Here is a 65,442-nt window from a genome sequence, read left to right on the forward strand (position 1 = left end):
CATTATAAAACATACAGTAACCACTTTAGCTCTATTTTATACCTAGGCTATTTGAAAATAGCCGATCTACAAGCTCACAACGCGTCGCGAAGCGACGCGTTGTGAGCTTGTAGATCTGCTATTTTCAAACATTTGAGTACTTTTACTTTTGGTACTTTAAGTACATTTTGATACCAATACTTTTGTACTTTCACTCAAGTACATTTTTAATTCGGGACTTTTACTTGTAACGGAGTACTTCTACATTGCAGTATTGATACTTTTACTTAAGTAAAACATTTGAGTACTTTTTCCACCACTGCGCTCCACACAGCAGCAGCAGGTGAAAGCAATTCACTTAAACGAGGGTTGTGTTGCGCACCAAAACTGCGCAAAACTAGGTCAAATCAATCAATCTCTCTCTCTCTCTCTGGGAGCAACAACGAGAAACAGTGAATGTAGGTTTTCATACCGCGGTGAAGTTGGTTTCAGGTTGGATATTCACCCAGTTGGATATTCGAAAATCTTAGGGACCGTCAATAAATTACAGATTGCAATTTAAAAAAATGCTATATCTCCTAGACAAAACCACCTGGACACACCAAAACACATCACAATGTTCATTGACCATGCATACACTATGCACACCCTTTATTTTGAAAAATGTCCTAAAAATGTATTTTTTATGATTTTCCGAAATCTAAGAAATTTAATAACTTTTTGGTCGCATGACCTTTTCAACAAAATCATTGTTCAAATTATTTGTCAGTAATTCCTACATCATGCACACCCTTTATTTTGAAAGTTTTCCTCAAAATGTATTTTTTATGAATTTCTGAAATCTAAGAAATTGAATAACTTTTTGGTCACATGACCTTTTCAATAAAATCATTGTTCATATTGTCTGTCAGTCATGCCTACATGATGCAAACCCTTTATTTTGACATTTTACCTAAAAAAATATTTTTTATGATTTTCTGAAATCTAAGAAATTGAATAACTGTTTGGTCGCATTACCTTTTCAACAAAACCATTGTTCAAATTATTTGTCAGTAATTCCTACATCATGCACACCCTTTATTTAGAAAAGTTTCCTCAAAATGTATTTTTTATTAATTTCTGAAATCTAAGAAATTGAATAACTTTTGGTCGCTTGACCTTTTCAACAAAATCATTGTTCATAAGGGCTGGGTTTCCCAAACGCATATGGTGTAAGACTTGTAGTGCTGCACATGCTCAGATGCTCCTCTAGGCCGCACACAGAAGCCTGTGAACATAGACATTTCATACATAGATGTGCCACGCACAAATTTAATTTAATAATATTTGGACTGCTGGACAGCTGACAGTAGGCTCTCGTTACTCTTAAAATTTATATATGTGTGTGTATATATATATATATATATATATATATATATATATATATATATATATATATACATACACCTCTACCCTAATGGACAGGGGGTACACACTACACTACACTACAGTAGAGAAGAGAGCAGAACAGAGGAGTACAGCACAGTACAGTACAGTACAGCAGTACAGTACAGTACAGCAGTACAGTACAGTACAGTACAGTACAGAAGAGAAGAGAGCAGAACAGAGGAGTACAGTACAGTACAGTACAGTACAGTACAGTACAGTACAGTACAGTACAGTACAGTACAGTATAGTACAGTGGAGTACAGTACAGTACAGTACAGAAGAGAAGAGAGCAGAACAGAGGAGTACAGTACAGTGCAGTACAGTGGAGTACAGTACAGTGGAGTACAGCACAGTACAGTACAGTGGAGTACAGCACAGTACAGTGGAGCACAGTACAGTAAAGTACACTACAGTACAGTACAGAGGAGTACAGTGTACTATTCCCGCTAGGTTGCCACATTTACGACATTCAAGCAACTTGGTATATATTGCCACTTGCCATGCTTGCTTTTAGACGGAAATAAAAACAAGCAAAACAAACAATAGGGCCACTCAGCCAGGTTGCCAAGTTTGCACTTTCCAAGCAACTGGATATATGAAAAACATGGGTTGCCATGTTTGCTTTTCCAAGTAAATCGAGTATCGCCTTCCCGCTATTGCCTTCTTCCCATTTACGACGCGTGACGCTAGGATGAGCGGGCCGAAGGCCCGCGAAATTCTAGTATATATATATATATATATATATATATATATATATATATATATATATATATATATTTATATATATGTGTGTGTGTGTGTGTGTGTGTGTGTTTATATATATATACATAAATATATTTCTTTTTAAGAGTAAAGAGAGCCTACTGTCGGTCCAAATATTATTAAATAAAATTTCAGAATGGTAGACCTGAGGCCTGAGGCCTACCATTGCGTGGCACATCTATGCACGGAATGTCTATGTTCACAGGCTTCTGTGTGAGGCCTAGAGGAGCATCTGAGCATGTGCAGCACTACAAGTCTTACACCATATGCGTTTGGGAAACCCAGCCATTGTCTGTCAGTCATGCCTACATGATGCACACCCTTTATTTTGAAAAGTTTCCTCAAAATGTATTTTTTATGAATTTCTGAAATCTAAGAAATTGAATAACTTTTGGGTCACATGACCTTTTCAACAAAATCATTGTTCATAGTGTCTGTCAGTCATGCCTACATGATGCACACCCTTTATTTTGACATTTTTCCTCAAAATGTATTTTTTATTAATTTCTGAAATCTAAGAAATTGAATAACTTTTTGGTCACATGACCTTTTCAACACAATCATTGTTCATAGTGTCTGTCAGTCATGCCTACATGATGCACACCCTTTATTTTGACATTTTTCCTCAAAATGTATTTTTTATGAATTTCTGAAATCTAAGAAATTGAATAACTTTTGGGTCACATGACCTTTTCAACAAAATCATTGTTCATAGTGTCTGTCAGTCATGCCTACATGATGCACACCCTTTATTTTGACATTTTTCCTCAAAATGTATTTTTTATTAATTTCTGAAATCTAAGAAATTGAATAACTTTTTGGTCACATGACCTTTTCAACAAAATCATTGTTCATAGTCTCTGTCAGTCATGCCTACATGATGCACACCCTTTATTTTGTCATTTTCCCTCAAAATGTATTTTTTATGAATTTCTGAAATCTAAGAAATTGAATAACTTTTGGGTCACATGACCTTTTCAACAAAATCATTGTTCATAGTGTCTGTCAGTCATGCCTACATGATGCACACCCTTTATTTTGACATTTTTCCTCAAAATGTATTTTTTATTAATTTCTGAAATCTAAGAAATTGAATAACTTTTTGGTCACATGACCTTTTCAACACAATCATTGTTCATAGTGTCTGTCAGTCATGCCTACATGATGCACACCCTTTATTTTGACATTTTTCCTCAAAATGTATTTTTTATTAATTTCTGAAATCTAAGAAATTGAATAACTTTTGGGTCACATGACCTTTTCAACAAAATCATTGTTCATAGTGTCTTTCAGTCATGCCTACATGATGCACACCCTTTATTTTGAAAAGTTTCCTCAAAATGTATTTTTTATTAATTTCTGAAATCTAAGAAATTGAATAACTTTTGGGTCACATGACCTTTTCAACAAAATCATTGTTCATAGTGTCTGTCAGTCATGCCTACATGATGCACACCCTTTATTTTGAAAAGTTTCCTCAAAATGTATTTTTTATGAATTTCTGAAATCTAAGAAATTGAATAACTTTTGGGTCACATGACCTTTTCAACAAAATCATTGTTCATAGTGTCTGTCAGTCATGCCTACATGATGCACACCCTTTATTTTGAAAAGTTTCCTCAAAATGTATTTTTTATTAATTTCTGAAATCTAAGAAATTGAATAACTTTTGGGTCACATGACCTTTTCAACAAAATCATTGTTCATAGTGTCTGTCAGTCATGCCTACATGATGCACACCCTTTATTTTGAAAAGTTTCCTCAAAATGTATTTTTTATTAATTTCTGAAATCTAAGAAATTGATTAACTTTTGGGTCACATGACCTTTTCAACAAAATCATTGTTCATAGTGTCTGTCAGTCATGCCTACATGATGCACACCCTTTATTTTTGACATTTCTCCTCAAAATGTATTTTTTATTAATTTCTGAAATCTAAGAAATTGAATAACTTTTGGGTCACATGACCTTTTCAACAAAATCATTGTTCATAGTGTCTGTCAGTCATGCCTACATGATGCACACCCTTTATTTTGACATTTTTCCTCAAAATGTATTTTTTATTAATTTCTGAAATCTAAGAAATTGAATAACTTTTTGGTCACATGACCTTTTCAACAAAATCATTGTTCATAGTCTCTGTCAGTCATGCCTACATGATGCACACCCTTTATTTTGTCATTTTCCCTCAAAATGTATTTTTTATTAATTTCTGAAATCTAAGAAATTGAATAACTTTTGGGTCACATGACCTTTTCAACAAAATCATTGTTCATAGTGTCTGTCAGTCATGCCTACATGATGCACACCCTTTATTTTGACATTTTTCCTCAAAATGTATTTTTTATGAATTTCTGAAATCTAAGAAATTGAATAACTTTTGGGTCACATGACCTTTTCAACAAAATCATTGTTCATAGTGTCTGTCAGTCATGCCTACATGATGCACACCCTTTATTTTGACATTTTTCCTCAAAATGTATTTTTTATTAATTTCTGAAATCTAAGAAATTGAATAACTTTTTGGTCACATGACCTTTTCAACAAAATCATTGTTCATAGTCTCTGTCAGTCATGCCTACATGATGCACACCCTTTATTTTGTCATTTTCCCTCAAAATGTATTTTTTATTAATTTCTGAAATCTAAGAAATTGAATAACTTTTGGGTCACATGACCTTTTCAACAAAATCATTGTTCATAGTGTCTGTCAGTCATGCCTACATGATGCACACCCTTTATTTTGACATTTTTCCTCAAAATGTATTTTTTATGAATTTCTGAAATCTAAGAAATTGAATAACTTTTGGGTCACATGACCTTTTCAACAAAATCATTGTTCATAGTGTCTGTCAGTCATGCCTACATGATGCACACCCTTTATTTTGACATTTTTCCTCAAAATGTATTTTTTATTAATTTCTGAAATCTAAGAAATTGAATAACTTTTTGGTCACATGACCTTTTCAACACAATCATTGTTCATAGTGTCTGTCAGTCATGCCTACATGATGCACACCCTTTATTTTGACATTTTTCCTCAAAATGTATTTTTTATTAATTTCTGAAATCTAAGAAATTGAATAACTTTTGGGTCACATGACCTTTTCAACAAAATCATTGTTCATAGTGTCTTTCAGTCATGCCTACATGATGCACACCCTTTATTTTGAAAAGTTTCCTCAAAATGTATTTTTTATTAATTTCTGAAATCTAAGAAATTGAATAACTTTTGGGTCACATGACCTTTTCAACAAAATCATTGTTCATAGTGTCTGTCAGTCATGCCTACATGATGCACACCCTTTATTTTGAAAAGTTTCCTCAAAATGTATTTTTTATGAATTTCTGAAATCTAAGAAATTGAATAACTTTTGGGTCACATGACCTTTTCAACAAAATCATTGTTCATAGTGTCTGTCAGTCATGCCTACATGATGCACACCCTTTATTTTGAAAAGTTTCCTCAAAATGTATTTTTTATTAATTTCTGAAATCTAAGAAATTGAATAACTTTTGGGTCACATGACCTTTTCAACAAAATCATTGTTCATAGTGTCTGTCAGTCATGCCTACATGATGCACACCCTTTATTTTGAAAAGTTTCCTCAAAATGTATTTTTTATTAATTTCTGAAATCTAAGAAATTGATTAACTTTTGGGTCACATGACCTTTTCAACAAAATCATTGTTCATAGTGTCTGTCAGTCATGCCTACATGATGCACACCCTTTATTTTTGACATTTCTCCTCAAAATGTATTTTTTATTAATTTCTGAAATCTAAGAAATTGAATAACTTTTGGGTCACATGACCTTTTCAACAAAATCATTGTTCATAGTGTCTGTCAGTCATGCCTACATGATGCACACCCTTTATTTTGACATTTTTCCTCAAAATGTATTTTTTATTAATTTCTGAAATCTAAGAAATTGAATAACTTTTTGGTCACATGACCTTTTCAACAAAATCATTGTTCATAGTCTCTGTCAGTCATGCCTACATGATGCACACCCTTTATTTTGTCATTTTCCCTCAAAATGTATTTTTTATTAATTTCTGAAATCTAAGAAATTGAATAACTTTTGGGTCACATGACCTTTTCAACAAAATCATTGTTCATAGTGTCTGTCAGTCATGCCTACATGATGCACACCCTTTATTTTGACATTTTTCCTCAAAATGTATTTTTTATGAATTTCTGAAATCTAAGAAATTGAATAACTTTTGGGTCACATGACCTTTTCAACAAAATCATTGTTCATAGTGTCTGTCAGTCATGCCTACATGATGCACACCCTTTATTTTGACATTTTTCCTCAAAATGTATTTTTTATTAATTTCTGAAATCTAAGAAATTGAATAACTTTTTGGTCACATGACCTTTTCAACAAAATCATTGTTCATAGTCTCTGTCAGTCATGCTTACATGATGCACACCCTTTATTTTGTCATTTTCCCTCAAAATGTATTTTTTATTAATTTCTGAAATCTAAGAAATTGAATAACTTTTGGGTCACATGACCTTTTCAACAAAATCATTGTTCATAGTGTCTGTCAGTCATGCCTACATGATGCACACCCTTTATTTTGACATTTTTCCTCAAAATGTATTTTTTATGAATTTCTGAAATCTAAGAAATTGAATAACTTTTGGGTCACATGACCTTTTCAACAAAATCATTGTTCATAGTGTCTGTCAGTCATGCCTACATGATGCACACCCTTTATTTTGACATTTTTCCTCAAAATGTATTTTTTATTAATTTCTGAAATCTAAGAAATTGAATAACTTTTTGGTCACATGACCTTTTCAACACAATCATTGTTCATAGTGTCTGTCAGTCATGCCTACATGATGCACACCCTTTATTTTGACATTTTTCCTCAAAATGTATTTTTTATTAATTTCTGAAATCTAAGAAATTGAATAACTTTTGGGTCACATGACCTTTTCAACAAAATCATTGTTCATAGTGTCTTTCAGTCATGCCTACATGATGCACACCCTTTATTTTGAAAAGTTTCCTCAAAATGTATTTTTTATTAATTTCTGAAATCTAAGAAATTGAATAACTTTTGGGTCACATGACCTTTTCAACAAAATCATTGTTCATAGTGTCTGTCAGTCATGCCTACATGATGCACACCCTTTATTTTGAAAAGTTTCCTCAAAATGTATTTTTTATGAATTTCTGAAATCTAAGAAATTGAATAACTTTTGGGTCACATGACCTTTTCAACAAAATCATTGTTCATAGTGTCTGTCAGTCATGCCTACATGATGCACACCCTTTATTTTGAAAAGTTTCCTCAAAATGTATTTTTTATTAATTTCTGAAATCTAAGAAATTGAATAACTTTTGGGTCACATGACCTTTTCAACAAAATCATTGTTCATAGTGTCTGTCAGTCATGCCTACATGATGCACACCCTTTATTTTGAAAAGTTTCCTCAAAATGTATTTTTTATTAATTTCTGAAATCTAAGAAATTGATTAACTTTTGGGTCACATGACCTTTTCAACAAAATCATTGTTCATAGTGTCTGTCAGTCATGCCTACATGATGCACACCCTTTATTTTTGACATTTCTCCTCAAAATGTATTTTTTATTAATTTCTGAAATCTAAGAAATTGAATAACTTTTGGGTCACATGACCTTTTCAACAAAATCATTGTTCATAGTGTCTGTCAGTCATGCCTACATGATGCACACCCTTTATTTTGACATTTTTCCTCAAAATGTATTTTTTATTAATTTCTGAAATCTAAGAAATTGAATAACTTTTTGGTCACATGACCTTTTCAACAAAATCATTGTTCATAGTCTCTGTCAGTCATGCCTACATGATGCACACCCTTTATTTTGTCATTTTCCCTCAAAATGTATTTTTTATTAATTTCTGAAATCTAAGAAATTGAATAACTTTTGGGTCACATGACCTTTTCAACAAAATCATTGTTCATAGTGTCTGTCAGTCATGCCTACATGATGCACACCCTTTATTTTGACATTTTTCCTCAAAATGTATTTTTTATGAATTTCTGAAATCTAAGAAATTGAATAACTTTTGGGTCACATGACCTTTTCAACAAAATCATTGTTCATAGTGTCTGTCAGTCATGCCTACATGATGCACACCCTTTATTTTGACATTTTTCCTCAAAATGTATTTTTTATTAATTTCTGAAATCTAAGAAATTGAATAACTTTTTGGTCACATGACCTTTTCAACAAAATCATTGTTCATAGTCTCTGTCAGTCATGCCTACATGATGCACACCCTTTATTTTGTCATTTTCCCTCAAAATGTATTTTTTATTAATTTCTGAAATCTAAGAAATTGAATAACTTTTGGGTCACATGACCTTTTCAACAAAATCATTGTTCATAGTGTCTGTCAGTCATGCCTACATGATGCACACCCTTTATTTTGACATTTTTCCTCAAAATGTATTTTTTATGAATTTCTGAAATCTAAGAAATTGAATAACTTTTGGGTCACATGACCTTTTCAACAAAATCATTGTTCATAGTGTCTGTCAGTCATGCCTACATGATGCACACCCTTTATTTTGACATTTTTCCTCAAAATGTATTTTTTATTAATTTCTGAAATCTAAGAAATTGAATAACTTTTTGGTCACATGACCTTTTCAACACAATCATTGTTCATAGTGTCTGTCAGTCATGCCTACATGATGCACACCCTTTATTTTGACATTTTTCCTCAAAATGTATTTTTTATTAATTTCTGAAATCTAAGAAATTGAATAACTTTTGGGTCACATGACCTTTTCAACAAAATCATTGTTCATAGTGTCTTTCAGTCATGCCTACATGATGCACACCCTTTATTTTGAAAAGTTTCCTCAAAATGTATTTTTTATTAATTTCTGAAATCTAAGAAATTGAATAACTTTTGGGTCACATGACCTTTTCAACAAAATCATTGTTCATAGTGTCTGTCAGTCATGCCTACATGATGCACACCCTTTATTTTGAAAAGTTTCCTCAAAATGTATTTTTTATGAATTTCTGAAATCTAAGAAATTGAATAACTTTTGGGTCACATGACCTTTTCAACAAAATCATTGTTCATAGTGTCTGTCAGTCATGCCTACATGATGCACACCCTTTATTTTGAAAAGTTTCCTCAAAATGTATTTTTTATTAATTTCTGAAATCTAAGAAATTGAATAACTTTTGGGTCACATGACCTTTTCAACAAAATCATTGTTCATAGTGTCTGTCAGTCATGCCTACATGATGCACACCCTTTATTTTGAAAAGTTTCCTCAAAATGTATTTTTTATTAATTTCTGAAATCTAAGAAATTGATTAACTTTTGGGTCACATGACCTTTTCAACAAAATCATTGTTCATAGTGTCTGTCAGTCATGCCTACATGATGCACACCCTTTATTTTTGACATTTCTCCTCAAAATGTATTTTTTATTAATTTCTGAAATCTAAGAAATTGAATAACTTTTGGGTCACATGACCTTTTCAACAAAATCATTGTTCATAGTGTCTGTCAGTCATGCCTACATGATGCACACCCTTTATTTTGACATTTTTCCTCAAAATGTATTTTTTATTAATTTCTGAAATCTAAGAAATTGAATAACTTTTTGGTCACATGACCTTTTCAACAAAATCATTGTTCATAGTCTCTGTCAGTCATGCCTACATGATGCACACCCTTTATTTTGTCATTTTCCCTCAAAATGTATTTTTTATTAATTTCTGAAATCTAAGAAATTGAATAACTTTTGGGTCACATGACCTTTTCAACAAAATCATTGTTCATAGTGTCTGTCAGTCATGCCTACATGATGCACACCCTTTATTTTGACATTTTTCCTCAAAATGTATTTTTTATGAATTTCTGAAATCTAAGAAATTGAATAACTTTTGGGTCACATGACCTTTTCAACAAAATCATTGTTCATAGTGTCTGTCAGTCATGCCTACATGATGCACACCCTTTATTTTGACATTTTTCCTCAAAATGTATTTTTTATTAATTTCTGAAATCTAAGAAATTGAATAACTTTTTGGTCACATGACCTTTTCAACACAATCATTGTTCATAGTGTCTGTCAGTCATGCCTACATGATGCACACCCTTTATTTTGACATTTTTCCTCAAAATGTATTTTTTATTAATTTCTGAAATCTAAGAAATTGAATAACTTTTGGGTCACATGACCTTTTCAACAAAATCATTGTTCATAGTGTCTGTCAGTCATGCCTACATGATGCACACCCTTTATTTTGAAAAGTTTCCTCAAAATGTATTTTTTATGAATTTCTGAAATCTAAGAAATTGAATAACTTTTGGGTCACATGACCTTTTCAACAAAATCATTGTTAATAGTGTCTGTCAGTCATGCCTACATGATGCACACCCTTTATTTTGAAAAGTTTCCTCAAAATGTATTTTTTATGAATTTCTGAAATCTAAGAAATTGAATAACTTTTTGGTCACATGACCTTTTCAACACAATCATTGTTCATAGTGTCTTTCAGTCATGCCTACATGATGCACACCCTTTATTTTGAAAAGTTTCCTCAAAATGTATTTTTTATTAATTTCTGAAATCTAAGAAATTGAATAACTTTTGGGTCACATGACCTTTTCAACAAAATCATTGTTCATAGTGTCTGTCAGTCATGCCTACATGATGCACACCCTTTATTTTGACATTTTTCCTCAAAATGTATTTTTTATTAATTTCTGAAATCTAAGAAATTGAATAACTTTTTGGTCACATGACCTTTTCAACAAAATCATTGTTCATAGTCTCTGTCAGTCATGCCTACATGATGCACACCCTTTATTTTGTCATTTTCCCTCAAAATGTATTTTTTATTAATTTCTGAAATCTAAGAAATTGAATAACTTTTGGGTCACATGACCTTTTCAACAAAATCATTGTTCATAGTGTCTGTCAGTCATGCCTACATGATGCACACCCTTTATTTTGACATTTTTCCTCAAAATGTATTTTTTATTAATTTCTGAAAAATGACCTTTTCAACAAAATCATTTTTGAGGAAAAATGTCAAAATAAAGGGTGTGCATCATGTAGGCATGACTGACAGACACTATGAACAATGATTTTGTTGAAAAGGTCATGTGACCCAAAAGTTATTCAATTTCTTAGATTTCAGAAATTCATAAAAAATACATTTTGAGGAAACTTTTCAAAATAAAGGGTGTGCATCATGTAGGCATGACTGACAGACACTATGAACAATGATTTTGTTGAAAAGGTCATGTGACCCAAAAGTTATTCAATTTTTTAGATTTCAGAAATTCATAAAAAATACATTTTGAGGAAACTTTTCAAAATAAAGGGTGTGCATCATGTAGGCATGACTGACAGAGACTATGAACAATGATTTTGTTGAAAAGGTCATGTGACCCAAAAGTTATTCAATTTCTTAGATTTCAGAAATTAATAAAAAATACATTTTGAGGAAAAATGTCAAAATAAAGGGTGTGCATCATGTAGGCATGACTGACAGAGACTATGAACAATGATTTTGTTGAAAAGGTCATGTGACCCAAAAGTTATTCAATTTCTTAGATTTCAGAAATTAATAAAAAATACATTTTGAGGAAAAATGTCAAAATAAAGGGTGTGCATCATGTAGGCATGACTGACAGACACTATGAACAATGATTTTGTTGAAAAGGTCATGTGACCCAAAAGTTATTCAATTTCTTAGATTTCAGAAATTAATAAAAAATACATTTTGAGGAAAAATGTCAAAATAAAGGGTGTGCATCATGTAGGCATGACTGACAGACACTATGAACAATGATTTTGTTGAAAAGGTCATGTGACCCAAAAGTTATTCAATTTCTTAGATTTCAGAAATTAATAAAAAATACATTTTGAGGAGAAATGTCAAAAATAAAGGGTGTGCATCATGTAGGCATGACTGACAGACACTATGAACAATGATTTTGTTGAAAAGGTCATGTGACCTGAATGTTATTTTATTACTTTGATGTAATACATTCATGAAAAAAAGAACTTGAGTATTTTTATTTTCAAAATAAAGGGTGTGCATCATGTAGGCATGACTGACGGACACTATGAACAATGATTTTGTTGAAAAGGTCATGTGACCCAAAAGTTATTCAATTTCTTATATTTCAGAAATTCATAAAAAATACATTTTGAGGAAACTTTTCAAAATAAAGGGTGTGCATCATGTAGGCATGACTGACAGACACTATGAACAATGATTTTGTTGAAAAGGTCATGTGACCCAAAAGTTATTCAATTTCTTAGATTTCAGAAATTCATAAAAAATACATTTTGAGGAAAAATTTCAAAATAAAGGGTGTGCATCATGTAGGCATGACTGACAGACACTATGAACAATGATTTTGTTGAAAAGGTCATGTGACCCAAAAGTTATTCAATTTCTTAGATTTCAGAAATTCATAAAAAATACATTTTGAGGAAACTTTTCAAAATAAAGGGTGTGCATCATGTAGGCATGACTGAAAGACACTATGAACAATGATTTTGTTGAAAAGGTCATGTGACCCAAAAGTTATTCAATTTCTTAGATTTCAGAAATTAATAAAAAATACATTTTGAGGAAAAATGTCAAAATAAAGGGTGTGCATCATGTAGGCATGACTGACAGAGACTATGAACAATGATTTTGTTGAAAAGGTCATGTGACCCAAAAGTTATTCAATTTCTTAGATTTCAGAAATTAATAAAAAATACATTTTGAGGAAAAATGTCAAAATAAAGGGTGTGCATCATGTAGGCATGACTGACAGACACTATGAACAATGATTTTGTTGAAAAGGTCATGTGACCCAAAAGTTATTCAATTTCTTAGATTTCAGAAATTAATAAAAAATACATTTTGAGGAAAAATGTCAAAATAAAGGGTGTGCATCATGTAGGCATGACTGACAGACACTATGAACAATGATTTTGTTGAAAAGGTCATGTGACCCAAAAGTTATTCAATTTCTTAGATTTCAAAAATTAATAAAAAATACATTTTGAGGAGAAATGTCAAAAATAAAGGGTGTGCATCATGTAGGCATGACTGACAGACACTATGAACAATGATTTTGTTGAAAAGGTCATGTGACCAAAAAGTTATTAAATTTCTTAGATTTCAGAAATTAATAAAAAATACATTTTGAGGAAAATTGTCAGAATAAAGGGTGTGCATCATGTAGGCATGACTGACAGACACTATGAACAATGATTTTGTTGAAAAGGTCATGTGACCCAAAAGTTATTCAATGTCTTAGATTTCAGAAATTCATAAAAAATACATTTTGAGGAAACTTTTCAAAATAAAGGGTGTGCATCATGTAGGCATGACTGACAGACAATGGCTGGGTTTCCCAAACGCATATGGTGTAAGACTTGTAGTGCTGCACATGCTCAGATGCTCCTCTAGGCCGCACACAGAAGCCTGTGAACATAGACATTCCGTGCATAGATGTGCCACGCAATGGTAGGCCTCAGGCCTCAGGTCTACCATTCTGAAATTTAATTTAATAATATTTGGACCGACAGTAGGCTCTCTTTACTCTTAAAAAGAAATATATTTATGTATATATATACACACACACACAACACACACACACACACACACACACACACACACACACACACACACACACACACACACACACACACACATAAATATATGTATATATATATATATATATATATATATATATATATATATATATATATATATATATACTAGAATTTCGCGGGCCTTCTGCCCGCTCATCCTAGCGTCACGCGTCGTAAATGGGAAGAAGGCAATAGCGGGAAGGCGATACTCGATTTACTTGGAAAAGCAAACATGGCAACCCATATTTTTCATATATCCAGTTGCTTGGAAAGTGCAAACTTGGCAACCTGGCTGAGTGGCCCTATTGTTTGTTTTGCTTGTTTTTATTTCCGTCTAAAAGCAAGCATGGCAAGTGGCAATATATACCAAGTTGCTTGAATGTCGTAAATGTGGCAACCTAGCGGGAATAGTATACTGTACTCCTCTGTACTGTACTGTAGTCCTCTGCACTGTGCTGTACTGTACTTTACTGTACTGTGCTCCACTGTACTGTGCTGTACTCCACTGTACTGTGCTGTACTCCACTGTACTGTACTCCACTGTACTGCACTCCACTGTACTGCACTGTACTGTACTCCTCTGTTCTGTTCTGCTCTCTTCTCTTCTGTACTGTACTGTACTGTACTGTACTGTACTGTACTGTACTGTACTGTACTGTACTCCTCTGTTCTGCTCTCTTCTCTTCTGTACTGTACTGTACTGTACTGTACTGCTGTACTGTACTGCTGTACTGCACTCCTCTGTTCTGCTCTCTTCTCTACTGTAGTGTAGTGTAGTGTGTACCCCCTGTCCATTAGGGTAGAGGTGTATACATATATATATATATATATATATATATATATATATATATATATATATATATATATACATACACATATATATACATTTTAAGAGTAACGAGAGCCTACTGTCAGCTGTCCAGCAGTCCAAATATTATTAAATTAAATTTGTGCGTGGCACATCTATGTACGAAATGTCTATGTTCACAGGCTTCTGTGTGCGGCCTAGAGGAGCATCTGAGCATGTGCAGCACTACAAGTCTTACACCATATGCGTTTGGGAAACCCAGCCCTTATGAACAATGATTTTGTTGAAAAGGTCATGCGACCGAAAAGTTATTCAATTTCTTAGATTTCAGAAATTAATAAAAAAATACATTTTGAGGAAACTTTTCAAAATAAAGGGTGTGCATCATGTAGGCATGACTGACAGACAATATGAACAATGATTTTGTTGAAAAGGTCATGTGACCAAAAAGTTATTCAATTTCATAGATTTCAGAAATTCATAAAATATATTTTTTTAGGGAAATTTTCTAAATAAAGGGTGTGCATGATGTAGGGATTACTGACAAATAATTTGAACAATGGTTTTGTTGAAAAGGTAATGCGACCAAACAGTTATTCAATTTCTTAGATTTCAGAAAATCATAAAAAATATTTTTTTAGGAAACATGTTAAAATAAAGGGTGTGCATCATGTAGGCATGACTGACAAACAATATGAACAATGATTTTATTGAAAAGGTCATGTGACCAAAAAGTTATTCAATTTCTTAGATTTCAGAAATTAATAAAAAATACATTTTGAGGACAACTTTCAAAATAAAGTGTGTGCATGATGTGGGAATTACTGACAAATAATTTGAACAATGATTTTGTTGAAAAGGTCATGCGACCAAAAAGTTATTACATTTCTTAGATTTCGGAAAATCATAAAAAATATATTTTTAGGAATCTTTTCAAAATAAAGGGTGTGCATAGTGTATGCATGGTCAATGAACATTGTGATGTGTTTTGGTGTGTCCAGGTGGTTTTGTCTAGGAGATATAGCATTTTTTTTAAATTGCAATCTGTAATTTATTGACGGTCCCTAAGATTTTCGAATATCCAACTGGGTGAATATCCAACCTAAAACCAACTTCACCGCGGTGGTTTTCATAGACATGGTCGCTTGTTTCTCTCACATAATCTGGCAACACCGACAGCCCTTTGTTGTCACTGCCACTGCTCTGCCAGTCGGCTAAAAAGCTGAACATGTTCGGTCGGCTCTGGGTCGGCCGAAAAGGTCCCGACGGACCCCTAACCGACTGGCCGACGGACCCCTAACCGACTGGCCGACGCTTCCCGAAGCCAAATCGGCCCAAAGTCGGGCCGATTTGGATTGGTCTGGAGCCAGCTTAAAAGACCATTACTCCTTCATTATTTGCCCTAAACAAGCAATTATGGTGCCTAACCCCATGTTTTGGTGATCTAGGAATCCAATTAGCATATATACATTATAGTCAAGTGATTATAAGTACAATTAAATATTGAAGCAATTGGTTATAAGCATATTTAACAATGTAATTGGACATTTCTCCCTTTTCTACACGCCATAATGCCCAGGATTGGTGAATTCATCACCTATACATGTAATTCACATTCTGTTGAAGCTTTCACAATTTCTTTGGATAGCAATAAGGAATAAATTCATTATTACTGGGTGGTACTGTGACATTTGTAAAAACATGCCTGCCAAGTGATAGACTGGGAATATTACACAAATCTTGGAAGAAATTCCTTACAGAGAAATTTCTTCACCAATTTGTTTGTAAAGGTGTCTAGTTCCCAAACTGGGGGTCCCCCAAATGATTTTGGGGGGTCTCCAGATGGTTAGCTTAATGTGCAACATTGTTTTCTCACTCAACAGTAAACAAACCAACATACAGTATAAGTGTATACAGGGTATCTGCACATTTCTAAAGTTACAATTTAATTACTCTTATAAGACTATATTATCTATATATATATATTATCTCAAATATTAGGTAAGAAAGAGGCAAACATTGTGAAAATAGCCGATGTACAAGCTCACAACGCTACACTTATTAGGAAAAAATGGCCACTTGTGGGCCTAGAGAGGGTGTGCAAGTCAGTACAGAGCTATCACAACATGTGTCTAGTGTCTTCTACTGGGTGTCTAGGCAGGGGTGGTGGAGGAGTGTGGCGTGGATAAGGTTCAGATTTGCTTGTCACAGACATCTCCTTATTCCTGTGAGTAGCTGTGTGGGGTTTTAGTGCAAAATTAATTTCACATGTCTTTGTTTTGTGATTGGTACTGCTGGCAATAAGCTTGAACCTTGATCTTTTTTTCTGGATAATTGTAAGAGCAAGAAGGTACGTATAGGGGACGTATATGATAGCCCATAACGCCCTGGGCTCCAGTCTCCCCATAGAATCCCAATCTAACCGACCTCCACGCCCATAAGGGGCTGTGTCCCTGCTGCTATCCAACAAACAAGCATTGCTTTTGGCATACACCAATCTTGGTTTATGCCGCTCTGAGCCATAATGATAAGTCACTGGGGGCCCCCGGGAATATTAATGGTCAGCCACCACCAACTCTCCTGTGAGCCAGTCCGACATAGACACCCATGTCTGCCTGACACACAGTCATGCACCACCACGTAGAGGTCTTACAACCACCACTATGGGGGGGGGGGTCCATTTGGGACCAGCATACATAGGGACACGACTGTCTGCCTGACACAGTCTTGCAACATGTGGAGGTCTTACAACCACCACCACTGGCTACCTATGCTAACTCAAGAGTGCCTATCTTGGGAGTGCCTATCTCGGGAGCCAGTGTGGAGGTCCACTTGGGACCAGTGGGACTATCCAGTGAGCCAGGTGACATAGGGACACTCCTCTCAGCCTCACGCATTAGCTAAATAAATTCCAATACCTTAATTTCTGCCTCCTCCTCACTCCGTCCTCCAGCGTGCCGTGGCTTAGAAATCGTTTGCATCCCAAATGCTAATTTACTTTTGGAGGAGCTGAGAACGAGGAGAGTGCAGGCTCCCTAAGCCAATTGGAGTGAGATCTGGCAAAGAAGTTTATCTTTCATGTATCGTTTGCAGAACTGTCTTCGTTGAAATGGTGTATCATTTCTGTTGGAGGTTTTGCACATCGGACATGGGGGAGATCAGAAGCTCAGGGTCTCCTTGGCTCCTAACTTTGCTCTTCTGTGCTCCAAGTGCCCAGGGAGCAATCCAGTAACCCCCATACTCCCCTCTACCCACCTGAGGGGGAATCCTAGGCCCACTAAACTCTAGACCAGACCCACCCCGCATACTCCCCTCTGTCTAGGCACCCAGTTCTGACAGCTCTACACTAACCTCCATAACCACCCCATCCCTCTTTGCACATCCACACTGATTGCCTTCCTAATGTGTTAAAAAGTTCTATAAACATCTATTAAATGTTTTTCAAAATCGTGTCTACATGATGACACTGCGCTTGTCCACGAGAAAAATAAATATTCTCGTGTATGTAGGGGAGGAGTTATGAAGTTCCTGTGGGGTGGGTAAGGGGAGGGGTGCAGAGAGATTGGTTCAAAATGCAAGAAATAGTTTTTGGGTGGGGTGTATAGTCAAAGATGAATTTAGTTTGGGCAATATTGAAAACAATACTATATATCAACTGACAATATTCTCTGCCACCACCTTCTGCAAATTGTGACTATTAGTTGTGTTATGTTTTGAGGATATCTTAAAGCCTTGTTCCAGTAAAAAATAAATATAAGTTGTTGGACATTTATTATATAATTAGTTAAGTTAACTTGAAACGGGTGACCATTTCAGAGGGTGTTAATAGAGTCTCAAACAAAATATAGGATTTCACAATTATCTAATTGTATCTCTGCAATTTGGAAAAGTCCAATGGATTCCCAGGCCCCCAAAACATGGGGTTAGACACAAAAAGTACTTGTCTAGGATAAATAATGAAGGAATTAAGCTGTTTTAACGTTTTTTTGGCCATCTTGGACGCCATCTTGAAAATAACACCTTAAAAGTGGTCAAACTTTGGTAGACTTTTAGTATGTTATTCAGGACACCACATACTACAAAAAACAGTTGAGAAACCTTTTGTTCCAATTTTTTTGGGGTAAGGTGCTTTTTTTTCATATATGCACCCGCCTACACTCAGTCTCTCATGGTTTGTCTCTTGTCTCTTAGTAGCCTACTGTTGTTGAAGCGTTCTTTTGTATGTTCCTTCAGTTAGTAAATTTAATTGAAATAAACAAACTTCAAAAGTACTAAGTCATTGACTGAGTAATGGTGTAGTAATACTCAGTCTTTCAGTAGAGAGTTTCCATTGTCAAGTCTCAGGTCAGAGTGAAAAAGTTCCAAAAGATACACACACATACACATATATATATTTATATATAATATATATTTTTTACCCCTATGCCACCTGGCCGCTCAGGCACCAACAACCCATCAGCATAAACCTGCAGAAGTCTCACAGCTTATTGCATGCTTAGTAAGGTCACTGCAGTTTTGACTGCAGGGCAGGCTCTACTACAGGAACTGTTTGGAGGAAACAAATACGAGGAATGGTCTTGGTATCTAGTTGGTATATGACACCCTAACTTAACACTGTGATTTCGGAGATAGCAGATAGTCATGAAATACATCATGACTGCACCAGTTCAAAGAGACCAGACTCACATGCTGTGTTTAAACACTTATGTCTGTATTCACAACATTTACAGTACATGGAATCGTGTCCTTCAAATGCCACTCCACAGCAAACACTATGTTGCTGTGTATGTACAGGAATATATCTCCACAGAGGGTTCTGTGTGTACGTTTAAACTATACAGTTCTTTTGTTAAAATCTTTTACAAAACACAGGCACATACTGTAGCAGCCGTTTAAAAACACCCTGAACCAAAGGAAAGACAAGTAATCAAAGTGATCAGCCGTCACCATGCACTGTTGTTCAGAGCAGATCAAAACCCATTCCATTCTGAAAGGTTAAACGCGTCAAACACTCAGGTTCATTTACCAACTTGACATCCCTTTACAAAAAGTGTTTTAATACAGATAAGCACGAAGACAATTTTCCTTCATCTTCTGTACCAAGAGTTATTTATTCAAAGTACCGCTCCATTACCGTTGCTAAATAACCCATGTACATAAATATCATAGATACCGACAGTCATAGCTCATGTTTATTAGAATCTGGACCAGGGTTGTTTACTCTTAAGCCCTGGTACACAGGGACCACTGGTACTGCTGGTATTCTGTACCAGGTGTTTACATTAACAACTAGTGCTTGGTTAGTCTTAGAAACCAGCAGTACCAGGTGTCATGAAGGCACATAAACAAACTATTTTACACACCACTCGGGTTCTGAGTAAGGGATTCCAGCAGAAAAAATACTTGAATTAAACATTCTAGTAGTTCATGGTGAATCTACAGTACAAGTGTTAGGTTCCATTAATTAAAGAACTGGACTTCAGAGTTTGGCCTTGGTCGTGAAGAAGCTCATGATAGCTTGCATGCACTCGTCCGACAACCACCTCTCCACCAGACGCTCCACCTCTGCATCGTTCACAGCATGGAGACGCTCCTTCTCCACCCCACGAATCAACTGCTTAGACAGAGCCAGAGACTGATGGACACATGATAGGGAGAAGGGGGGGGGGGTGTAGAGAGAAAAGATAGAGCGATAGAGGAAGAGAGGGGTAGAGTAAGACAGAAAGATACATTTTCAGCTGCACATCAACATACTACAGAAGAGTTTTGAGTGCAGTTCTTCCATCTCGTGACATCTCCATCCATTTGTAGCCATTTCTGAGTTTAGAGTGGATTTTCTCCATCGATCCATATAAAGAATTCGTCGTTAGCTTTTACACAGCCGTATGTTTCATTCGCTCACTCATTAGCTTTCCGGTCCATTTGTAGCCGTTTGAGTTTTAAGTGGACTTTTTGTCCATCATAACAAAGAAAGAATTCTCCATTTTCATCCACTTGCTAGCTTCGGATGAAAGCTTTTAGAAAGTCAAATGTTTTCGTTTTTAGACTGGATTTTGTCCGTCACTCCATCCATTAGTCGTTTGTGTCATTCAATCACTCAATATCATCCCAGGCTGAATGATGCTCTAACTCAACTAATGGTTCATGAAACCCATCATACTGTAAGTGCTTGTGCCATTGTCAGAGAGGTGCTCAAAAATAACAAAATCCTTTCATTTATATTAACGTGGAAACAGTTTCACCATGTCAGCCTCAGCCTGGCTACACTGCACTTCTCACAAAAACTCTGCCCTGCCAGGGAACTGTGCACAGAACACACTGGTATACCCAAGTCCTTTTTTTCTCAAATTCAAAATCATAAAATGTACATTGTTGTGTCCTCCTACTGCAGGCAACTTCTCGCCAGTTCTCGTGTGAAGTCTGGATAATTCAATAAAATACTGAGCGACTTAATATTCAGATGGTTTTTGAATAACGAGAAGTCCAATGTTAATGTAGTGGAGTAAAAGTAGAATTTTCTTATCTTAAACGTATTGAAGAATCATGATGAATATACAACTATAAAAAACAAAATCTGTTAGTATTCTAACAAAGTACTTGTGCTTCGGTACTTTTAAACCACTGGAAATAAAGTACCCTGTGCATTCAGGCAGTTGACAAGCTGAGATGGCTCCGACGGCCATGGAACGGTCATTTCAAAACATTCTGTTGTCGCAGAATAACGGTTATTCTGCAAAATGCTTCATAGCATAATATGAATTCATATTATAATACAATGTATGTAGAGTTATAATGCACTATGATCTTTGGCAAAAGAAAAGGTTTGCGAGTGTACCGTAATTATGAAATATTAAATTGACTTTTAAGTAATGCTTTATAAGAGTATTGGTATGAAGCATTACGAGTACTTATAACTGTAATTGTGTTATAAGGCTAAGCAAATTATAATGCATTATAAGTATGTTACAAAATGTGCTTCATATCAGATGAGTTATCAGATTAATACAAAGTATACTTAGTATGTGCGTGTGCGTGTGCGTGTGTGTGTGTGTGTGTGTGTGTACATATACATACATTGGGTGGTAGTTTGGCGTAGGCCTTCAGTCTGGTCCACACTTCCGTTTGGAAGGAACTCTCTGGAAACACCTCGGTAACCAAACCTTGTTCACAGGCCTGCACTGCTGTTAACTTCTTATTAAACAATAACATCTCACTGGCCTAGAGAGAGAGAGAGAGAGAAACAGAAAATCTGATGAAAATCCTGCATCACTGCACAGAGCAGTAAATGTTTTGCTATAAACCCTTTGGTTTGCATGGAGACTCTGTTTAAACAGATTTTTTCCAACTCCTTGCACTGTCAGACACACTGGGTGATGTCTTAATAAATGGGTCATCATATTGTAAGCATTGCTGCTACCATAATCAAGCAGTTCTCAACCTGTGGGTCTGGAGCCCCAGGGGGGTCCCCAGATGACAATAAAGTGACAATTTAAGGACTTTTAATAGCCTACCTAATACCTAGAAAGATAAGAAATGAAAAAAGACCATTAATGCATCAAAAGTAATCAACAAACTATACTACAAAAACTGGTCAAACAATATAAGAAAGAGGCAAATGTAATGCCTACAGCCCCAGTTCAAATATGATTATTTTGGGGGGGGGGGTTGGAAGCAAATGACACATCTGAAAACCTCATTAATATAACATTGAAGTTGTAACTTGTTTTAGTTGACAAAGTGGTGAAAGTCAACAATGTCACATTCACGCTGGCTTCAGTGTGAGATATATATGTCACAGGGAGATCGAAGAACCAGGGAGATTGAAGACAGAGCGCTCGTTTTTAGGCACGGGGCTTCGGGCGAGGTGGGGCTTTGATGCGACGCGGACCTGTCTTTTGTTGTTCCCCCCCACGTAGCAACCAGGAATCTACGCTAGGGGAACGCTGAACACGCGTTCACACGCACGTGATAATAGTTATTGTCCATGACGGAGGCACGCCGACTCAGCAGAGCTTGAGGCCGAGGAGGCGCGCCCTCATGCTTTCAATAAACCAAATTGAAGAAAAAATCCTGGCTTGTGTGTGTGTGTGTGCACTTTAGTTGGGACGCCTGGCTCGTGGCTCCCTCTAGTGTTGTTTCTCGCGCGCGTGTGTGTGTGCACTTTAGTTGGGACGCCTGGCTCGTGGCTCCCTCTAGTGTTGCGCGCGCGAGAGTGTGTGTGTGTGTGTGGTTGCGACCATATATGTGTGTGCATTTTAGTTGGAAAGCCTGGCTCGTGGCTCCCTCTAGTGCTTTTTCTACAGAATTGCTGGTTGGGTGGTAAAAACGAGTGAGCTTTCTTCAATCTCCCTGGTTCTTCAATCTCCCTGTAACATATATATGTGTGTGTGGATACCTTAGCGACGCCCATCATCTTAGGGAAGGTGTAGGAAGAACAACCTTCAGGACTCTGACCCAACTGACTGAACGGAGTATGAAATGTAGCCTAGAGAGAGAGAAAGAGAGAGAGAGACAGAAAGAGAGAGAGAGATAAACAGATGTTACAACAGTAAGGAGTTAGTAAGGAGTTATTAGAGGCAAAGTGTTTCTGTTTCTGTCCCTGATTATAATTTATTTTGATTTGTTTTCAATATTGGGAGTGCCACGTATTGTACACTATGGTACAAATGTCAGTAGTGCGACCAGGCACATCTAATCTGCACTGAGCTACACGTCAGCATTTTAGGAGAGCGCCTTGTTTTTTCAGCTGAAAAAAACAAAACAAAAAACAAAAGAAGAAACTCAAGTCACAAAAACACATGGCCTAACTCATGATACAAAAGACTAAACTGTATGAACTTTTATCTTTGTGTTTTGTCTTGGCTGGTGTGGAATGCATGGTGTTTGTGTAATTATTATCCAAGTGTATGTATGTATGTATGTATGTTATGTTTTCTCATTGTTTTACTGCTGCAAAAAGCTTTACTTTATCCTCTCAGTGTGTGTGTGTGTGTGTGTGTGTGTGTGTGTGTGTGTGTGTGTGTGCACACGCGTGTGCGTACCCTCTCAGTAGCGTAGACGATGTCAAACAGACCCAGTACAGTGACAGACACTCCTACAGCAGGTCCATTCACCACAGCTATCAATGGCTTAGGAAAGTCTATGTAGGCCTTCACATACCCCCTAGACACAGACACACACACACACACACACACACACACACAGTGTCAAATCTAACTGCCACGGGCTGTTTAAGACCCATAAAATATCAATTTCTTGGGTCATCAACAGAAATTTGTATTTACTTAAGTTAATCAATCAACCAAAGCTACAGTGCAATCCATAACTTTTTTAGAGACCAAAGCATTATTTTGATCAATCTGTATGGTAGCAGTATATAACTATATAATAATATAACTAACACAACTGCACTCGTCAACTGAGACATTTTAACTTCCTGTGGTCAGGCAGGACACCTACTGGTTGACACGAGGTATTGCATTGATGCAACTCAAATGGAAACGATCAAACGGATCAACCTCACCTGAGCAGCTCTCCTCCGTCTTTAGCCATCTGTTCCATTCCTCCTTCGGGGATCTTGGTGAAGTTGGTCAAGTCATTTCCACTGCAGTAGAAGTCTCCGACACCTACAGTGTGTGTGTGTGTGTGTGTGTGTGTGTGTGTGTGTGTGTGTGTGTGTGTGTGTGTGTGTGTGTGTGTGTGTGTGTGTGTAGGAGACAAACGCTCATTATGAGTTGGAAGGTTCATTGGTGTTATTGCTGTCCGTTTGAAATAGTCTACACCAGTGTTTCCCAAACAATGGGTCACAGACCCATTTTATGGGTAATGAGTACATTTCCTACAATTCTTTTTAGTTTTTATTATTTAAAATTATTTTCAAGTCAAACATTTTTCAAAAGACCCACCCACTCTTTACTCTTTACACCTATGATCATGTAATAATGAAACAACACATTTTATTCTGATTCTGATATGTTTAGCAAGAATTCCTCTGTCATGGTCATTCTAACACAGGCGTTCAGATAGAGGGGAATTCAAATCACTCCGGATGAGTATGTGTCATGTAAGAGAGAGAGAGTGTGTGTGTGTGTGTGTGTGTGTGTGTGTGTGTGTGTGTGTGTGTGTGTGTGTGTGTGTGTGTGTGTGTGTGTGTGTGTGTGTGTGTGTGTGTGTGTGTGTGTGTGTGTGTGTGTGTGTGTGTGTGTCTGTCTGTCTGTGTACTGTACCAGTGAAGACTGTGATAACAGACTCATCTTTCGCTGCCTGCTCCAGAGCTCTGATGATCTCATGGTACATCTGGGGATGAGGAGAGCAACATGAGTTTGATTTGATTTAATTGCAAGCAACCGTCATATATTATCTACGATAAAAAAAACACAATCTGAGACATTGTGGACCTCATACACAAAAACATAGACATATGTAAATAATAAAGAGAATATGAAGAAGAACATATTTACAGTTAATACAAGTGTGCGCACCTGTTTTCTTCTTTTTAGGACGGTGATTTCATTACAGCTATTTTCTTTTTGTAATTTTTAACCCTAAAGCCGAAATTAAGCAATCTACAAACTTACATATTTTCGGTACATGACACCAGCACACAGCTAAGAATGAAGCAGGCATAACTCCAACTCCAACCCCTAACCTCTAAATGTCAAACCTCAGCCTAACACAACCCAACCCTGAATATTTAAATTTCTAATTCTAAGCGTAAGCCTAACTCCCCAAATCTGTTTTTTTAAACCATTTCTCTTGTGGGGACATTTGGTCCTCACAAGTATTGTAATAGTGTACACACACCTCTGTTGTGATGGCATTTTTCTTGGCCGGACGGTTCAGTTTGATGGTGGTGATGTCATCCTCGGTGGTCACCATCAGCGTCTCGTACACCGCCGCGCTCCCAGCAGGCTGTGCGGCCACTTGGACGGAGCCTCCCTCTGCCGTCACCAGGGAGCCAATCAGGTCGCAGTACTTCTGCCTGGCCTCCTCCTGATAGGCCAAACGGATAGGAGAAATAGATGATGCCTTCGTATTTTATACATTTAAAATTTACATATTTAATTATACATCTCTGCTGTTCGGCCGGAACCAGCTAAATCCAAAATGGTAATTGTTCAGGAAATGAAAAACAAAATATAAAATTTTCAGAAAATGAAGAAAACCTTATATTTTTAAAACAAAGCAATACTGCCTCATCAAACTTGGTATTGTGACTTTATATATTATCAGATACTTGCATGTGTCATTATATTATCACCACTTTACCCAAATCCAGTGCAAGTGGAGTTAGGAGGTTTTGTCCATCATTGATAAGAACAGCTGGCAATGGATCTCAAAGCTCACAACACATCACAACGCATTGTGAGCTTGGAGATCAGCTATTTATGGTGAGCGCCATCCTCATATACTATAGATCAAGCTGAATTCTGTACTTAAACAACTTTTATTTTAACATGCATTGTAAACAACCATGGATCTAACTGTTACCACTGTTGTTCTTCTACAGTTGAGTGCAACAAACAATTCTGCCTCAATACTCAATCATGTATTTAACAAAAGCGATCATGGCACACCAACAATAAATAAATGGCATATAAATACATTCATGAAAAATAGAATCTGTCAAATCTGTAGCCTACTGTACTAACAATAACAACCACAGTTGAATTTACCTATCATATACCTATCAACATTTTATTACCACACTGTTGTGTGTTGTGTGTTGCGTGTGTGTGGTGGGTGTTTCTTAGTGCTTTAGATTGTCATAAAAGCTGTGAAAGTCTTTTGGCATGATCTCCTTGAGCTCTTGGAGATGTTTGAAACAAACTCCTGCACACACTCATTCTCTGTCCATTAACATTTAAAAAGAAAACACGAGCAGATGACCTTTGTGAAGACACCCTTCTCCTCTTTACTGGGGTGACATCTATCAAACCTTGCACATACATTCTCTTCTCTTCCCAGTTTATGTTCTCCCAAAAGCATTGAAAAATCTTCTCCCTGTCTGCCTCATACAGAGCAGAGGGAGTTGTTTGTTTTTGACGGACAGTTTGAGGGTCCAATGGAGTTAGGAGTTTTCGTCAGAGGCGCTTTTTAATACTTTTCATATGTTATTATTAAAAAAAAAATTACACAGATGTAGCGTTCAATAGCGTTGATTTATGAAAAAAAAAAAAAAGGAAAATGGAGTTAGCTGGTCCCGGCTGGACACTGACGATATGATATATTTAATTTCCAATTGAGAAAAAAATTAAGGAATTACAAAATTCATTAGTAGATAATATGTCAATTTAAGAAACCACTGTTCCTTCTTTTATTATTGTCGTTTATTGTTGTTTGCTAAAGTATTCCACCCCTTTCACTTTGGCAAACCTCATTTCAATTAAGTACAGGACAAGGTACCCTTCAGAAGCACCCTAATTAGTTTTATTAGGTCAATAGTGTACAATCAGAAGAAACAATCTAAATGAGTTGGCTGGTCAATAGTGTACAATCAGAAGGAACAATCAAAGTTTTTAATAGGAAAGACCTTCAGTTAATGAAAAACTTAAGGGCCCCTACACACTGCCCGACATTTGAAATGGTCAGCGAGTAAACAGATCGTTAAGCATTTCACATTGCACGAGTTTCTCTCATGAAATCGGGCTATGTATATCGTTGTGGTTCTCGCATGATTGATTGGTCGGCGACAGGGGTTCACTCATTGCAAGATATTTCACCATGATGTGATCCCGACCCAATACATTCATTTGTTTTTATTCCAAACGTCTCACGAAAACGTGAAAGGCTCCCGTGATATATGCGCGAGACCGAGACAGGACGCCAATGATTGACATTAAATAATTCTCTATTTCCGCTTATTATAAGCGAGTTGCTTGTAAAAAATATTGGTGATTGCGTTTATTTTTTTGCTTATTTCTAAGTGTAGTTGCTTATTTGGCCTTGTTTCCTAATGTTTTTTTCTTTGAAAATAGCTGCGACGCGTTGTGAGCTTGTAGATCGGCTATTTCATTGTCTCTGCCAGGCCGAAAGGCATGGCGAGAGAGTATGTTTTGCCTAGGGTGGTTGCTAATCACTAAGGGTTGCACTGTGTGGTTTCACAAATGTCAACGAGGTCATCGCGACCTAGTTGACATTAATTGTATACTTTTGAAAATAGCATGTCTGGGCCAAAAATACATTGTAAAAAAAAAAAGTGCTCAGGAGCCGAGATACAGCCTTTTTAAGTAATAAGTTAAACAAGAAGTGAATGGAGCAGCAAATCTTCAAAACATGATATCTTGGGTTCAGAACGTTAAAAAAAACCTAAAAACTTGTTGCGCCATTGCGGTAAAACACGGCATTGGCACTCAATGAGTTAAGACCGGGAACACACACGCTACTGTGCCATTTTAGATATTTTAGCTACAACCATTGTTTTGTACTTTGGGCTATTAAAAAATAGCAGATATACAAGCTTGTGCACAGCATTTTGTGCAAATCTTTGAATACATATATTTGTTTGCTTTGCTTCTGGAGGTCCCTGGAACAAAAGTGAAAGTGGTTAATGGCTACTACATAAATCATAGATCATAAAAGGACATCACAAGATTAAAGATCATATTCTATTATTATTAAACTACATATTTACTACCTGCGATATGGAGCCCAGGGATTTCCACGCGTCCCATTTAACCTTGTTGATGAAGTCCAACATCCCTGGTTTAGGAGTGTTGCAAGGTCCTGTTGTAGCCTGGTGGAGTACAACATGGTAGATGGGTAGGTAACCCATTAAACACAGACAAGCTCACTCTCTCACTCACTCACTGCTCTCTCCACCTTACACACGACCCACCCTCAGCTCACAAATACTTTCTCTACCATTCCACAAGAGCTTTTTCCAGGGAATCTCAATTTACACCAACATTGTTTTAGATTTGTCCGGGATAGATTAGAACGGGAAAAAATAATCAATAGAACTAGCATCTCATGTAAGCACCGTCATGATGGTAGAGTACCGGCAGAATGGTGCTTTTCATTCACAGTTCACACTCAAGTGATGGAATAACAATGCAGGCATTCTGACAAGGTATGGTGACATGATATTGACAGTACGAAATATACAGTACCAGCACACGGTCTGTTCCCACAGGACACCAAAATTAAACATACTGGCAGGCAGCAGGCAATTGAAACGAGTGGGGTTAATATCACGGCACCCTACCTCGTCAGGAAGGAATTATGCTACTGACTCGCATTGTAGTTGCGAGTGGACACTCCATGCAAATATATTTTTCACTTTTCTCTTAGTTATGCCAATATTGCTCTTAGGAAGAATTTTGTTCATTGAACAATGTCACCCTGGGTGCAGGCAGCCTCGCTGTCACACACACGCTCTCCATCTCACTACCAATGCTCTCATGTAAATCTTTTTACACAGTATTCCAGTGGAAACACAGCTTTGGACCCCTCAAAATCTAATTAAAACGTACTACCACACTTCCTCAAAATGCTATTCTGGTGTTAAGTCACATAATGTATATTCATGGGACCGGGGTATTACGTTTATGGTACTATCGACGCAATTACGAAATCTAAGTCTCTCATCATAATTGCATTTTTATGAAATGTGGAGAGTTTCATGTCATTGTGTGGTGTTTAAAATGTTTAAAACCATTATCCTTTGTGTCTTTTTTTTGTAATAAGAAATACACAACACTATGCAGCAATAATATAGAGGAGGCTCCACTCTCTGCAGCATTTTGAACTGCCTTGTTGTTGACATTTTCTATACAAATAAACTTGCCTTGCCTTCAGTGTTCTAGGGCATTGGTTCTCAAAGTGGGGTCCGGGGACCCCCAGGGGTACTTGAGGGTGTTCCAGGGGGTACCCAGAAAAATGTGTAAATATAGCATCAGAATAATTATGACCTTTTATACTTTGGCTATTCAAAAATAGCAGATATACAAGCTCATAGCGCTGCACCGAGTGCCGCGCTATGAGCTTGTAGATCTGCTATTTTTGAAAAATCTTGAAAATTTGTGCAAATCTTTGAATATGTATTTTTTTAAGCGAACATTTGTAACTAAAATCTTTGCTTCTGGGGGTCCCTGGAACAAAATATTTTTAGACGTGGGTCCGCGGCCAAATACATATCATTTTGGGGGGTCCTTGTCATGAAAAAGTTTGAGAACCACTGTTCTAGGGTTAGGGTCTCATCCTCTCGCTCTCTCAAAAAGTGGAAGAAGCAGAGATGATGAGGCGTAGACACACACAGCTTGGTTTGCAGTAGTTGCTGGCTTTACCGTACCTGTTTGAAGAGGCCGTAGATCTGGAGTTTAGCCTCATTCCCAGGGTCATTCTTCAGGGTACCCATTCGGCTCTTAGCATTGTTGAACTCCTCCACCGTAGCTACAACACAGGTAACACCATTTGTAGTATTCAGTTATAGTCAGTGGTGGAAAAAGTACTCAAATTATTTACTTAAGTATATCAATACTGCAATATAGAAATACTCTGTTACACGTAAAAGTGTAAATTTTATGTATAAAATAGGGCTAAAGTGGTTAATGTGTGTTTCATAATATCATAATTTATATCTGAAAAGTAACTAAGGTTTTAAAATAATTGTAGTGGAGTAAAAGTACAAAATTTGTCTCTGAGATGTAGTGGAGTAGAAGTAAAAGTATTGGAAATTGGAAATACTCAAGTAAAGTAAAAAATACCTCAAAAGTACAGTAATTAAGTACATTTACTTAGTTACTTTCCACCACTGGTTATAGTGGATCTGTGCAGGTGATATGAGTTGTCAACTCAACACTGAGCTTAAATACAAAACAGCCTACAAACCCATCATAGGAGAGGCACTGGTGTGGAACTTCAGACTGGGAATGACTGATGGATGGACTGACCTGAGAGAGAGAGGTGGGTGAAAAGAAGGAATGAGAATGGAGGAGGAACGACATGTTTTACACATTATATTGTCCTATTATTACAGTGAGGGTTTCTGTCTAGCATTGTGTTATTTACTTTGTGTCCTCTATGTATAATATCTGCATCTACATTCCCATACTGATTTGTGTGTGTGTGTGTGTGTGTGTGTGTGTGTGTGTGTGTGTGTGTGTGTGTGTGTGTGTGTGTGTGTGTGTGTGTGTGTGTGTGTGTGTGTGTGTGTGTGTGTGTGTGTGTGTGTGTGTGTGTGTGTGTGTGTGTGTGTATCCATCTGCAAGTGAGTACAGTGTATTGCTGTATTGTTCATTGTTCAATTATTTTACTCTTTGCTGCTGTAACACCATGAATCGGACTGGAACCGTCTCCCAGTTACCCTAAAGGGAGAGCCCCACATTTTCAGCCTTCAAAAGGACAATTAAAACAGTGGTTGAAAGATAACCAGACATGTGATCACTTATATTTTTTTTATAGACTAGGCCTCCTCTAAATTAGATTTGAATATATGCCTATTGCCTATTGTTGATTGTTGACTGTTCACTTGTTGTATCGTTGTTATATTGTAATGTCTGGATGGAAAGTAGCTTTTGCTAAAACCGGCATATCTACACTTGCTCATGTGTATGTATGTAGTACACCTGTCTTGTGTTTATCAATGTGCACTGTCCCATACAAATACATAAATAAAGTAAAAAAAAGTAAAAATAGGTCCTGACATAAGACCATCAGCAACAGAAATAACACTACTACTACATCATCTACAGTAGTTGTCTACTGTTACTTCTAACACTTCTATTACTACAGATAATACTATTTACCAGTGATCTCCATTTCTCTGTCTGTTGCCTGTGGTGTTTTTAAAGAGGGAGAGTGGTCAGTCCTGGGCCCTATATAGTTTAATTTGCCTTTTATTGAGATGGTAGGCGACCGTAGCTTAGAAGTGGCGTCTGGTGATCAGAAGGTCGCCGGTTCACCGCCGGGCCCTGTGGTCTACATGTCTATAAAGTGTCCCTGAGCAAGACACTTAACCCCTAACTGCTCCCCTCTGAGCGCTCACCATGACCATCGTCACCATGATGGCTCAGGCTCACCCAGCGAATACTTTCTAAACCAGGGGTCGTCAACGTTTTTCAGGCCAAGGACCCCCTAGCTGAGAAAGAGATGAAGCAGGGACCCCCCCACTACCTATTGTGTAAAATTGTGTTGCAAATCACACTTTTTTTTATACATTTCATAGATAGCTTCATAGACATGTTTGACAGCAGATGTTGGATTCACGTTAATGTGTACTTACTTTCAATCAATAATTAGTAAACTTGACCTTTCACTCTGTACTTCGTCTGCTTCCCCCCCCCTACACCAAACCTCTTTGACGAAAATAGCAGATCTACAAGCTCACAACGCCTTGAGGCGTTGTGAGCTTGTAGAGCTGCTATTTTTGGCTAAAGTTCACCTCAGAATAGGGATGCTAGGGTTCAAGTGGTTAATGTAAAAATAAATATATCCTATCACACAAAGATTTGGCGGCCCCCCTGTAGCAACTCTGAGGACCCCTAGGGGTCACAGACCCCCTGTTGAAGACCCCAGCTGTCTCTAAACATTTTAACAACATACATCTTGTATGGGGTTCCATGGGGATATGCAGCAGCCAAATACATATTGATTTGACATGAAAACGTTTGAGAACAACTGGTCTCTGTGTCACCATTCATTTTCTGTGCACTCTGTGCCTTCCATAAAGGAATCTAGAGCAAAGTTCACACACAACGTAACCTAGTTTATACTCCGCCGTACGACGGTCTCTCTTGCAAAAAAAGAAGAAAAATAACAGATCTATGAGCTAGCTTGTAGATCTGTGATTTTCGGCAAGCGACACCGTCGTACTAGGTGTAGAATACAACTCTCGTAGACGTATTTATGATTCTGACGTTTTCAATCTACGAGAGTTGTAGGGTTCACCCCCCATGGAGACAGGGACTTTCTGCACTATGCCCCGTAGACACTCCAAACATGTACAAATTGAAAATAAGGTGCTTACCCCCAAGCCCCTAATGTTAACTCTCGCTACGGGGTAGTAGTTTAATGTAATAATCCATATCTTTCAATAAAGAAGTGTTTTAATGCCGTCTGTGGCCGAACGCCATTTTTTCACCCTCGTTTAGTTCCTGTTTACATTGAGTGTAATTCCGGGTTTCACCAGATGGGCGCGTCACTACCGCCCATTGGGAACTCCCGACAAAATCGGTCACAGACGGCATTAAAACACTTCTTTATTGAAAGATATGGATTATTACGTTAAACTACTACCCCGTAGCGAGAGTTAACATTTGGGGCTTGGGGGTAAGCACCTTTATTTTCAATTTGTACACGTTTGGAGTGTCTACGGGGCATAGTGCTGAAAGTCCCTGTGTCCATGGGGGGGTGAACCCTACAACTCTCGTAGATTGAAAACGTCAGAATCATAAATACGTCTACGAGAGTTGTATTCTACAGCTAGATATTCCAGTTCTCTACAGCTCAGCTTGCATGCTGGGCTAACTAGAATGGACACAGTACTGTATCGTTCCAAGTTATCAGATTAGTTCTAGTTATAGAGCTGCTATAGACTAGTCCTGCTAACCTGCTCCCTAACGTTCATATAGTGTAGTTTAGGAGAAGCCCTGAAACATGACTGTCATGTCATTGCCAGTCATGATTCAGGGTTAGTTTAGGAGTTGTTTTACATTTGACCTACAGTCAAGACAACAACAAAGCAGCTCAATGTGTGTTTGTTTGTTTGTTTGTTTGTGTTCTTACCTGGCTAACCTGACAACTCTCCACGCCGCAGACCAGTTGGAAACAACGGCAGCCATTTAAACGTGAAATAATGGTTCAAAGTACAACAGCAAAACACCAACAAGATAATAAAGAGTTAACTATGTCTTTAGCACAGGTCACACTGCTACTCCATGATGATACCTGCGTCAAGTTACTTACTACTAATACACATTGTACTTCCGGTACAGAGGACTTCAAAATAAGACCAGTTGTGAATAATAATAATAATAATAATAATAATAATAATAATAATAATGATAATGATAATGATAATAATAATAATAATAATAATAATAATAATAATAATAATAATAATAATAATAATAATAGTGCATAGTTTATCTTGCAATGAATAATTATGTAAGAAAAAAAAGGATATATGTATTTTTTGGGTGGCCAATTAATAATGGCATAGTAGTGGGGGAACATTTTGTGGTTCCTAAGCCTAGACTCAAGCCATTCAGGCTCGTGGTGAATCATGACCATGAAACATTTAACTCTGTGAAGGAAAAAAAAAGGGTATTTATTAAATATAGAATATCATATAATTAATCATTCAAAAAATAATGCTTCACAGGGACTGTCAAAAATACCATATACAATTTTGTTGAAAAAGAAAAGAAAGGGGGAAAAAAGCAAGTGGATGTGCCTCTTCCGCTTAAAGTGTATCTTAGTAAAGTTGAGCTGACGCAACTCGATATAAATGTATGAACAGGAAGTTTACGTCGTTAGGTCCCGCCCCCTACGTCGTTTTTGAAAGACATGTCAAATGTTGTTAATCCAGTTCGCGGTTTAATGTTTAACTTTTACCGTGCAATAAATTCATACAAGTAACAATGACACCAATGTAGCAGAAATACATGTCCACAGTTTGGTAGGAACGAGTGCTAAAAGTAATCTAAATAGCAGCGACAGTTTAAGTCACATATTTCGATAAGCCACTAGTTCCGCCGTAACACCGCGTCGCGGCCGGGCTCAGAGTGGCGTTCTGGCAGTGTTGCCAGATTTTGTGAGAGAAATAAGCAACCATAACAAACCTAAAATAAACGACTTAAGAGCACTTTAAACCGGCTATTTGAAAATAGTATATCTACAATCTCACAACGCATCGCAATGCGACACGTTGTAAGCTTATAGATCTGCTATTTTCAAATTTTTTGAAATAAAATGTGGAATATTTTAGATTAGATTAGATTTTTTAAAACATTCTATTTCTAAGTCTCTCTAACAACACAAATCTGGTTTGGGCTCCCTGGCACGAAACATTTTCAGATGGGGGTTAGAGACAAATATATATTAATTTGGGGGGGGGTCCATCCATGATGAAATATTTGAGAACCACTGGTTACATTTTTTTTTTTTAATTGTGAAACAAATAAGCAACTGTCTACACTTTAGAAACAAGCCCCAAAAAACTAAACCTGCAACAACCAATATTTACAAGCAACTTCACATAAAAGTAAGCCCAAAGTCGCTTATAATAAGCGGACATGGCAACACTGTTCGAGCTGGCCAATGAGCGGGAGGTTCTAGTTCTAGAACAATGGGGTTAGGCTCGGCATCCAATCGCAATTGCGCTACTACGGAAAAGACCCCTCCCCCTTTACGTCTCTCTAGCCAACCAGGGCCGAGTGCTCATCAATAATGCATGAAGTTGTGGATCGGGCGTGAATGGTGCTGATGCTGCTCGCTGTGCTCTTCTGAATGCAGAGAGAAAAGGATGCCGCAGCCCAAGTCTCGGAAAATTGCCGTATTGGGTTATAGATCCGTGGGTAAGTTCCTCCTTTAGAGCGAAACGTAGCCTATACCGTAAGTATTGTATGGTACCTGTACATGTTAGGCTGTGCATGGTTTAGAATGTATGTGTTTTTGTCGACTTGAAGCTGCAACTATTCATGAATGTTACTTATATAGGCTACTCTATCATCATCAATATTTAATTAGCATTATCAGCTGCTCGGCAGTTCATCGTTGGTCACAAACATGACTTTGAGCTGAGCTCTTCTCATACCTTAACATGTTTAAAAGTGCATCTGTAATGTTTAAATTTATCATTTTAGGGGAAATATATGAAGGCAGAAGACTACCCGAAACCCGAAACCCCCCCCCCCCCAAAAAAAAACTACCATTTTGCAAACTACCATTTTGCCCCAGTTGTCAAAATGCATTAACCACTTTCAAGCTGGCGTCCTTTTTTGGGCATGTCGTTATAGGTGAAATATTACAAAATGTTGTAATATGTAAAAAAATAAAATAAATAGGAGATCTACAAGCTAGCAACACATCACAATGTGACGTGTTGAGAGCATATAGATTGGCTACTTTTGCAATTTCTGAAATAGAGCATAACCACTTGAACCCTACACCATCGCTGGGGGAACACATTCGTCGAAAATAGCCGATCTACAAGCTCACAACATGTAGCAAGGCGACGCAAATTTATATGTATTTGGCCGCAGAATTCCATCTGAAATTTTAAAAATAGCTGAACTACAAGCTCACAACGCGTCACATCGTGCCAAGTCGTGAGCTAGTAGATCGGCTATTTTCATATTTTCAAAGGGTTAAAGTGGTTAAACAGATTTGGATGCTACATTAACTCATTTTGTTGTGGACCCCCTGGAACCTCCTCAAGGACCCCCTGGCAGTCCCTGAAAACCCACTTTGAGAACCACTGTTCTAGTGTTCCCATCGTAGAAGCAGCATACTAACAGTGTCATATGACACTAGTGGATGGTGCTGCTAGTGCTAACCTGATCGTCATCCTGTTGTGCCAGGCTGCAGTCTAGAATGGTTCTGATGCTGGAAGCCGTGACGCGTAGTCCCTCACTAGTGAGCATCATTGCAGCCTGTAGCAGACAACGTGGCTACGGAAATGTTTACCACGTGGCTCTGCCGGAGGCTAGCCGTCTGTCTGTGTGTGTGTGTGTGTGTGTGTGTGTGTGTGTGTGTGTGTGTGTGTGTGTGTGTGTGTGTGTGTGTGTGTGTGTGTGTGTGTGTGTGTGTGTGTGTGTGTGTGTGTGATTGTGACACATAAAGACATGTGTGTGTGCCTTTGTGTCCGGAGCTAATCTTGTAACCCGCTGGACTGATCAGATTCAGTGCCACATGGAGAATGGAGCCTCATTCCCCCCAGCTCCACTTTATTTCTAGACACACATGGGTCCATAACTAAAGAAAACACCATGAAACCGCTGATCAGACCATGTATATGGGGATTCGCATATTTCCTTTTGGAGAAATGCCGATCCGACCAACTTCAGTTCAGACCAGGCTCTGTACTCCCTCAGGTCCTCGGCGACACACACACCGAGTTTGATGTCGATTGTTCTGATGGTTCTGGTTCATTGTTGAGGTCATCTTGACTTATTTTGGACACAGGGCTACTGCTACTCAGGCTGTAGTGTTTGTGTGTCTACCTGTGTATTGTTGTATACACGATAGTTTTGATCTAATCATACGGTTTTATTCACCAGGTTTGTCCCATTGAGATTAAACTCGTTTACGAGAGTGTAGTGATAGTAAATGAGGTAGAAGTTATTCATCACTAATCTTAACATATAATATCTGACACGTAACATTTTAATGTGTGTGTGTGTGTGTGTTCTCTACGACCAGGGAAGTCTTCACTGACTATCCAGTTTGTGGAAGGACAGTTCGTTGACTCCTACGACCCTACCATAGAGAACAGTAAGTCTGTGTGTGTGTGTGTGTGTGTGTGTGTGTGTGTGTGTGTGTGTGTGTGTGTGTGTGTGTGTGTGTGTGTGTGTGTGTGTGTGTGTGTGTGTGTGTGTGTGTGTGTGTGTGTGTGCGTGCGCGGACAGTACTGTAGGTATACTGTCCAGTCCACAAGGCTATAACAGGCATCTTCACGTGTAAAGCCTGATTTTAGTTGTATGACTGTCCTATGCAAACAATAGTTGATCTACAAGCTAAAAACCTTGTGCCAACAATGGCCTGATGTAGACCAATCTCCCCAAAATGACAAACGGTACACATCTTAATACACAGTAAATGTACACATTCTATTGACTTTGTAAACGGTGTAAACACAACAGGTGAACTCGTATCTCCCCCAGATAATATGGTGACGGTCAAATGTCCTCAACATAAAACTTTAAACCCAAGAAGTGTGATGTGTAGAGTTAGGACAGAACTTTGGGTGCAATGTGTGCATTGCTCCTCTGCGGTTTGACTGGTAAATTCAATCAAAACCCTTACTGGAGCAGGGAATCCCAGGAATGATACTATGAGAGATATTATGTAGCTTGTGAACAGACTGGCTGCACGGACAATAGTGAAATGGATCTGCTTTGTCCAAGACATGTCCCATGGAAGGTTGTAAAGAGGATGAAATCTTAGAGCACTTAATGCTGCACTCTTATCGATCCGAGGAGGTGAATGAAAGATAAATGGTTTTAAAATAATGATGGATTTTCAAGTAATCATGTATGGAATATTTCAAGAAAACAGGCTCAGCATACACATCGATTTGTACTGGTTGATAGTCTCCATTGTGGTGAGGAAAAGTTGGAAAACAATATGCAACGTTATAATAAATCAAACGTGGATCAACAGTGAAATTCAGACAAATAACAGCTGAAATGAAAAGGAGAAAAAACATTGACAACAGGCTGAACAAACAAGAGCCCTAGACCAGGGTCTTCAATGAGGACTGAGAAAGAGAAGAGATGATGATTAAACCTTTTCATGGATATTATAGGTAGCTTACAAAACTTGTTTGTTTACACATGATCTTTTCTATCAATTTTGGATTCATCTCGCACCTACAATTTGAGCCTCTCTTCCAATGTTAAATGATTGATTGATTTGTCTTTATTAAAGTGTCATGTGTGTTTGTGTGTGTGTGTTTGTACACTGTATATACTGTAGATAGAGAGAGATAGAGAGAGAGAGAGAGAGAGAGAGAGAGAGAGAGAGAGAGAGAGAGAGAGAGAGATAGGCCTGTGGATAGTAATTGCATTGTCTTGTGTGTACTTATAATTTTTATTTTCTCCTTTTATCTTGTATTTGAACTTGTACTTTCCATTCTCTCTCTCTCTCTGTCCTTTTCAATCTCTCTCTCTCTCTCCCTCTCTCTCAGCGTTTACTAAGACGATAACAGTCAACGGTCAGGAGTATCACCTACAGCTGGTCGACACGGCTGGTCAGGTGAGCTTGCTGTCAGGTGACTAATCACAGGGGCTCATCCAACTTCCTGTGACTTTTGAGGTTCATTCCTTGAGGTCATTCCTCCTGTGCACGTATAGGTGCATCCCAAGTCTCTTTAATGTCGTCCACATTTGGATGTTTCCCTCCAAGGTCTTTTCCTTCCGTCTTACTCCCTCCCACTGAGGACACAAGGAGAGACGTGAGGAATCGATGCAAGGAGAGGAAACGAGGACATCCTTTTTTTTTAGAGGAATGAAAGTGTCATGTGAAGTGATGTCCGTTTCGGATTACAGCGGCTGTGCCTGCCTTTACGACTCCGTTTAGAGTATTTATTTACATTTGTATTGAGTCATTTGTCATAGTTTGACACACTATTAGTCTAAGGTTACCTGCTTGCTTTGCTGCATGCCCCAGTTTAATTCACCCTGCTACGGTTTCATGTTGGCATCCCCCTACATATAACCAACACTAGTGACAGGTATACCCTCCAGCATATAACCAACACTTGCGTTTACCATCTGTCCTTCTGTCCGTCCGTCCATCTCTCTCTCTCACATACTGTTCTAAACATCTAATTCATTTATGTATTTTCTTTTTTTTAAAGATTTTGGGGCTTTTTATGCCTTTATTTAGAGATTGACAGGGAAAGTAGGCTGACAGGAAATGGGGAGAGAGATCGGGGAGTGACACGTAGCAAAGGTCGTCGGTAACGGGAGTCGAACCTGCGACACGCTGTCGGGCTGGCATTGCAGCCTAGGGTGCCTGGACCGTCACGCTACGGCCCAGGCAATTTCTGCAGTTTTGTATTAATTTATGCAGTCCCCCAACTGCATAACCGATCGCTTAACCAGGGCTCATTCGCCAAAACCAAAACCTGACCACAGTCCCACCCTCCGCCACTGTTGCACAGTCATGAAACATTCAGCTTGTTAAGTCTTCAGGGCTAAGGCTGCTCTCATGTGTCCTAGATCCTCAAAGATGCCTCCTCCCGCCTCCCTCGGAGGTCAAATAAGTGCTTTGGGATGAAAATGGTGTGCGTGTGTGTGTGTGTGTGTGTGTGTGTGTGTGTGTGTGTGTGTGTGTGTGTGTGTGTGTGCGTGTGCGTGTGCGTGTGCGTGTGCGTGTGTGTGTTCCAGGATGAGTACTCTATCTTTCCACAGAGTTACACCATAGATGTGGACGGATACATTTTGCTCTACTCTGTCACATCATACAAAAGGTTGGTTCACTCAGTTTTTCTATTCTTTCCTTCTTTCTTATGTTCATCCATTCTTTCAGTTTGCAAGTAATCTAATTTAGTAAAATATTTAGGTACTTTTACTTAAAGCAACTTTCTTGTTTTACACTAGATTTGAACCTAGGGCTACTGCACAAGCGCTGATTTTTTTTATAATTATTTTTTACCAATGAGCTAATAGCCTGCTTGCTCTGGGGAGAAATTTTGGTTGTTGGCTTCAGGTCAAAATTTGTGTAAAGAGCAGGGAGACCAAATACAACCACCCCAATTGTATACAATATATTGTATTAACATTCTCTACCATACAGATTGGACAAAACAACATTGTATCCACACACAAAAATTACATAATAGATCTTTTACTTGAGTACATTCTACTTCACTACATTTCAGAGGCAAATATTGTATTTTTTACCCAACTACAATTATTTGACAGCTTTAGTTTCTAGTTTCAGATTTAGATTCTTAAAGGAGGAGTTCACCCAAAAAATAACTTATTTTCTATCAATTGCACACCCTATGAAGCCTTGAATCCACAGATTCTTTTTTGTTTTTGTCGCATTCCTAAGCTAATAATTTGATTCCCGTCTCCTACCGGCTAATGTATCCGGTAGGAGACACAAAGTAAATTATTTGTGTCTCCTACCGGAAATACACACGTCATCAAATTATTGTCTTAGGAATGCCACAAAAACAAATCCATGAAATCAAGGCTTCATGGGGTGTGTAATTGATAGAAAATAAGTCATTTTTTGGGTGAACTCCTCCTTTAATACAAAACACATTAAGTGATTAATGGTGATGTATAGGTTATAGGTCAGGTTAAGCACACAAAGTAATTAAAATCAGCCTCACCCTTACCAGCTGCAACGTTAAAGTGATTTTAAAGTTTTAACCAAAGTGCCTGCATGACCTGTGTTTTCCCTCTATACGTGTTCTCTGCTGCAGTTTTGAAGTAGTCCGTGTTATCCATGAAAAGCTTCTAGACATGGTGGGAAACGTACAGTATGTATTCTTCATCACGTATCAGACTCTACCTCACCCCCTAGCACTCCTCTTCAGACTCTACCTCAACCCCTAGCACTACTCTTCAGACTCTACCTCACCCCCTAGCACTACTCTTCAGACTCTACCTCAACCCCTAGCACTACTCTTCAGACTCTACCTCACCCCCTAGCACTACTCTTCAGACTCTACCTCAACCCCTAGCACTACTCTTCAGACTCTACCTCACCCCCTAGCACTACTCTTCAGACTCTACCTCAACCCCTAGCACTACTCTTCAGACTCTACCTCAACCCCTAGCACTACTCTTCAGACTCTACCTCAACCCCTAGCACTACTCTTCAAACTCTACTCACCCCCTAGCATAGACGGATTAAAGTGAAAATGGGCCCTGTGCACAAAATCACCACGCCCCCCCAGATAGCTTTATGACAGCATATAGCCTACATTTTCAAACATTTCACGTGACATTGTCAAGTGCAACAGAGCCATATCAATATTGAGCATTTAAGATCAATATCATCCATTAAGACAACTACATGACAGCAGATTTGTTTGTTTTAATTGACGACAATGCAACAGACTGTGTGCAGATTGTGTTCAGTAGTTCTGAGCACAAGCCTAGGCTCTACTGTAAGTTAACCAGATGAGATAAAGAGACTCACCTGCTGCCACAGAGCCGACTCAGCCGAGGTCGAACGAGTGAACGCACTTCCAAAGTTGTCTACATTGTTTTAATCACAAGAACATGGTTTCCTTATCGTAAATATGAAGTTTTGTTAAATTCTTGCGTTTAATCCAGGTCCGTTGTTTTGCTTGTCAAATGGCTTTAATAGAAATCGGATGTCCTCCTACAACTGGGAGGCTTTCAAAATAAGAGTGTATTTTATTTTACACAATTGAAAACGTGCAATGTCATTAGACAGCACAGGTTTTATTTTGACATCTGCCTAGTGGAAGTAGATGAAATGGGCCGAGGGGTCTCCGACTGACTAATCAAAAGGTTGATTTTCAGGTGGCGGTGCCAGGGCCCCCTTGGCTCCAGGGCCCCTGTGCACCAGCACAATGTTTACAAGCCATAATCCGTCCCTGCCCCCTAGAACTCTCCTTCAGACCCCTCCTCCTCACCCCTAGAACTCTCCTTCAGACCCCTCCTCCTCACCCCCTAGCACTCCCCTTCAGACCCCTCCTCCTCACCCCCTAGCACTCCCCTTCAGACCCCTCCTCCTCACCCCCTAGCACTCCCCTTCAGACCCCTCCTCCTCACCCCCTAGCACTCCCCTTCAGACCCCTCCTCCTCACCCCCTAGCACTCCCCTTCAGACCCCTCCTCCTCACCCCCTAGCACTCCTCATTCCTTGTATCAATTATTGTGGTCTATATATATTTGTAATAGATGCTAGTTATTCTGTGCAGATATATCTTTGTTACTAGTTCACACTATGTTATATGGTGACATGGAGACATATACTGTTAGCTGAAGCTACGTTTTTTTTGTTTAGGCAGATGATAAACAACATGCTGATAGATTATTACAAGATCCTTTGATTAAATGATCGATTATCAAAAAAAACTTATTGATTAGATCGATTTGCTGTTGCACCCCTAAGCAGCAATATCATATCAGACGGCTGGCATGAAACTAGTATTCCTCGACAACCACGACAGTCTTTACCTGTATTAACTAGTCTATCTGTCTGTCTCTGTCTGTCTGTCTGTCTCACTGTCTACAGAGTACCTATTATTTTAGTAGGAAACAAGAAAGATTTGCACATGGAAAGGTATGGTACCACTTCAATCTCTTCTCTTTCTCTCTTGCTCGCTCTCTCTCTCTCTCTCTCTCTCTCTCTGTCACATGCACGCATGCACGCACAAACGCATGCGCACACGCGCGCACACACGCACACGCACACACACACACACACACACACACACACACACACACACACTCAGACTTGCGTAGGGGAACTAATATAGACTGCAGGTTTTCTGATGTTTCTGCTTAAGTAGCAAGCCTGTGGTGTATGCGTGTGCGTGTGCATGTGCGTGTGTGTTGTCAAGGAATTCTGGATCATTCAGTAATTCTTGAGGCACGAGGAGTTGGAGACAATATTTCACGGTGGTGCCATTGTTATACTCACAGGGACAAGCTGTACCAAAACAAGACAAGCTGTACCAAAAAAATGCAAACTGTACCAAAGCAATAGTACCATAGCTAAGCGAAGACATCTCGACTCTTATAACATGCAAAACATCAGATCATATCATAACAGGCAAAAGATGAACAACATATTGGCAAAAGTGAAGGTCGGATAAAGTTAAACATAATAACAATATAATGTAATTCTACCACAATTCTTCCTCAGTATGCACATGTGTCTAGGGACATGGATGGATGTGAAGGCATACTTCCTCGTATGGGTGCCATGTCATTGTTCCTACCCATTATAAATAACCCTATCCCTAACCCTAACCTCACACTAACCGAACGGCCGCAATAATGGGATGTCGGAAATTATGAGCGGATTCCCCTTGTACGTGTGCATGGAAGTGAGTGCATGAAGAGTGCGTGCATTAGTCTGTTTTAAATGAACAGAGAATGGTGTCTGTGTGATTATCATAGAGTCTGGTAGAGCTGATGCCTTGTTCTGCTCATGGAGCTACACTATTGATAGTCGTGATTCATCACTGTCAGATGGAAACCTTGTATGTCCAAAACCTTTACTTTTCAAAAAGCCTGTGTTCCAATGGATCCAATGTAGTTATTATTTATTCACAAGCTCATTTATTCATAAGGCCACTGACAGACTTAACTACTTTCACTTTCAATGTTTGATCTACAAGCTCACAAAGCGTAGTGATGGAACGGGCTGTGAGGTTGTAGATCAGCAATTGTTGCGTCAATGTTGTACGACGAAGTATACGCCATTAATGTAAGACAAAACATTAAAAAGTTGAAATGTGGAGATACAAGGTTTCTGCCCGACAGCAATGAGATGCAGTGAGTACATTCATGGCTTCTGCTGTGGTCTGGTTAGCTATCCGACACACACACACACACGCACGCACGCACGCACGCACGCACGCACGCACGCACGCACGCACGCACGCACGCACGCACGCACGCACGCACACACACACACACACACACACACACACACACACACACACACACACACACACACACACACACACACACACACACACACACACACACTCTGCAGCACTTTGCGGCAGGGTCCAGTTGCTACACCTAGATTTCGCTATGGCCACTACTGCAGCTCCAGTTTGTGTGTGCGTGTGCGTGCGTGTGTGCGTGCGTGCGTGCGTGTGTGTGTGTGTGTGTGTGTGTGTGTGTGTGTGTGTGTGTGTGTGTGTGTGTGTGTGTGTGTGTGTGTGTGTGTGTGAGAGAGAGTGATCCAATTAGAGGAGTGAGAGATGCTTTTGCAGCAGGAAGTTGTATGAAAGTGATGGAGGGAGAAGAGAAGAGAGGAGAGGGGAGGGGAGGCGATGGGAGGGGGGAGAGGAGAGGGGATGAGCGGGGGGATAAGGAGAACTAGAGAGATATGGAGAGTAGAGTGATCAATAAAGCAGGAAGATCACATCACAGCAGTGTGGAGAGGAGGGAACATAAGCAAACCAAGAGGGAAGGAGGAAAACACATGAGGAAAGATGAGAAGGGAAACAGAGCGTGACATTTAAGAAGAGAGAGAGAGAGAGAGAGAGAGAGAGAGAGAGAGAGAGAGAGAGAGAGAGAGAGAGAGAGAGAGAGGGAGAGAGGGAGGGAGGGAGCTGCTAGGACAGAAGATGAGGAATGTAGCTGAGGAGAGCAAAAACGGAGAAGAGACAGAGAGAAAAGAAGACCACCTCATGTGGTTTGTCATTCTGCTATGGTTTATTCTATTCTGTTCATTCCCTTCTTTCCTCTCAACCACTTATGTTGCTTGAGTTAAGCCCTATTTTATACTTCCTATTACTACTGAATACATAGGACTACAAATGGAAACAAGTCCCCAGGACTTTTTTTTGTGTTATCCTTTTAGCCTAAATGTCTGACTGTGCGTCGTGCTGTTTACATTTCTGACTAATAAAGTATTCAATCAATCAATCAAACTGACTGACACAGGGAACACCATCCTGACTAAGAATCAACCTTGGGACCACTGTTGTGTCGGGTGGGGGGATATGGGCTAGTCTGGCGGATATGGGGGAAATCATTATTTTACAATAAAAGCAGGAGATTTGGCACATTATTAGAGCATGCCCTAATTTGGGATTAATTTGTAACAGTGACTTTTACAGCTTGGTATACAGCAGAAATTGATTCAGCCCATAAAGGTCATATATATAGAATATGTAAAATACTTTTTCTCAAAAATGCCTACCACACTGTTTTCCAGGGGGATTTTTCCATTTTCAGTTCTGACTCTTTGACTGGCGCGCTAGGGTGGTCAGTGATGTGGCCAGTCATTTGATCACGGAGGCCACTTGGGTGCACCACGCCTGCACACGTCATGGGCCGATTCTGTAATTTATCTAATATTCTTTACTATCACTATCATTTAGTTCCCCTTATGCCAGATAAACAGTTTGTAATTACCGTAGGTAGCTGCTACCATGTTGTAAATAGTACCACTGTGTTCCCCATCCTTTAAAATGGAGGATTAGCCACCGGAATCAAGATCCTAGGTGGTATTGAGTTGCTGGTTAAATAACAGCAGGTGAAATGGTTGCAATGGGACAAAACTGAGATGACCCTATAGGCAATCTTCCTTATTGCCTGCTCTAACAGTGTCAAAACTTACGCTTTTATCGTAAAATGCACAATTCCATAAAAATATTGCGCATATCTACCGGACTATAAGATTAGTTTTTTTCTTGAGTTGCACAGCACGGTCTGCACAGTCTCTCGTGGTGGACAGGGACAGAGATATGTAGTTGCAAAAGGTAAAAATAAATGCTTTTACTGTAAGCTCTGGGAATTCTGCCTGACTACTCCTCTCCTCTCCTCTCCTCTCCTCTCCTCTCCTCTCCTCTCCTCTCCTCTCCTCTCCCAGAGTGATTAGTTTTGAGGAAGGCAAGGCCTTGGCTGAGTCTTGGAACGCTGCCTTCCTTGAGTCATCAGCCAAAGAGAACCAGGTGAACACACACACACACACACACACACACACACACACACACACACACACACACACACACACACACACACACACACACACACACACAAAGACTGCCGTTATGTTACGCCACGTTGCATTGCGTCACTGCTATCAATGTCGTCATTGTTATGTTATTGTAAGACTCATTTTTGCCAGACCCAAGGGGTCGGCCTACATGAGGCTTTGTCGGTCGGTGGGTCGGTCTGTCCCTCTTTTCCTGTCCTGCCCCTCTTTTCCTCTGCACACACGTCATGCGAAGTCCGGCCATTCAGATTTCAACCACTAGGGGTCTGGCAGTACCAGTTCCCTTGTTTTAATCGGACAGCATCAGAAGAAGCACAGATTATGATTTTGCATACATAGTTACACCTTACAGCTTAATGTAGCCTATTTTATGACACAATTTAGCTTACATACAGTACGGAACAGGAAAATAATCTAAACCGTTTTCTTCACAAATCCATACACTCACCCCTTGTTTTAGCAGGAATCTGTTTTTAATTTAGTTGATGGAATATCTAGAAACATATAAATAGCCTGTCAAACTGTCAAAAAAAGACAACATAACATACTTCCTGTTTCCTGACTCTGTACTTCCTGTGTTGCCAGACGGCGGTGGAGGTGTTCAGGAGAATCATCATGGAGGTGGAGAAGATGGAGGCGGGACAACCCCAGGGTCCATCTTCCTGTTCTTTGATGTAGTCCAGTGTCAGAGGTCAAACGCATGTTAAATGCAGACTGAACTGTGGCTCTCAGCCTGCTGGACAGGAACCTATATCCTCTCTTTGGAGGCGCACAATAATATCCTCAGTGTTCATTTAGAGCAGGGGTCTTCAACCCCTTAGCCAAGGCCCCCTTAGCTGAGAGAGAGAGGCGAAGCAGGGACCCCCACTACATATTGTATGTTCCTATCACAGAGGTTTGTAAGCCCCCCTGTAGTAACTCTGGAGGACCTCCTGGGGGTCCCGGACACCTTGTTGAAGATCCCAGAAAGGATATACAGGCAAAAAATCTAATCATAAAAAGAAGACAATAAATCCACAGAGATTTTAAAAAGCTGTGGATTTAACAGTGTCGCAATGATTATGAGTGTGAAATAATCAATAATTTTGTAGCTCTGGCAATAATCCAGAATTATAGTTTTGTTTACCTCTGCAAGCCGTAAGCAGACAGCTGTGATTATCCATTTGCTTAAGTTGTGTAAGGTATTTTCCACCTAAATATGTTCTTCTAAAACAGCCATTATGTTAGGATGTTCTACCTAATTGCTGCCTTATAGAGGTGACAGGGAAATAAGGAACCTCACACGACAGAGATGTTGTAAAAGTGAGACATCTAGTGGCTGAATGTTGTCATGAACGCTCCTTTAACTGAGAGTGCACGAAAGTAACCAAATGGACCCTTGTCTGTGTCTACAAATGGATACATTAACACTGAGGATTTTATTGTGTGATATTGAAACTACTAGCTGCATGTCAATTCTATTTGAAGGTCCTGCTCTGTTGTCAGAAGTGGGTTTTCTTCGGATGTTGGAAGCCACTGTGTCTCACAGACAGAATAGTTTTAGTTTTCAGCCATGTTAGCAAGTAATCTGTTGCTGTTTTTAGACCTCATACGTTCAGCTGAAGTTCGATAACACCACCGCGGGCTCATGCCACTGGTTTCAGTGAAGTTCGCTCTGATAATGTACATTCCATTCAAAGAAAGAAAATGGAGTCAAAAAGCAGTCTTGAATCAATCAAGAACATGTGTTTAGATAGTTCTTTATTATTATTAAAAACAATATAATATCTTGTTACAAGAAGAAGAATTACAACTAATAGTTAATTTCCTCTTAATTGTCTCAGTTCAATCCACAGCCATTGGCTGGCTGACAGTTGGTTTACGTTGCATGACGCTTTCCCCTTGGCAACATGGCTGACATTCTAATGTTCCCAATAAATGGAATCACCTTGGCAACAGCCGCAGATATGAGCTGTGGAGCCCTCATGGCTGCCAGTGAGAACCCAACTCAACAAAGTTTGCGGAGGTGTCTGTCCCGGTCATCCCTATGTCCAAATGTTCAAAGTCTCAGTCAAATAGTTTAAAGCAGCGCTTCAACAGTAAGATAAGGTTGTCTGTAAGACAGCAGTTTAAAACACCTCTTCAGCAGTAAGTCAATAAGATAGTCAGAAAGTATCATTTCAAAACCGACCACAGGAGTAAGATTTCATGGATAGTTTCTTCAATCTCGAAGGCTCTGGATCAAACATATAGGAATATGTAGGATCTTAAACACATAAATAAAATACCAAATCATTTTCCTAATCAACAGTGTGATAAACAGGGGTTTATAACAGGAGATCATGCTCCTATCTTATACAGTATATAACTTGAGTGAAACAGAAGCATCCCTTCTTGTCCCACAGGTGATATTTGTTTTGATTTTGATTGATTGGATTGGATTGGATTCTGACATCATCATTGATGGTTTGGTCCAGAGGTTAGCTCTATCTAGTAAAGTTTGGTCGTGTAAATGTAAACACAGGATAAAGAGTTAGTCCTGGATAACCCAGTATGGTTTAACCCGGGCCTGTTGTCCAACCACCCTTTCCCCATACCAGACAGATCACTCCTCTTTATTTGAAAAACATTTTTATATGAGAAAATAAAAATATTTCTGTTTTTATGATTGTTCTCATTAAAGCTGTGTTATGTTTGACTAAGAACTGCTCTCATTGTCTTTATTCATAGCAGATGAGTGATCAATATTGAGGATGATATAGATAAAACATATTAGCAGTAATTATTACTTTGGCAATACTAAATAAATAATTATAAAATTAATTATTTTCATGTAGGTAAACGAAAAGAAAAGTAGTAATTGAAGACTTATTTTACAAACATCAAACTGAAGTGGTGCTGCATGAGACACAACAAAGTATATCGGGTTATAAGAGGTTATGATGTTGGCATAGGTATTAGAGAGAGAGAGAGAAATGAAATAGTGGAGAAATAATGTCAAAATGTTTATTAAAACAAACACAAGACAGCCACTCTTCTTTCTCTTCATCCTGTCAGGCTGGTAGAGATGTTAGAAATGCAACTGAGTATTCAACAGCCATAATACTTTGTTTAACCAAAGTAAGTATTATGGCCAGCATCCCTATTCTGTTGTGAGCTTGTAGGGATCGGCTAAGAGATTTGGTGTAGACAGAAAAAAACGGTTCAAGTACAGTTGTAACTCAGGTCTGTTTCTTAGAGGTTTAAGAAATTACCTTTCTTCAGCGACTAGGTTACAATTAGGAATAAGGTTCGGTTTTGGCAGAGTTTTACTGAGGTTACGTTTAGGAATGAGGTTAGGTTTAGGCATAGTTTACTGAGGTTAAGTTTAGGAATACCTGGTGGCGGAAAAAAGGCCTTTTCAGCAAAATGTGTGTGTGTGTGACCTTTGTGTGTGTGCGTGCGTGCGCGCGCGCGTACGCACAACTCATCTATTCCATGGGTTCCCAAACTTTTCAGCCCGCGAGCCAAAAATAAGGCGGCCATTGACTCGCGACCCCACCTAAACCTGGAGGTAATTTATGCATATAATCGTGCACGTTCGGTGCGCATTTGAAATGTATTAAACTGGTAAAATGTACTATTTGTAATCATTTTAGGTTGTATTTCATCCATTCTGTTGAATAAAAATAAAATAAAAAAATGATGACCCAAAATAATTTCGCGACCCCACCGTCAGTCTCCCGCGACCCCAAGTGGGGTCGCGACCTCGACTTTGGGAACCCCTGATCTATTCGACATTTTATCCTCAGCTCACATTATTTTTGGAGTCATGTGATGAACATGACTTCAAATTCAAATTCCATTCTGATTAGCTATGATTCGCTTCCAAAGTTTGCAGATGGGGCCTATTTTGCAAATAAAGGTATGTATGTATGTGTATATATATATACACACACACACTAGGCGGCTGCAGTTATGAAAAAAAAGCACCTCACCCAAAACAAATTGCAACAAAACGTTTTTCAACTGTTTCTTGCAGTATTAGGTGTCCTTAATAACATACTAAAAGTTTACCAAAGTTTGAGCACTGGAAAGGTGTTATTTTCAAGATGGCGTCCAAGATGGCCAAAAAATCTTTAAAATAACCTAACTCCTTCATTATTTATCCTAGACAAGTACTTTTTGTGTCTTACCCTATGTTTTGGGGACCTAGAAATCCACTGGAATTGTCCAAATTGCAGAGATACAATTAGATAATTGTGAAATCCAATATTTTGTTTGTGACTCTATTAAAACCCTCTGAAATGGTTACCCGTTTCAAGTTAACTAAACTAATTATGCAATAAACTAGTTATAATTTTTTTTACTGGAACAAGGCTTCAAGATATCCTTAAAACACAAGTCACAATTTTCATTTTTGTCAATTTTGACACATTCAGAAGGTGCATGGCAGAGAAAGAGAATATTGTCAGTTGATATAGTATTGCATGCAATATTGAAAGGTTTTGGATAGCTATGTGGATCAAATGTGAATCAAAGTGTCATCTTGTAGACTCTTTTGAAAAACAATAAATAGATTTTTGAAGAACTATTTTAACACATTAGGAAGGCAATCAGTGTGAGTGAGTAAAGAGGGGTGGGTGTGGCTACGGAGGTTAGTGAAGAGCTGTCAAAACCCATGTCTCTAATGGGGGCCTAGGCAGAGGGGAGTATGGGGGGTAGGGTTGTGTGAGGAGGTAAAAGGGGGTCTGGTGTAGAGTTTAGAGGGCCTAGGTGGGTGGAGGGGAGTGGGGGTCACTGGATTGCTCCCTGGGCACTTGGAGCATAGAAGAGCAAAGTTATAGGAGCCAAGGAGACCCTGAGCTTCTCCTCTCCCACATGTCCGAGGTGCAAAACCTCCAACAGTTGGCTCAGACATGTTAAAGCTATAGTGGGGCACTTGGGAGCTCAGGACGAGTGCTCATAGGCAGTTAAAGAGAATGGGGCTTGTCGGCCCCTGTGGTGGTAGTTCTAAGTATATTCCATCATCAAGTCCTCCACTCCTGCCTTAGCGCTGCTTTCTGTGAGAAGGCAAGGAGCATAATTTTTAAGTGACAGCAATTATGACGTGTCACACAGTTGGATTGCTGGACTATTTCGGAGCTCGGAGGGTTGTCATGTGGAGGAGGAGAAATTATACGCCACCACGCATTTCAACAAAGACAGTTCCGCAAACGATACATGAAAGATATACTTGTATCTTGCCATATTTCACTCCAAGTGGCTTAGGGAGCCTGCACTCACCTGGTTCCCAGCAACTCCAAAAGCAAATTAGCATTTGGGATGCAAACATTTTCTAAGTCACGCTGGAGGACGGAGGAGGAGGCAGAAATTAAGCTTACGCGTTAGGCTGAGCTATGTCGCCTGGCTCACTGGATAGTCCCACTGGTCCCAAGTGGACCTCCATGCTGGCTCCTATGCCCGAGATGGGCACTCGTGAGTGGCCATAGTTAGTGAGGAGGGACCCCCCATAGTGGTGGTTGTAAGACCATGTGGTGCATGACTGTGTGTCAGGCAGACAGGGTGTCCCTATGTCGGACTGGCTCACAGGAGAGTCGGTGTCTGGTTGGTGGCTGACCATTAATATTCCCAGGGGCCCCCAGTGACTTTATCATTCATTTATCATTATGGCTCAGAGCGTCCTTTCCCCTCTCCAGAACAAAAAAATTAGGTGTATACAGAAAGCAATGCTTGTTTGTTGGATAGCAGCAGGGACACAGCGTGGAGGTCGGTTAGATAGGGATTCTATGGGAGACTGGAGCCCAGGGCGTCATGGGGTGTCTCCTATGCCTTCTTGATGTTAAAATTATCCAGAAAAAAAGATCAAAGTTCAAGGATATTGCTATAGCAGTACCAATCACAAAATAAAATACATGTGAAATGAATTTTGCACAAAAACCCCACACAACTACTACAATCTCAGGAATAAGAAGATGTCTGTGACAAGCAAATCTGAACCCTCTCCGCACCACACTCCTCCACCACCCCTGCCTAGACACCCAAGACAGCAGACACTAGATACACGTTGTGATAGCTCTGTACTGTCTTGCACATCCTCTCCAGGTCCATAAGGGGCCATTTCTCTCCACTGTAATATTTGAGAATTTGGCCAATTTGCTATTAAAAAGGTCTTAAGAGTGATTAAGTTGTCACTTTAGAAATGTGCAGATACACTGTATACACTTATACTGTATGTTGGTTTGTTTACTGTTGAGTGGGAAAACAATGATGCACATTAAGCTAATCATCTGGGTGGGGGTACGTGGCAAGGTATTAAAATCGACATGGCTTCTACTTATAACATACTTATAGTAGACTACTTATAATACGATAAGTTATAATTGTGCAACATGAATAGTTATATGAGTTAAATGCTCTCTACGTCAGAACTTATTCAGCAAAAGTGTTTCCATCCCCAATTTGCTAATTTTGTTTTATTTGGGTTAGGGTGCAGCGAATAGATAATTGTTTTTAGCTGCTCATCTGCACTTTATTGCAAGCATATATTAACCACATTAATTCTACTCTGGGGCAAACATTCGACAATAATAGCCGCTCAACAAGCTCACAATGCAACGCATTGTGAGCTTGTAATCATGCAGGCACGCACACATGCATGCAGACATTTCATCTCCATATACTGTATGTCCCTATAGGGCAGGGGTCTTCAACGTTTTAAGGCCAAGGACCCCTTGGCTGAGAGCGAGATAAAGTAGGGACCCCCATTATATATTGTATACATTTTTTTTTTCTTCATAGATTTCATATAGGCAGCTTCATAGACTTGTTTCACCACACTATCATGTTGGATGTTAATGTTCATTTCCAGACATGTAACCATGCACTTAAATACTTAGTAAACCTGACCTTTCTCTCTGTACTTAGTCTGCTCTTTTCCCCCCTTCATCAAACCACTTTGCCGAAAATAGTAGATCTACAAGCACACAACGCCCGTTGTGTGCTTGTAGATCTGCTATTTTTGGCTAAAGTTCTCCTCAGAATAGGGATGCTTGGTTGAAGTGGTTAATGTAAAAATCACACAACGATTTGGCGGACCACCTATAGTAGCTCTGAGGACCCCCTGTTGAAGACCTCTGCTATAGGGGCATTGTAGACACTCTTGAACACCCACTCTTGGGCACAGGAAAACCATTTTCGAAGCGTTAAATAACTGAATGTCCAAACTGAAACTTCTGTCGGATGAGGTTCCCATTTATTACGTGTAACATGAATCACAGCAAAGTTTTGCTCACGCAAATACATGAGAACGGTAAAAACAATACATGTGTCAACAACATGCAGACGGTAACATTTATGTAAAAAGGGAGCCGCATTGGTTTCTACAGACCGTTTTGAGGCCACTTTTTCTGCAAATTGAAATCTGCCATCTTTGAACTCTTTGAACCCGAAATGAAACGGAAATGACTGCTATTGGCTGCAACCGGGTCTGCAACTGGGTGTTCACTCAGTAGAACCAGTAGAAGCCACCGAAACATACCCTACTTTATCATTAATTAAACAAATTGTTGGGATAAAGCATAAAGTATTTATGACAATGTTTATTAAGGTAATACAATCAAATGTAAAGTCCGGCCAAAAACACATTAGCTTAAATAGAGAGTTAGTGCTTCTGCAAACAGCAGGGGGGAAATCATGGGGGAAATAGCAAAACTAGCGGCCATTCATATGAATTGCCACTTCCTATATGGCCTCAATAGGACTTTTCCCCTGTGTGAATCCTCATGTGTTTTTTCAGATCACTCATTTGACAACCTTTGCCACAAATTGTGCAACCAAAGGGCTTTTCACCTGTATGAGTTATCGTGTGTGATCTACCATGTTCAGCACGAGTAAAGCTTTCGCTACAAACTGTGCAACCAAAGGGCTTTTCACCTGTATGAGTAATCATGTGTGATCTAACCTTGTCAGCACGGGCAAAGCTTTTGTTACAAACTGTACAAAAAAAGGGCCTTTCCCCTGTATGAATCCTCGTGTGAATTTTCAGATGACCCATTTGACTAAAGCCTTTGCCACACTCTGCACATTTAAAGGGCTTTTCCCCTGTATGAATTCGCAAGTGTTGTTTCAGACTTTCGTGGACAGTAAAGTTTTTGGTACAAAATGTACAACTAAAGGGCTTTTCCCCTGAATGGATCCTCATGTGTTGTTTTAGAGTAGCTGACTGACCAAAGCCTCTGCCACACTCTGCACAATTAAAGGGCTTTTCCCCTGTATGAATCCTCATGTGTTGTTTTAGAGAAACGGACTGACCAAAGCCTCTGCCACACTCTGTACAACTGAAAACCTTATGATTCAGCCTTTCCGCTATATGATTCAGCATGTGCGTTTTCAGATGTTGCTTATGACTAAAGCTTTTGCCACACTCGGTACAACTAAAGGGCTTTTCCCCTGTATGGGTCCGCATGTGTTGTTTCAGATGTGGCTTCTGATTAAAGCTTTTGCCACAAACTGAACAACTAAAGGGATTTTCCCCAGTATGAATCATCATGTGACTTTTCAGATGACCTTTGCTTCCAAAGCCTGTGCCACACTCAGTACAACTAAAAGGCTTTTCCCCTGTATGCATCGACATGTGACTTTTCAGAAGACCTTTTAGTCGAAAGCCTTTGCCACACTCGGTACAACTAAAAGGCTTTTCCCCTGTATGAATCGTCATGTGACGTTTCAGAGGACCTTTTAGTCGAAAGCCTTTGCCACACTCTGTACAACTAAAGTCTGTGGTCCCTGACTCTGTACAACTAAATTCTTTGGTCCCTGTGTGATTCCCTGTGGATAGAGTTTGTTTCAATGATGTCAGGTCCTGGGACAGCTTATAGCTCAAAGAAAACCTTTGTCCTTCTACATTTTCTCTCTTATGTGATTTCAGTGTGTTTAAATATGACTGCCCTTCCCTGGTCTCCTCCCACACATCACTGTCTTCAGTGATGTCAGATTCAGAACAGCGTGAAGAGAGGAGTTGGTCATCACTAGCTGGTTGTGATGTTCCACAGTCCTGTACATCAGAGGTATTGGCTAGTGGCTCTATCTCTCGGTTTTCATAATCATCTTCATTTTTCATTGCTAGTAATGTCAATGTTGAACCATGAACCTCATCCTCCTGTTCCACTTTCATCTCTGGAGGCTCTGGTTCCTCCTCTTTACACACAGTGAACTGCAGGAAGTCTAGAAGGGGAAAAACAACATGACAGAAATAGTGATCAGGTGAAATTATTTGTCAACATATTGGAAATGGTATACATAAGGCATACTGTATATGACACCTAAATAAGCACTACATGACACCTGTCATAAACATGCGTGCGATGCAAGAGTGTGGACTAGCCAACACCAACTCGCGACTCCTGAATCGCTGCCCTCCACACCCTACTGTCTAGCATTAGGGTCTTGAGCTCTGCAGTGTTGTAGCTCTGCTGTCACGCCGCAATGTCTACATATGTGGTGCCCTTGTGTTGGCTCCCACAATGTCCGTTTGTATAGGGACTTAAAATATGACACTACTCTCTGTTGCTCAGTGTACTTTGTTAAACTTTTGGACGAGTCTTAATGAGCTTTAATAGGCTACAGCTGGATAGACGACCAGACGTCTGTAGGCACAGGAATTAATCCAGCGGTGTGGATGGATGATATCATGATCACAACGTCTTTTTGAGTTGTTGTTGTTGGAAGCTGCTTGCTGCATTAAGGACTTTTCAGATGGCGTCTAGTAATTTATTTTGAACAAAAGACAACCCTGCAGGTAGGAGGGAGCAGCTACTGTCTGTATGGGAGAAGTGTATGCGCGCAAAACAAGCCAGATTCAACTGGCCACAGCTGTGCAATGGATTGCTGCAGGCGGACAATTCCCCCCCCCCCCCCCCCCCATAAAACAAGGACCCTGTGCGTGTACTGAGGCGATCTACATGAGGACAGGGGTCACGGAAAATATTCCATGATTTTTCAAAGGTACAGTAAAATCGCTAGTTTTTGCTGGCAGCAGTGGCACACTAGTACACTATTACTCTGGCAGTTAAATAGTTGATGCTTTTCACTTGTCTTCTTGGATACACTTGGTTAATACACATAATGATAAACAGACCCGGGACCGTGATAATAGAATCGGAACCGATCCAGACCCCGACCCAGACAGGTATCAGGCATTGTCTGGAATCTTCGGTTTGGGTAAACCTGTGAATTGTGTTTTGAACATATATGTGACTTAAACCAAGCCTTTCATCTAGATAGATAACCATAGAACATATTTGTGTGAAAATAGTAATTAATGAAATGTTAATAAAATGATAGCTCAGCACAGAAAAAAGGACAGAAACCGAGCATGAAACTTACTGAACTCCAGGTGGTTTTCAGGTTCCTGTTTAATAGAAACGGTCCTGGTTGGTGCTGGAGAACTCATGTTCAGCTGCAGGCTGGACTCCACAGACTGGTCTGGAATGAAGGAATTAATAGAATAAGGACATTCATGGTAAGGATATTGTGACACTGCAGCTTTCTGAAAAAAATTATCACACATGTAGTTTGAGTTTAAAAGGAAAGTCCAAGGTATTGGATATGCAAAAAGGTGTCCCTGTATTAATCTACGATTTTGTTAGAGCACAGAATGTGGTTTCCTATTTTGCGGATGCTTCTTGAAAATCTTCGCTTCACCAGCGGGTGCTGCCGGCGCGTTTCACCATTCCCCCGCCCCCCCCCCCCCCTCCGTTGGTGCCCAGTGCTGCAGCATTAAGCCGGTAATACTGGTGATAATGATGTGCCTTGCACGTTCAAATCATGTATACTTTACATTACTTTAGGTCATTTTCAAAATGCTTTGATTTTTTGGGGTAAAAAATAGCTATTTGATGTGCCCACTCTTCCTGTATCCGGCTGGAGGAATTATTAACTGGACGTCTAAAACGTCCGTTGTAATAAGCCCTGTGCCACAGGACGTCTAAAACGTTAAAAAATAATAATAATAATCTTTTTTTACAATGAATTTTGCTGTGGCACGGAATGGTTTTTTTTTTACAATGAATTTTGGCCAGTGGCACTGAATGAGTTAAGTGGTGTTTTGTACATTTTTATGTTGTGTTAAAGCTGCACTACTATATAACTTTCCTCTTCTACCCTGGATTTGAACCCGGTTTCCTGCGCAAGTCCTGACATTTTTACCATTGAGCAAATAGAGTCTGCCTGCTTGCTTGGGGGATACATTGAATGTTGATTCAATTCGTGTCAGATCCTGTGTCTAGGTGAGACACAATCTAAATGTCTCAATAGGAGAGTAGGGAGACAAAATACAACTACCCCAATTGTATAAGTTATATTGTATTAACATACTCTACCATACAGATTAGACTAAATCACATTTTATTTGTAATTTTTTTTACCTACTCAGCTTTAAGTATGAGCGTTTATATTGCCTGTAAAGTCATTGATTAATAGCTTTTGACATTGTTTATACTGGGCGTGTGAATGCCATTTTCTGCGGTGCCTTTATTTGACCCCATAATGGGTCGTTCTTTTCCATTCATTCATGACTCTGGGAAGTGAATGTTGCATTTGGATGTGAATATATAAGTTACTAATTAGTGTGAAAAGGAACATTGCCATCGCTTACAGAAGTATTTATATTTAATACCGAGCCTTTTGTTTGGTTTGTTACTTGTATAGAATTTAAATATTCATTTATGAATGCAGTGGTTTATGTGTAGTGTTTTTTCATTGCTGCTAAGATGCCAGTGCCTAATTGTAGATATAATTATTTGTTATTACAGAACTGATGTTAATAATACTGTGAAGTGCTGAACATAATCCAGTACGTTTTGTGGCAACCACTGTTACCACAAAATATTTTCACGTCATGGATCCCACATACCAGATTTGAGTTATTTTGAATGTTTCAAAAATCTTCCAAATATTCCACATTTTAATTCAAGATTTTGTTAAATATCAGATCTACAAGCTCACAGCCTGTCGCATCACGACGCGTTGTGAGCTTGTAGATCTGCTATTTTCAATGTATACCGTATATACTATATAGGTTTAAAGTGCTCATAATGGCCTAGTGCCCTAGTTGCTTCCTTTGGGCTTGTTTTCCTATAGACTTGCTAATTTCTCTGAAAAAATCTGGCAACACTGGAAGGAAGACAACAGCTGAAGGTCGGTAACACCTATAACTCTATGGGCAACATACGTTACCAGAAAGTAAATGCTATTTCTCCCAATGTGTTATACAATGAAACACAATAAAACAAAGGTTAAAATAAATAACTGTAAGGTGTGGATTGCTTGGTCCTTTAGTAGGCTCATGTTTTTTTGTGTGTGGTTTAATAGCAGTGGTAGAAAAAAGTACTACATTTTTACGTAAGTAAAAGTATCAATACTGCAATGTAGAAATACTCTATTATAAGTACAAGTCTGGAGTTCTAAATTTACTTGAGTAAAAGTACAAAAGTAGAAAGTACCCATTATGCAAAATGTCCCATTTCACAAGTTTTCAAATTTTACAAAAGTTTACAAAATTTGTTCATTCTTTGAAAAAAGCAGATGTGAGCTTGTAGATCAGCTATTTTCAATTGGCCTGGCTGAAGTGGTTAATGTGTGTTTTGTAATAATAATCAAAATCTACAAAGTAACTAGTAACTAAAGTGTTCAAATAATTATGGTGGAATAAAAGCATAATATTTGCCTCTGAGATGTAGCGGAGTTGAAGTAAAAGTATTGAAAATTGGAAATACTCCAGTAAAGTAAAAACACCTTGAAATTGTACTTAAGTACAGTACTTGAGTAAATGTACTTCGTTACTTTACACCACTGACAATGAAACACAATAAAACAAAAAGGTTGAAACTCTTGCAATAAAATGTGGAATATTTGTAACACAAACACAAATGCTCCCTGGCACAAAATATGTTCCTGAAAATATTTGAGAACCACTGGTTTAAATTAAAGTTTTGGAAACAAGCCTAAATAAGCAAGAACACTTTAGAAACAAGCCCCAAAAAAACGCAACCTGCAACTACCAACATTTAACAAGCAACTTGACAGAAAAAGAAGCCCAACCTCGCTTGTAATAAGCCGACATGGCAACGCTGATACTAAACAATCCCAAACAATTGCGTGTATTTCAAACCTTACCTTTGTGTGTGGGTTGGATGTGGAATAAAGCAGCGGCTTTATCTCGGTTAACTATTGGAGAGACTATTCCATTTGAACGCCTCTCCCAAAGAAGCTTAATGTAGGAAGACACTGGTAGCCGTGAGTCTGTTCAGAGCTGTGGTCCGTTAGCAACAAATAACTGGTCAGACAACCAGTAGCTTACATCCGCTGAGCGTCATCGTAGATAGTGACGATGAAACGCTGCTTTTATTCTTTGAGACACACCAGACGGGTATTTCGGGGCGTGGCCTAAATCCGCCATTCCTTCACCGGGTGAAACAACACATCTTTCACCATTAGGCAGTGGTGGAAAAAGTACTACATTTTTTTACTTAAGTAAAAGTATCAATACTGCAATATAGAAATAGTCTGTTACAAGTAAAAGTCCGAAATAAAAAAATGTACTTGAGTAAAAGTACAAAAGTATTGGTATCAAAATGTATTGAAAGTAAAAGTAGAAGTACTCATTATGCAGAATGTCCCATTTCACAAGTTTTCAAATTTATGAAAATCTTTTGAAAATAGCAGCTCTACAAGCTCACAATGCGTTGCATCGCGACGCATTGTGAGCTTGTAGATCGGCTATTTTCAAATGGCCGAAATGTATATAGGGCTGAAGTGGTTAATGTATATTTTGTAATAACAAGGAAGGACTTTGCTGCATCAGAGGGCACCAACCTCATGGGAGCACCATCCTCCTGGCATGTATTTTTTTTTGTGGTCTTTTGTATTCCCCCCCCCCTGGTTGATCGACGTCATAGTCAGTGTGTGTGTATGGTGTGTGTGTAGCTGCAGGGGTGTGCTGTGGATTTTTGAGCTAGTGGAGCTTTATTGTAATGACGTCAAGTGCATGCTCAGCTCAATACTGTATGGAACATTATGTAATGTAATTATATTTCTTATTATTTAGTTGCATTGTTGTCTCCGCCAAGCCGAAGGCATGGTGGAGAGTATGTTTTACCCTCTCTGTCCGTCCGTGTGTGTGTCCGTCCACTCAAAGCTAACATTGGTCAAGCTTCACGTGACATTGTATGTAATATAAATAGGTAAGACAGGATTAATCAGGAACAGTACTTTTTTTACCACCTCGCCTGGCGGAGATTTTCTAGTTAATGTTGTTTTTATTTTTGTTTCAATTAATTAATTATTTTCCTTTTAGTTGTATATAAAAGCCCTTTAGACTCACCCACACATAAGTAGGCTATACTTAAAATAATCAGACAACTGAATGACAGGGTTAACCTCGTGAGTGTCACTCTCGTTCTTGGGTCCTCAGCTAAACGATGGGATCTCAGCCAAGTTATCTCATAATCTGTAGGGTCGCAGTCATCTACAGGTGGCCCATGTAACTTGATGAACATGTTTGATTGGTTGATTGAATACTTTATTAACAATAACAAAGACAAGCACAGGGAAGTACAGTGCAAGGTCTGTTAATGTAGTTACCTTGCCATGATGTAACTCCAAAGGTGGGCAGGAAATCAAAAATAGCTTAGGCGTTTGACTTTTTACAGGGGCCAGTTCCGAATTGCAGCCACCTGTAAGTGCTCTTTTAGAGCGCTTTTGAAGGAGAGCAAGGATCCACATGTTTTTATAACTGGGCATTACACATTCTTGTGGCATAGCAGTAGAACAAATGTAATCCCTTGTTGAGACAAATCTGGGTTAAACGTGATTTGTGGAGCTCCCTCTGGTGTTGTGATTGTGGACGTCATTGATGTTTTTGAAGTAGTTTGACAGGTACATGGGTGTACTTTGTGGTGTAGTGTATCTTGTAGGCCCATTACAAGTTGTTGTACTCTGTCCTCTACCCTGAGCCATCCCACCCTAGCAAAGTGAGCAGGGGTTAAATGAGTTGTAGATGTAAGGCCAAGAAGTAGCCTTACCAGTTTGTTTTGGGATGGCTGGAGCCTTGTTTTTAAGGCATCAAGGCTGATACCCGTTTAACCAGTACTTTGTACGGATTGGGGTGACGATTAAATTAATCTGGCTGAATCCCCTTTCGCACTCTGCAGTGCAGAGACCAATTGTCTCTCATTGTGAGAGGAATGTAAACACAATCAGTTCCATGGCCTTTCTCAAGTATCCTAATCAGCAGTCAGGTTGAGGGCTATTGTTCTAGGTGCGTTGATGGCTCTCTGGCCGGCACGTATTTGCACCTTCAGAGCTAGTGGTTTTCCCAGTGCCCCCCAGTTCCCCCCCACCCAGTGTGTGTGTGTGTGTGTGTGTGTGTGTGTGTCCTGGGCATGACGTTAAACTGCCCTGTTGTAACTACCATCGTCAATGTAGTAGGTGCAGTGGATGCATTTGAAATGTCTGTGGACTTGACCATGTAGCTTGCATACAAGAAGGCACTACTCACTCACCGGTGGAATCTACCAACAGCCGACACTACCTGACGGCGCCTCCCTCCCTCGAACAGCTACCAGGAAGAGAGGCAATAGACCCGGCTGCCTTCCAGCGGTTTGTCCGTCCGCTGTCGGAATAGCAACGGGTGGACCTCCAGGCCCATGAGAAGAACTACAGAGAGCGCTTTAACACCAAGCAGCAGTCCAAGACTAAGCAGTTTGTTTCCTCTGGTGATCCAGCCATGGACATTATACCCACGGACTGGTTGTTGGAGGGTTTCGAACAACCTGGGATGCCCAGAGACGAGGCAGAAAGTGCTGAGTGACATGCGTGTTGTATCGTGAGGACATATCCATGAGTTTGTGAATGTAACCTTTACTGCGCCTAAAATATATATTTGTCCCTGTATGCTTTCCCTGTGTGTGGACATAAATAAATTGTTAAACTCTGTGTGTGTGTGTGTGTGTGGGGGGGGGGGGGGGGGGGGGGGGGGGGGTAATTTGTCCAATTACATATCACATTGGTTCTCAAAGTGGGGTACCCAGGGGTACTTGAGGGGCTACCAGGGGGTCCCCAGCTAAATGATTTATAGGAACCAAATGGACCCTTATGGGTCTGTAACTCTGAGAGTGTACAAATGGAACCAAATGGACCCGCATTTGGTTCCATTTGGTTCCATTTGTACACTCTCAGAGTCAAATTGACATTGATTTTACAATATGAATTGGGGTCCCAGAGATAGAAATGCCATTAAATGGGGGTCCGTAGCCTAAATGCATGTCAAACTGGGGGTCCTCAAATTACAATGATTGAGAATCACTGCTAGGGCAGTAAAAATCTTCTCTGATGGGGGTCCCTGGCTTATCTTTTCAAATGGGGGTCCGCGGGCTAATAAGTGTGAATTTGGGGGTCCTTGACATGAAAAAGTTTGAGAACCACTGACATATCACTAGTCCATACCCAGGGATGTGTGCAGTCACAGTGTTAACAGACTTTAAGATCAGAGCCTTGCAGTTTATGTGCAGCTCACTGGAAAAGAAGCGTCCTGACTGTGATTTCACTCCAAGATGGCGGCAAAGCTACTGCTGCGGCATCTAGTGGTGATTCAAAGAATGTAAGGACTTTCGTCTCTTGTTCTGGAATCTCTTTGGTGGACAACATGTTCAGGAGAATCATCATGGCGGTGGAGAAGATGGAGGCGGGACAACCCCAGGGTCCAACTTCCTGTTCTTTGATGTATAGTCCAGTGTCAGAGGTTAAACGCATGTTAATTGCAGACTGAACTGTGGCTCTCAGCCTGCTGGACAGGAACCTATAGCCTCTATTTGGAGGTGCACAATTATATCCTCAGTGTTCATTTAAAGCAGGGGTCTTCAACGTTTTTCAGGCCAAGGCCCCCTTAGCTGAGAGAGAGAGGCGCGAAGCAGGGACCCCCCACAACATATTGTATAAAATGGTGTTGCTTTTTTTTTGTAAGTCTTCCATGCAACTTGATGAGAGGTTTTCAAAGCTAGCTCACCATATTTAGCTGATTGTCTCAGCAATGCCTGTTGACCGTTGAGAGATTTGAGACTAACATGGAAGTATTCTGCAGGTTTTGACTGTTGCCTCCAAGTGATGCTGCAGCTTTGATGGCTTCATGAATTAGTTTGACAGCACTATCACTATGTTGTGTACATGAAATACATATTTTTTGTTTACACATTATCTGTACTAATAATGTTGAAGTCATGTTGATGTGTATTTTCCGACATTTCTTTTTTTATTTTTATTAAAAAAAATCAAAAATAAATGTTCCTATCACAGAGAAATTAGTTGGCCCCCCTATATTAACTCTGACTGGAGGACCTCTTGGGGGTCCCGGACACGCTATAATAGGGCAATGTTGAAAGGGTGGCATTTGTTCCTCAACCTAGTGCGATTGTGCGTGCAAAGTTTCACCGGAATTTGACACTGCGTTCGTGATTTGCGCCATTTTGTTCAAAACGGGCCACTCCTGCAAACTTTAATGTCTAAGAGATTTGCGTGAAATTTTGATAAAATCTGAAGGAGTAATATCCAAAAATATGTTTTACATAAGTCGGCCTCCTGGTGGTGCTATACAAGGCAGGTGGGAAAAGGTTTTTCCTTGGCCTCTAGGGAGTGGACATACAAAGTTTTACACAGATCGATGCAGTTATAAGTAAAAACACGAATCGGCCTGTTATAGCGCCACCATGAGGCTGATTTGAAAATTTCACGAAAATTGCATGCTGTGTTCATGATTTGAGGCATTTTGTTCAAAACGGAGCCCTCCTGAAAACTTTGGAAGCCATTCTTAGCAAATCAGGATGGAATAAGAAAAATATGTAAGACCTGTTTCGTTTAATGACTATAGAGATACTGTGTACCGATTTGCGTGATGTTTGGATAAAATTTGTAGCAGTACTGTCAAATTTTTTTTTGGCAAAAAGTGGCCTCCTGGTGGCGTTATAACAGGCCCATGTGACACATTTGGGGCAGAGGTTCTGAATTGGCATCCAGGGAGTGTGTGTGCACTGTTTCGCTGCGATCAAGCCAACAGTGCAGGAGATTAGCTGTCCACAGACGGACAGGGCGATGGACACGGACGGACAGGGTGCAAAACATAGTCTAGGCCATGCCTTTCGGCCTGGCCAAGACAAAAAGAAGACAATACATCCACAGAGCTTTTAAAAAGTGTTGCATTTATTATGAGTGCAAAATCATTATTTAAAAAAATGTTGTCGATCTGGCAATGCTCCAGAATTATAGTTTTGTTTACCTCTGTAAGCCGTAAGCAGACAGCTGGCATTATCCATGTGCTTAAGTTGTGTAAGGTATTTTCCCCCTAAATATATTCTTCTAAAACAGCCATTATTTTACCATAAGGAGTAAAAGGAGTTCAATTTTTCAGCTTTCCAGGATGGAGGCAACATCACAGAGCTCACATGGACGTTTAACAAAGAGACGTCGGATGGCTTGGATCTCAGTTGTACGACCCAAAGAAATAACGTTCAACAACTTATCCAAGCACAGCCGTTATTATAACTAATTCATAACTATAACATTGTCATATAACCTCTATTAATCACTCTAAATATACTGACATTCACAATATTGTTCTGTCTGTGTTGATTTAATGTTCCATTCTTATGCTTTACATTTTCTGTTGTTTTATGTGTTTGTCCTGTCTGTCTGTCTGTCTGTCTGTCTGTCTGTCCTGTTCTGTTGTGGCTCCTGTCATCTGTCTTGTTGTTTACTTGTTTTGTCATACCTGATATTGTTTGTTGAATTGGTTGTTGTAATTGCTTGTTGTTTAATGTTTTGTTTTCCCCTCTGCTTCTTTTTTTTTTGAAAATGTCTATACAGTGTGTCATGTACCTAGGATCCCCTCTAAAACGAGATGCTACATCTCAAGGGGCTAAATAATTACCAAACACATGAAACTGCTATTTTGTCTAAATTAACTAGGTATTAGTTAATGCCAATGCCAACTAGGGTAGCCCAGCTGTGTTGTTCCACATGAACTTGTTACACAACAATCTGTGCAGAGCTGAGATGTATAGTTTTTGATTGATACTTTATTAACAAGTTGCATAACTAAGTTACATAACTAATTAGTAATGTTGTTGTTTTTTCCCCAGGCAAACCAGCCATGGAACAGACCGCAAGCTGCTGTTCTGAGCAACACTCTGACCCTGCAACAGCACCACATGTGGAGATGGATGGCACATTATTATCTTTCTAATAAACGTTCTTGAATCTTGAAACATTGTCATTAATATGTAGCATGAGGTATCATAGGAAATGATAGAAAATGACTCCAGTTCTGAATCAGTTATTAATGATTAAAAACAATGATCACTGTGTGAGCTACATCTACAAGCTGAATTACACTCTGGTGTGCTACCAAGATGTGAAAAAAAATTCTATGTACATTTATTGCACCATAACCACTTACATAAGCAC

The 65,442-nt window shown here is 39.2% G+C and overlaps 2 protein-coding genes across 2 annotated transcripts; one reads left to right on the forward strand and one right to left on the reverse strand.

The window, feature by feature from the left end:
- Nucleotides 1–19,316: 19,316 nt before the first annotated feature.
- On the reverse strand, nucleotides 19,317–33,522 carry eci2 (enoyl-CoA delta isomerase 2). Its single transcript, XM_080418136.1, has 11 exons — nucleotides 33,353–33,522; nucleotides 30,458–30,519; nucleotides 29,919–30,019; nucleotides 28,263–28,361; nucleotides 25,430–25,618; nucleotides 24,853–24,922; nucleotides 24,150–24,252; nucleotides 23,668–23,788; nucleotides 23,022–23,111; nucleotides 21,701–21,844; nucleotides 19,317–20,261 (listed from the first exon to the last, which is right to left on the reverse strand). The coding sequence occupies exons 1-11, from the start codon at nucleotides 33,406–33,408 to the stop codon at nucleotides 20,106–20,108; spliced, it is 1,191 nt and encodes a 396-aa protein (XP_080274262.1). The 5' UTR covers nucleotides 33,409–33,522; the 3' UTR covers nucleotides 19,317–20,105.
- A 1,571-nt stretch (nucleotides 33,523–35,093) lies between these two features.
- Nucleotides 35,094–46,647, forward strand: LOC308077106 (GTP-binding protein Rheb-like; the record flags this gene model as incomplete). Its single annotated transcript, XM_080417660.1, has 8 exons — nucleotides 35,094–35,145; nucleotides 36,992–37,063; nucleotides 38,478–38,545; nucleotides 39,682–39,764; nucleotides 40,731–40,787; nucleotides 42,520–42,567; nucleotides 45,844–45,925; nucleotides 46,555–46,647. The coding sequence occupies 8 exons, from the start codon at nucleotides 35,094–35,096 to the stop codon at nucleotides 46,645–46,647; spliced, it is 555 nt and encodes a 184-aa protein (XP_080273786.1).
- Between the last annotated feature and the right edge of the window lie 18,795 nt (nucleotides 46,648–65,442).

Source organism: Gymnoscopelus braueri, assembly GCF_963280865.1.
Source record: "Gymnoscopelus braueri genome assembly, chromosome: 21".
In the NCBI taxonomy this organism is placed as follows: Eukaryota; Metazoa; Chordata; class Actinopteri; order Myctophiformes; family Myctophidae; genus Gymnoscopelus; species Gymnoscopelus braueri.

What these genes read in the sequence shown, in the direction of transcription:
- eci2 (XM_080418136.1), bottom strand. Translation starts at nt 33,408, where the DNA reads ATGGCTGCCGTTGTTTCCAACTGGTCTGCGGCGTGGAGAGTTGTCAGG. An exon ending in TCTACGGCCTCTTCAAACAG is followed by an intron (nt 28,362 to 29,918) that starts GTACGGTAAAGC and finishes GTACTCCACCAG; the next exon opens with GCTACAACAGGACCTTGCAA. An exon ending in AAAATGCCATCACAACAGAG is followed by an intron (nt 24,923 to 25,429) that starts GTGTGTGTACAC and finishes CCTCATCCCCAG; the next exon opens with ATGTACCATGAGATCATCAG.